The sequence below is a fragment of the Orcinus orca genome, chromosome 13, assembly GCF_937001465.1.
Source record: "Orcinus orca chromosome 13, mOrcOrc1.1, whole genome shotgun sequence".
In the NCBI taxonomy this organism is placed as follows: Eukaryota; Metazoa; Chordata; class Mammalia; order Artiodactyla; family Delphinidae; genus Orcinus; species Orcinus orca.
Window position 1 is genome coordinate 1,501 of NC_064571.1, and position 72,089 is coordinate 73,589.

Below are 72,089 nucleotides of genomic sequence, written 5' to 3' on the forward strand. Positions count from 1 at the left end.
TCACCCGTCCCCTAATCCTAACCCGTACGCTGACACTCACCCGCGCCCTCACACGTACGCTCCCCCTAAAGCGTCGTCGTACCCTCACCTGGACCCTAAACCGTCCCCGTCCCCTAACCCTAACCCTAGCCCGAGCCCTAACCCTAACCCTTCCCCAAAGCCTGACCCTCACCCGTCCCCTAATCCTAACCCGTACGCTGACACTCACCCGCGCCCTCACACGTACGCTCCCCCTAAAGCGTCGTCGTACCCTCACCTGGACCCTAAACCGTCCCCGTCCCCTAACCCTAACCCTAGCCCGAACCCTAACCCTAACCCTTCCCCGAAGCCTGACCCTCACCCGTCCCCTAATCGTAACCCGTACGCTGACACTCACCCGCGCCCTCACACGTACGCTCCCCCTAAAGCGTCCTCGTACCCTCACCTGGACCCTAAACCGTCCCCGTCCCCTAACCCTAACCCTAGCCCGAACCCTGACCCTAACCCTTCCCTGAAGCCTGACCCTCACCCGTCCCCTAATCCTAACCCGTACGCTGACACTCACCCGCGCCCTCACACGTACGCTCCCCCTAAAGCGTTGTCGTACCCTCACCTGGACCCTAAACCGTCCCCGTCCCCTAACCCTAACCCTAGCCCGAACCCTAACACTAACCCTTCCCCGAAGCCTGACCCTCACCCGTCCCCTAATCCTAACCCGTACACTGACACTCACCCGCGCCCTCACACGTACGCTCCCCCTAAAGCGTTGTCGTACCCTCACCTGGACCCTAAACCGTCCCCGTCCCCTAACCCTAACCCTAGCTCGAACCCTAACCCTAACCATTCCCCGAAGCCTGACCCTCACCCGTCCCCTAATCCTAACCCGTACGCTGACACTCACCCGCGCCCTCACACGTACGCTCCCCCTAAAGCGTTGTTGTACCCTCACCTGGACCCTAAACCGTCCCCGTCCCCTAACCCTAACCCTAGCCCAAACCCTAACCCTAACACTTCCCCGAAGCCTGACCCTCACCCGTCCCCTAATCCTAACCCGTACGCTGACACTCACCAGCGCCCTCACACGTACGCTCCCCCCAAAGCGTTGTCGTACCCTCACCTGGACCCTAAACCGTCCCCGTCCCCTAACCCTAACCCTAGCCCGAACCCTAACCCTAACCCTTCCCCGAAGCCTGACCCTCACCCGTCCCCTAATCCTAACCCGTACGCTGACACTCACCCGCGCCCTCACACGTACGCTCCCCCTAAAGCGTTGTCGTACCCTCACCTGGACCCTAAACCGTCCCCGTCCCCTAACCCTAACCCTAGCCCGAACCCTAACCTTAACCCTTCCCCGAAGCCTGATCCTCACCAGTCCCGTAATCCTAACCCGTACGCTGACACTCACCCGCGCCCTCACACGTACGCTCCCCCTAAAGCGTTGTCGTACCCTCAACTGGACCCTAAACCGTCCCCGTCCCCTAACCCTAACCCTAGCCCGAACCCTAACCCTAACCCTTCCCCGAAGACTGACCCTCACCCGTCCCCTAATCCTAACCCGTACGCTGACACTCACCCGCGCCCTCACACGTACGCTCCCCCTAAAGCGTTGTCGTACCCTCACCTGGACCCTAAACCGTCCCCGTCCCCTAACCCTAAAACTAGCCGGAGCCCTAACCCTAACCCTTCCCCGAAGCCTGACCCTCACCCGTCCCCTAATCCTAACCCGTACACTGACACTCACCCGCGCCCTCAAAGGTACGCTCCCCCTAAAGCGTTGTCGTACCCTCACCTGGACCCTAAACCGTCCCCGTCCCCTAACCCTAACCCTAGCCCACACCCTAACCCTAACCCTTCCCAGAAGCCTGACCCTCACCCGTCCCCTACTCCTAACCCCTACGCTGACACTCACCAGCGCCCTCACACGTACGCTCCCCCTAAAGCGTTGTCGTACCCTCACCTGGACCCTAAACCGTCCCCGTCCCCTAACCCTAACCCTAGCCTACCCTAACCCTAACACTTCCCCGAAGCCTGACCCTAACCCGTCCCCTAATCCTAACCCGTACGCTGACACTCACCCGCGCCCTCACACGTACGCTCCCCCTAAAGCGTCCTCGTACCCTCACCTGGACCCTAAACCGTCCCCGTCCCCTAACCCTAACCCTAGCCCGAACCCTAACCCTAACACTTCCCCGAAGCCTGACCCTCACCCGTCCCCTAATCCTAACCCGTACGCTGACACTCACCCGCGCCCTCACACGTACGCTCCCCCTAAAGCGTTGTCGTACCCTCACCTGGACCCTAAACCGTCCCCGTCCCCTAACCCTAACCCTAGCCCGAACCCTAACCCTAACCCTTCCCCGAAGCCTGACCCTCACCCGTCCCCTAATCGTAACACGTACGCTGACACTCACCCGCGCCCTCACACGTACGCTCCCCCTAAAGCGCTGTCGTACCCTCACCTGGACCCTAAACCGTCCCCGTCCCCTAACCCTAACCCTAGCCCGAACCCTAACACTAACCATTCCCCGAAGCCTGACCCTCACCCGTCCCCTAATCCTAACCCGTACGCTGACACTCACCCGCGCCCTCACACGTACGCTCCCCCTAAAGCGTTGTCGTACCCTCACCTGGACCCTAAACCGTCCCCGTCCCCTAACCCTAACCCTAGCCCGAACCCTAACCCTAAACCTTCCCCGAAGCCTGATCCTCACCAGTCCCGTATTCCTAACCCGTACGCTGACACTCATCCGCGCCCTCACACGTACGCTCCCCCTAAAGCGTTGTCGTACCCTCACCTGGACCCTAAACCGTCCCCGTCCCCTAACCGTAACCCTAGCCCGAACCCTAACCGTAACCCTTCCCCGAAGACTGACCCTCACCCGTCCCCTAATCCTAACCCGTACGCTGACACTCACCCGCGCCCTCACACGTACGCTCCCCCTAAAGCGTTGTCGTACCCTCACCTGGACCCTAAACCGTCCCCGTCCCCTAACCCTAACCCTAGCCCGAACCCTAACCCTAACCCTTCCCCGAAGCCTGACCCTCACCCTTCCCCTAATCCTAACCCGTACGCTGACACTCACCCGCGCCTTCACACGTACGCTCCCCCTAAAGCGTTGTCGTACCCTCACCTGGACCCTAAACCGTCCCCGTCCCCTAACCCTACCCCTAGCCCGAACCCTAACCCTAACACTTCCCCGAAGCCTGACCCTCACCCGTCCCCTAATCGTAACCCGTACGCTGACACTCACCCGCGCCCTCACACGTATGCTCCCCCTGAAGCGCTGTCGTACCCTCACCTGGACCCTAAACCGTCCCCGTCCCCTAACCCTAACCCTAGTCCGAACCCGAACACTAAACCTACCCCGAAGCCTGACACTCACCCGTCCCCTAATCCTAACCCGTACGCTGACACTCACCCGCGCCCTCACACATACGCTCCCCCTAAAGCGTTGTCGTACGCTCACCTGCACCCAAAACCGTCCCCGTCTCCTAACCCTAACCCTAGCCCGAACCCTAACCCTAACCCTTCCCCGAAGCCTGACCCTCACCCGTCCCGTAATCCTAACCCGTACGCTGACACTCACCCGCGCCCTCACACGTACGCTCCCCCTAAAGCGTTGTCGCACCCTCACCTGGACCCTAAACCGTCCCCGTCCCCTAACCCTAACCCTAGCCCGAACCCTAACCCTAACACTTCCCCGAAGCCTGACCCTCACCCGTCCCCTAATCCTAACCCGTACGCTGACACTCACCCGCGCCCTCACACGTACGCTCCCCCTAAAGCGTTGTCGTACCCTCACCTGGACCCTAAACCGTCCCCGTCCCCTAACCCTAACCCTAGCCCGCACCAAAACCCTAACCCTTCCCCGAAGCCTGACCCTCACCCGTCCCCGAATCCTAACCTGTACGCTGACACTCACCCGCGCCCTCACACATACGCTCCCCCTAAAGCGTTGTCGTACCCTCACCTGGAACCTAAACCGTCCCCGTCCCCTAACCCTAACCCTAACTCTAGCCCGAACCCTAACCCTAACCCTTCCCCGAAGCCTGACTCTCACCCGTCCCCTAATCTTAACACGTACGCTGACACTCACCCGCGCCCTCACACTTACACTCCCCCTAAAGCGTTGTCGTACCCTCACCTGGACCCAAATCGTCCCCGTCACCTAACCCTAACCCTAACCCGAACCCTAACCCTAACCCTTCCCCGAAGCCTGACCCTCACCCGTCCCCTAATCCTAACCCGTACGCTGACACTCACCCGCGCCCTCACACGTACGCTCCCCCTAAATCGTCGTCGTACCCTCACCTGGACCCTAAACCGTCCCCGTCCCCTAACCCTAACCCTAGCCCGATCCCTAACCCTAACCCTTTCCCGAAGCCTGACCCTCACCCGTCCCCTAATCCTAACCCGTACGCTGACACTCACCCGCGCCCTCACACGTACGCTCCCCCTAAAGCGTCGTCGTACCCTCACCTGGACCCTAAACCGTCCCCGTCCCCTAACCCTAACCCTAGCCCGAGCCCTAACCCTAACCCTTCCCCAAAGCCTGACCCTCACCCGTCCCCTAATCCTAACCCGTACGCTGACACTCACCCGCGCCCTCACACGTACGCTCCCCCTAAAGCGTTGTCGTACCCTCACCTGGACCCTAAACCATCACCGTCCCCTAACCCTAACCCTAGCCCGAACCCTAACCCTAAACCTTCCCCGAAGCCTGACCCTCACCCGTCCCCTAATCCTAACCCGTACGCTGACACTCACCCGCGCCCTCACACGTACGCTCCCCCTAAAGCGTCGTCGTACCCTCACCTGGACCCTAAACCGTCCCCGTCCCCTAACCCTAACCCTAGCCCGAGCCCTAACCCTAACCCTTCCCCGAAGCCTGACCCTCACCCGTCCCCTAATCCTAACCCGTACGCTGACACTCACCCGCTCCCTCACACTTACGCTCCACCTAAAGCGTCGTCGTACCCTCACCTGGACCCTAAACCGTCCCCGTCCCCTAACGCTAACCCTAGCCCGAGCCCTAAACCTAACCCTTCTCCGAAACCTGACCCTCACCCGTCCCCTAATCCTAACCCGTACGCTGACACTCACCCGCGCCCTCACACGTACGCTCCCCCTAAAGCGTCGTCGTACCCTCACCTGGACCCTAAACCGTCCCCGTCCCCTAACCCTAACTCTAGCCCGAGCCCTAACCCTAACCCTTCCCGAAGCCTGACCCTCACCCGTCCCCTAATCCTAACCCGTACCCTGACACTCACCCGCGCCCTCACACGTACGCTCCCCCTAAAGCGTCGTCGTACCCTCACCTGGACCCTAAACCGTCCCCGTCCCCTAACCCTAACTCTAGCCCGAGCCCTAACCCTAACCCTTCCCCGAAGCCTGAACCTCACCCGTCCAATAATCCTAACCCGTACGCTGACTCTCACCCGCGCCCTCACACGTACGCTCCCCCTAAAGCGTCGTCGTACCCTCACCTGGACCCTAAACCATCACCGTCCCCTAACCCTAACCCTAGCCCGAGCCCTAAACCTAACCCTTCTCCGAAACCTGACCCTCACCCGTCCCCTAATCCTAACCCGTACGCTGACACTCACCCGCGCCCTCACACGTACGCTCCCCCTAAAGCGTCGTCGTACCCTCACCTGGACCCTAAACCGTCCCCGTCCCCTAACCCTAACCCTAGCCCGAGCCCTAACCCTAACCCTTCCCCGAAGCCTGACCCTCACCCGTCCCCTAATCCTAACCCGTACGCTGACAGTCACCCGCGCCCTCACACGTACGCTCCCCCTAAAGCGTCGTCGTACCCTCACCTGGACCCTAAACCGTCCCCGTCCCCTAACCCTAACCCTAGCCCGAACACTAACCCTAACACTTCCCCGAAGCCTGACCCTCACCCGTCCCCTAATCGTAACCCGTACGCTGACACTCACCCGCGCCCTCACACGTACGCTCCCCCTAAAGCGTCCTCGTACCCTCACCTGGACCCTAAACCGTCCCCGTCCCCTAACCCTAACCCTAGCCCGAACCCTGACCCTAACCCTTCCCTGAAGCCTGACCCTCACCCGTCCCCTAATCCTAAGCCGTACGCTGACACTCACCCGCGCCCTCACACGTACGCTCCCCCTAAAGCGTTGTCGTACCCTCACCTGGACCCTAAACCGTCCCCGTCCCCTAACCCTAACCCTAGCCCGAACCCTAACACTAACCCTTCCCCGAAGCCTGACCCTCACCCGTCCCCTAATCCTAACCCGTACGCTGACACTCACCCGCGCCCTCACACGTACGCTCCCCCTAAAGCGTTGTTGTACCCTCACCTGGACCCTAAACCGTCCCCGTCCCCTAACCCTAACCCTAGCTCGAACCCTAACCCTAACCCTTCCCCAAAGCCTGACCCTCACCCGTCCCCTAATCCTAACCCGTACGCTGACACTCACCCGCGCCCTCACACATACGCTCCCCCTAAAGCGTTGTTGTACCCTCACCTGGACCCTAAACCGTCCCCGTCCCCTAACCCTAACCCTAGCCCGAACCCTAACCCTAACACTTCCCCGAAGCCTGACCCTCACCCGTACCCTAATCCTAACCCGTACGCTGACACTCACCCGCGCCCTCACACGTACGCTCCCCCTAAAGCGTTGTCGTACCCTCACCTGGACCCTAAACCGTCCCCGTCCAATAACCCTAACCCTAGCCCGAACCCTAACCTTAACCCTTCCCCGAAGCCTGATCCTCACCAGTCCCGTAATCCTAACCCGTACGCTGACACTCACCCGCGCCCTCACACGTACGCTCCCCCTAAAGCGTTGTCGTACCCTCAACTGGACCCTAAACCGTCCCCGTCCCCTAACCCTAACCCTAGCCCGAACCCTAACCCTAACACTTCCCCGAAGACTGACCCTCACCCGTCCCCTAATCCTATCCCGTACGCTGACACTCACCCGCGCCCTCACACGTACGCTCCCCCTAAAGCGTTGTCGTACCCTCACCTGGACCCTAAACCGTCCCCGTCTCCTAACCCTAACCCTAGCCCGAACCCTAACCCTAACCCTTCCCCGAAGCCTGACCCTCACCCGTCCCCTAATCCTAACCCGTACGCTGACACTCACCCGCGCCCTCACACGTATGCTCCCCCTAAAGCGTTGTCGTACCCTCACCTGGACCCTAAACCGTCCCCGTCCCCTAACACTAACCCTAGCCGAACCAAAACCCTAACCCTTCCCCGAAGCCTGACCCTCAACCGTCCCCTAATCCTAACCTGTACGCTGACACTCACCCGCGCCCTCACACATACGCTCCCCCTAAAGCGTTGTCGTACCCTCACCTGGAACCTAAACCGTCCCCGTCCCCTAACCCTAACCCTAACCCTAGCCCGAACCCTAACCCTAACACTTCCCCGAAGCCTGACCCTCACCCGTACCCTAATCCTAACACGTACGCTGACACTCACCCACGCCCTCACACGTACGCTCCCCCTTAAGCGTTGTCGTACCCTCACCTGGACCCTAAACCGTCCCCGTCCCCTAACCCTAACCCTAGCCCGAACCCTAACCCTAACCCTTCCCCAAAGCCTGACCCTCACCCGTCCCCTAATCCTAACCCGTATGCTGACACTCACCCGCGCCCTCACACGTACGCTCCCCCTAAAGGGTTGTCGTACCCTCACCTGGACCCAAAACCGTCCCCGTCCCCTAACCCTAACCCTAGCCCAAACACTAACCCTAACCCTTCCCCGAAGCCTGACCCTCACCCGTCCCCTAATCCTAACCCGTACGCTGACACTCACCCGCGCCCTCACATGTACGCTCCCCCTAAAGCGTTGTCGTACCCTCACCTGGACCCTAAACCGTCCCCGTCCCCTAACCCTAACCCTAGCCCGAACCCTAACCCTAACCCTTCCCCGAAGCCTTACCCTCACCCGTCCCCTAATCCTAACCCGTACGCTGACACTCACCCGCGCCCTCACACGTACGCTCCCCCTAAAGCCTTTTGGTACCCTCACCTGGACCCTAAACCGTCCCCGTCCCCTAACCCTTACCCTACCCCGAACCCTAACCCTAACCCTTCCCTGAAGCCTGACACTCACCCGTCCCCTAATCCTAACCCGTACGCTGACACTCACCCGCGCCCTCACACGTACGCTCCCCCTAAAGCCTTCTCATACCCTCACCTGGACCCTAAACCGTCCCCGTCCCCTAACCCTAACCCTAGCCCGAACCCTAAACCTAACCCTTCCCCGAAGCCTGACCCTCACCCGTCCCCTAATCCTAACCCGTACGCTGACACTCACCCGCTCCCTCACACGTAGGCTCCCCCCAAAGCGTTGTCGTACCCTCACCTGGACCCTAAACCGTCCCCGGCCCCTAACCCTAACCCTAGCCCGAACCCTAACCCTAACCCTTCCCCGAAGCCTGACCCTCACCCGTCCCCTAATCCTAACCCGTACGCTGACACTCACCCACGCCCTCACACGTACGCTCCCCCTAAAGCGTTGTCATACCCTCACCTGGACCCTAAACCGTCCCCCTCCCCTAACCCTAACCCTAGCCCGAACCCTAACCCTAACCCTTCTCCGAAGCCTGACCCTCACCCGTCCCATAATCCTAACCCGTACGCTGACACTCACCCGCGCCCTCACACGTACGCTCCCCCTAAAGCGTTGTCGTACCCTCACCTGGACCCTAAACCGTCCCCGTCCCCTAACCCTAACCCTATCCCGCACCCTAACCCTAACCCTTCCCCGAAGCCTGACCCTCACCCGTCCCCTAATCCTAACTCGTACGCTGACACTCACCCGCGCCCTCACACGTACGCTCCCCCTAAATCGTTGTCGTACCCTCACCTGGACCCTAAACCGTCCCCGTCCCCTAACCCTAACCCTAGCCCGAACCCTAACCCTAACACTTCCCCGAAACCTGACCCTCACCCGTCCCCTAATCCTAACCCGTACGCTGACACTCACGCGCGCCCTCACCCGTACGCTCCCCCTAAGGCGTTGTCGTACACTCACCTGGACCCTAAACCGTCCCCGTCCCTTAACCCTAACCCTAGCCCGCACCCTAAACCTAAATCTTCCCCGAAGCCTGACCCTCACCCGTCCCCTAATCCTAACCCGTACGCTGACACTCACCCGCGCCCTCACACGTACGCTCCCCCTAAAGCTTTGTCGTACCCTCACCTGGACCCTTAACCGTCCCCTAACCCTAACCCTAACCCTAGCCCGAACCCTAACACTAACCCTTCCCCGAAGCCTGACCCTCACCCATCCGCTAATCCTAACCCGTACGCTGACACTCACCTGCGCCCTCACACGTACGCTCCCCCTGAAGCGTTGTCGTATCCTCACCTGGACCCTAAACCATCCCCATCCCCTAACCCTAACCCTACCCCGAACCCTAACCCTAACCCTTCCCTGAAGCCTGACCCTCACCCGTCCTCTAATCCTAACCCGTACGCTGACACTCACCCGCGCCCTCACAAGTACGCTCCCCCTAAAGCGTTGTCGTACCCTCACCTGGACCCTAAACCGTCCCCATCCCCTAACCCTAACCCTAGCCCGAACCCTAACACTAACCCTTCCCCGAAGCCTGACCCTCACCCGTCCCCTAATCCTAACCCATACGCTGACACTCACCCGCGCCCTCACACGTACGCTCCCCCTAAAGCGTTGTCGTACCCTCACCTGGACCCTAAACCGTCCCCGTCCCCTAACCCTAGCCCTAGCCCGCACCCTAACCCTAGCCCTTCCCCGAAGCCTGACCCTCACCCGTCCCCTAATCCTAACCCGTACGCTGACACTCACCCGCGCCCTCACACGTACGCTCCACCTAAAGCGTTGTCGTACCCTCACCTGGACCCTAAACCGTCCCCGTCCCCTAACCCTAACCCTAGCCCGAACCCTAACCCTAACCCTTCCCCGAAGCCTGACCCTCACCCTTCCCCTAATCCTAACCCGTACGCTGACTCTCACCCGCGCCCTCACACGTACGCTCCCCCTAAAGCGTTGTCGTACCCTCACCTGGACCCTAAACCGTCCCCGTCCCCTAACCCTAACCCTAGCCCGAACCCTAACACTAACCCTTCCCCGAAGCCTGACCCTCACCCGTCCCATAATCCTAACCCGTACGATGACACTGACCCGCGCCCTCACACGTACGCTCCCCCTAAAGCGTTGTCGTACCCTCACCTGGACCCTAAACCGTGTCCTTCCCCTAACCCTAACCATAGCCCGCACCCTAACCTGAACCGTTCCCAGAAGCCTGACACTCACCCGTCCCCTAATCCTAACCCGTACGCTGACACTCACCCGCGCCCTTACACGTACGCTCCCCCTAAAGCGTCGTCGTACCCTCACCTGGACCCTAAACCGTCCCCGTCCCCTAACCCTAACCCTAGCCCGCACCCTAACCTTAACCCTTCCCCGAAGCCTGACCCTCACCCGTCCCCTAATCCTAACCCGTACGCTGACACTCACCCGCGCCCTCACACGTACGCTCCCCCTAAAGCCTTTTGGTACCCTCACCTGGACCCTAAACCGTCCCCGTCCCCTAACCCTTACCCTACCCCGAACCCTAACCCTAACCCTTCCCTGAAGCCTGACACTCACCCGTCCCCTAATCCTAACCCGTACGCTGACACTCACCCGCGCCCTCACACGTACGCTCCCCCTAAAGCCTTCTCATACCCTCACCTGGACCCTAAACCGTCCCCGTCCCCTAACCCTAACCCTAGCCCGAACCCTAAACCTAACCCTTCCCCGAAGCCTGACCCTCACCCGTCCCCTAATCCTAACCCGTACGCTGACACTCACCCGCTCCCTCACACGTAGGCTCCCCCCAAAGCGTTGTCGTACCCTCACCTGGACCCTAAACCGTCCCCGGCCCCTAACCCTAACCCTAGCCCGAACCCTAACCCTAACACTTCCCCGAAGCCTGACCCTCACCCGTCCGCTAATCCTAACCCGTACGCTGACACTCATCCGCGCCCTCACACGTACGCTCCCCCTAAAGCGTTGTCGTACCCTCACCTGGACCCTAAACCGTCCCCGTCCCCTAACCCTAACCCTAGCCCGAACCCTAACACTAACCCTTCCCCGAAGCCTGACCCTCACCCGTCCCATAATCCTAACCCGTACGATGACACTGACCCGCGCCCTCACACGTACGCTCCCCCTAAAGCGTTGTCGTACCCTCACCTGGACCCTAAACTGTCCCCGTCCCCTAACCCTAACCCTAGCCCGAACCCTAACCCTAACCCTTCCCCGAAGCCTGACCCTCACCCGTCCCCTAATCCTAACCCGTACCCTGACACTCTCCCGCGCCCTCACACGTACGCTCCACCTAAAGCGTTGTCGTACCCTCACCTGGACCCTAAACCGTCCCCGTCCCCTAACCCTAACCCTAGCCCCAACGGTAACCCTAACCCTTCCCCAAAGCCTGACCCTCACCCGTCCCCTAATCCTAACCTGTACGCTGACACTCACCCGCGCCCTCACACGTACGCTCCCCCTAAAGCGTCGTCGTACCCTCACCTGGACCCTAAACCGTCCCCGTCCCCTAACCCTAACCCTAGCCCGAGCCCTAACCCTAACCCTTCCCCGAAGCCTGACCCTCACCCGTCCCCTAATCCTAACCCGTACGCTGACACTCACCCGCGCCCTCACACGTACGCTCCCCCTAAAGCGTTGTCGTACCCTCACCTGGACCCTAAACCGTCCCTGTCCCCTAATCCTAACCCTAGCCCGAACCCTGACCCTAACCCTTCCCCGAAGCCTGACCCTCACCCGTCCCCTAATCCTAACCCGTACGCTGACACTCACCCGCGCCCTCACACGTACGCTCCCCCTAAAGCGTTGTCGTACCCTCACCTGGACCCTAGACCGTCCCCATCCCCTAACCCTAACCCTAGCCCGAACGCTAACCCTAACAATTCCCCGAAGCCTGACCCTCACCCGTCCCCTAATCCTAACCCGTACGCTGACACTCACCCGCGCCCTCACACATACGCTCCCCCTAAAGCGTTGTCGTACCCTCACCTGGACCCTAAACCGTCCCCGTCGCCGTCCCCTAACCCTAGCCCGAACCCTAACCCTAAACCTTCCCCGAAGCCTGACCCTCACCCGTCCCCTAATCCTAACCCGTATGCTGACACTCACCCGTGCCCTCACACGTACGCTCCCGCTAAAGCGTTGTCGTGCCCTCACCTGGACCCTAAACCGTCCCCGTCCCCTAATCCTAACCCTAGCCCGAACCCTAACCCTAACCCTTCCCCGAAGCCTGACCCTCACCCGTCCCCTAATCCTAACCCGTACCCTGACACTCACCCGCGCCCTCACACGTACGCTCCACCTAAAGCGTTGTCGTACCCTCACCTGGACCCTAAACCGTCTCCGTCCCCTAACCCTAACCCTAGCCCCAACGGTAAACCTAACCCTTCCCCAAAGCCTGACCCTCACCCGTCCCCTAATCCTAACCTGTACGCTGACACTAACCCGTGCCCTCACACGTACACTCCCCCTAAAGCGTTGTCGTACCCTCACCTGGACCCTAAACCGTCCCCATCCCCTAACCCTAACCCTAGCCCGAACCTGACCCTAACCCTTCCCCGAAGCCTGACCCTCACCCGTCCCCTAATCCTAACCCGTACGCTGACACTCACCCGCGCCCTCACACATACGCTCCCCCTAAAGCGTTGTCGTGCCCTCACCTGGACCCTAAACCGTCCCTGTCCCTCACCCTAACCCTAGCCCGAACCCTGACCCTAACCCTTCCCGGAAGCCTGACCCTCACCCGTCCCCTAATCCTAACCCGTACGCTGACACTCACCCGTGCCCTCACACGTACGCTCCCCCTAAAGCGTTGTCGTACCCTCACCTGGACCCTAAACCGTCCCCGTCCCCTAACCCTAACCCTAGCCCGAACCCTAACCCTAACCCTTCCCCGAAGCCTGACCCTCACCCGTCCCCTAATCCTAACCCGTACCCTGACACTCACCCGCGCCCTCACACGTACGCTCCACCTAAAGCGTTGTCGTACCCTCACCTGGACCCTAAACCGTCCCCGTCCCCTAACCCTAACCCTAGCCCCAACGGTAACCCTAACCCTTCCCCAAAGCCTGACCCTCACCCGTCCCCTAATCCTAACCTGTACGCTGACACTAACCCGCGCCCTCACACGTACACTCCCCCTAAAGCGTTGTCGTACCCTCACCTGGACCCTAAACCGTCCCCGTCCCCTAACCCTAACCCTAGCCCGAACCTGACCCTAACCCTTCCCCGAAGCCTGACCCTCACCCGTCCCCTAATCCTAACCCGTACACTGACACTCACCCGCGCCCTCATACGTACGCTCCCCCTAAAGCGTTGTCGTACCCTCACCTGGACCCTAAACCGTCCCCGTCCCCTAACCCTAACCCTAGCCCGAACCCTGACCCTAACCCTTCCCCGAAGCCTGACCCTCACCCGTCCCCTAATCCTAACCCGTACGCTGACACTCACCCGCGCCCTCACACGTACGCTCCCCCTAAAGCGTTGTCCTGCCCTCACCTGGACCCTAAACCGTCCCCGTCCCCTAATCCTAACCCTAGCCCGAACCCTAACCCTAACCCTTCCCCGAAGCCTGACCCTCACCCGTCCCCTAATCCTAACCCGTACGCTGACACTCACCTGCGCCCTCACACGTACGCTCCCCCTAAAGCGTTGTCGTACCCTCACCTGGACCCTAAACCGTCCCCGTCCCCTAACCCTAACCCTAGCCCGAACCCTAACCCTAACCCTTCCCCGAAGCCTGACCCTCACCCGTCCCCTAATCCTAACCCGTACCCTGACACTCACCCGCGCCCTCACACGTACGCTCCACCTAAAGAGTTGTCGTACCCTCACCTGGACCCTAAACCGTCCCCGTCCCCTAACCCTAACCCTAGCCCCAACGGTAACCCTAACCCTTCCCCAAAGCCTGACCCTCACCCGTCCCCTAATCCTAACCCGTACGCTGACACTCACCCGCGCCCTCACACGTACGCTCCCCCTAAAGCGTCGTCGTACCCTCACCTGGACCCTAAACCGTCCCCGTCCCCTAACCCTAACCCTAACCCGAGCCCTAACCCTAACCCTTCCCCGAAGCCTGACCCTCACCCGTCCCCTAATCCTAACCCGTATGCTGACACTCACCCGTGCCCTCACACGTACGCTCCCGCTAAAGCGTTTTCGTGCCCTCACCTGGACCCTAAACCGTCCCCGTCCCCTAATCCTAACCCTAGCCCGAACCCTAACCCTAACCCTTCCCCGAAGCCTGACCCTCACCCGTCCCCTAATCCTAACCCGTACGCTGACACTAACCCGCGCCCTCACACGTACACTCCCCCTAAAGCGTTGTCGTACCCTCACCTGGACCCTAAACCGTCCCCATCCCCTAACCCTAACCCTAGCCCGAACCTGACCCTAACCCTTCCCCGAAGCCTGACCCTCACCCGTCCCCTAATCCTAACCCGTACACTGACACTCACCCGCGCCCTCACACGTACGCTCCCCCTAAAGCGTTGTCGTACCCTCACCTGGACCCTAAACCGTCCCCGTCCCCTAACCCTAACCCTAGCCCGAACCCTGACCCTAACCCTTCCCCGAAGCCTGACCCTCACCCGTCCCCTAATCCTAACCCGTACGCTGACACTCACCCGCGCCCTCACACGTACGCTCCCCCTAAAGCGTTGTCGTGCCCTCACCTGGACCCTAAACCGTCCCCGTCCCTCACCCTAACCCTAGCCCGAACCCTGACCCTAACCCTTCCCCGAAGCCTGACCCTCACCCGTCCCCTAATCCTAACCCGTACGCTGACACTCACCCGTGCCCTCACACGTACGCTCCCCCTAAAGCGTTGTCGTACCCTCACCTGGACCCTAAACCGTCCCCGTCCCCTAACCCTAACCCTAGCCCGAACCCTAACCCTAACCCTTCCCCGAAGCCTGACCCTCACCCGTCCCCTAATCCTAACCCGTACCCTGACACTCACCCGCGCCCTCACACGTACGCTCCACCTAAAGCGTTGTCGTACCCTCACCTGGACCCTAAACCATCCCCGTCCCCTAACCCTAACCCTAGCCCCAACGGTAACCCTAACCCTTCCCCAAAGCCTGACCCTCACCCGTCCCCTAATCCTAACCTGTACGCTGACACTCACCCGCGCCCTCACACGTACACTCCCCCTAAAGCGTTGTCGTACCCTCACCTGGACCCTAAACCGTCCCCGTCCCCTAACCCTAACCCGAGCCCGAACCTGACCCTAACCCTTTCCCGAAGCCTGACCCTCACCCGTCCCCTAATCCTAACCCGTACACTGACACTCACCCGCGCCCTCATACGTACGCTCCCCCTAAAGCGTTGTCGTACCCTCACCTGGACCCTAAACCGTCCCCGTCCCCTAACCCTAACCCTAGCCCGAACCCTGACCCTAACCCTTCCCCGAAGCCTGACCCTCACCCGTCCCCTAATCCTAACCCGTACGCTGACACTCACCCGCGCCCTCACACGTACGCTCCCCCTAAAGCGTTGTCCTGCCCTCACCTGGACCCTAAACCGTCCCCGTCCCCTAATCCTAACCCTAGCCCGAACCCTAACCCTAACCCTTCCCCGAAGCCTGACCCTCACCCGTCCCCTAATCCTAACCCGTACGCTGACACTCACCCGCGCCCTCACACGTACGCTCCCCCTAAAGCGTTGTCGTACCCTCACCTGGACCCTAAACCGTCCCCGTCCCCTAACCCTAACCCTAGCCCGAACCCTAACCCTAACCCTTCCCCGAAGCCTGACCCTCACCCGTCCCCTAATCCTAACCCGTACGCTGACACTCACCCGCGCCCTCACACGTACGCTCCCCCTAAAGCGTCGTCGTACCCTCACCTGGACACTAAACCGTCCCCGTCCCCTAACCCTAACCCTAGCCCGAGCCCTAACCCTAACCCTTCCCCGAAGCCTGACCCTCACCCGTCCCCTAATCCTAACCCGTACGCTGACACTCACCCGCGCCCTCACACGTACGCTCCCCCTAAAGCGTTGTCGTACCCTCACCTGGACCCTAAACCGTCCCCGTCCCCTAACCCTAACCCTAGCCCGAACCCTGACCCTAACCCTTCCCCGAAGCCTGACCCTCACCCGTCCCCTAATCCTAACCCGTACGCTGACACTCACCCGCGCCCTCACACATACGCTCCCCCTAAAGCGTTGTCGTGCCCTCACCTGGACCCTAAACCGTCCCCGTCCCTCACCCTAACCCTAGCCCGAACCCTGACCCTAACCCTTCCCGGAAGCCTGACCCTCACCCGTCCCCTAATCCTAACCCGTACGCTGACACTCACCCGTGCCCTCACACGTACGCTCCCCCTAAAGCGTTGTCGTACCCTCACCTGGACCCTAAACCGTCCCCGTCCCCTAACCCTAACCCTAGCCCGAACCCTAACCCTAACCCTTCCCCGAAGCCTGACCCTCACCCGTCCCCTAATCCTAACCCGTACCCTGACACTCACCCGCGCCCTCACACGTACGCTCCACCTAAAGCGTTGTCGTACCCTCACCTGGACCCTAAACCGTCCCCGTCCCCTAACCCTAACCCTAGCCCCAACGGTAACCCTAACCCTTCCCCAAAGCCTGACCCTCACCCGTCCCCTAATCCTAACCTGTACGCTGACACTGACCCGCGCCCTCACACGTACACTCCCCCTAAAGCGTTGTCGTACCCTCACCTGGACCCTAAACCGTCCCCGTCCCCTAACCCTAACCCTAGCCCGAACCTGACCCTAACCCTTCCCCGAAGCCTGACCCTCACCCGTCCCCTAATCCTAACCCGTACACTGACACTCACCCGCGCCCTCATACGTACGCTCCCCCTAAAGCGTTGTCGTACCCTCACCTGGACCCTAAACCGTCCCCGTCCCCTAACCCTAACCCTAGCCCGAACCCTGACCCTAACCCTTCCCCGAAGCCTGACCCTCACCCGTCCCCTAATCCTAACCCGTACGCTGACACTCACCCGCGCCCTCACACGTACGCTCCCCCTAAAGCGTTGTCCTGCCCTCACCTGGACCCTAAACCGTCCCCGTCCCCTAATCCTAACCCTAGCCCGAACCCTAACCCTAACCCTTCCCCGAAGCCTGACCCTCACCCGTCCCCTAATCCTAAACCGTACGCTGACACTCACCCGCGCCCTCACACGTATGCTCCCCCTAAAGCGTTGTCGTACCCTCACCTGGACCCTAAACCGTCCCCGTCCCCTAACCCTAACCCTAGCCCGAACCCTAACCCTAACCCTTCCCCGAAGCCTGACCCTCACCCGTCCCCTAATCCTAACCCGTACCCTGACACTCACCCGCGCCCTCACACGTACGCTCCACCTAAAGAGTTGTCGTACCCTCACCTGGACCCTAAACCGTCCCCGTCCCCTAACCCTAACCCTAGCCCCAACGGTAACCCTAACCCTTCCCCAAAGCCTGACCCTCACCCGTCCCCTAATCCTAACCTGTACGCTGACACTCACCCGCGCCCTCACACGTACGCTCCCCCTAAAGCGTCGTCGTACCCTCACCTGGACCCTAAACCGTCCCCGTCCCCTAACCCTAACCCTAACCCGAGCCCTAACCCTAACCCTTCCCCGAAGCCTGACCCTCACCCGTCCCCTAATCCTAACCCGTATGCTGACACTCACCCGTGCCCTCACACGTACGCTCCCGCTAAAGCGTTGTCGTGCCCTCACCTGGACCCTAAACCGTCCCCGTCCCCTAATCCTAACCCTAGCCCGAACCCTAACCCTAACCCTTCCCCGAAGCCTGACACTCACCCGTCCCCTAATCCTAACCCGTACCCTGACACTCACCCGCGCCCTCACACGTACGCTCCACCTAAAGCGTTGTCGTACCCTCACCTGGACCCTAAACCGTCTCCGTCCCCTAACCCTAACCCTAGCCCCAACGGTAAACCTAACCCTTCCCCAAAGCCTGACCCTCACCCGTCCCCTAATCCTAACCCGTACGCTGACACTAACCCGCGCCCTCACACGTACACTCCCCCTAAAGCGTTGTCGTACCCTCACCTGGACCCTAAACCGTCCCCATCCCCTAACCCTAACCCTAGCCCGAACCTGACCCTAACCCTTCCCCGAAGCCTGACCCTCACCCGTCCCCTAATCCTAACCCGTACACTGACACTCAACCGCGCCCTCACACGTACGCTCCCCCTAAAGCGTTGTCGTACCCTCACCTGGACCCTAAACCGTCCCCGTCCCCTAACCCTAACCCTAGCCCGAACCCTGACCCTAACCCTTCCCCGAAGCCTGACCCTCACCCGTCCCCTAATCCTAACCCGTACGCTGACACTCACCCGCGCCCTCACACATACGCTCCCCCTAAAGCGTTGTCGTGCCCTCACCTGGACCCTAAACCGTCCCCGTCCCTCACCCTAACCCTAGCCCGAACCCTGACCCTAACCCTTCCCCGAAGCCTGACCCTCACCCGTCCCCTAATCCTAACCCGTACGCTGACACTCACCCGTGCCCTCACACGTACGCTCCCCCTAAAGCGTTGTCGTACCCTCACCTGGACCCTAAACCGTCCCCGTCCCCTAACCCTAACCCTAGCCCGAACCCTAACCCTAACCCTTCCCCGAAGCCTGACCCTCACCCGTCCCCTAATCCTAACCCGTACCCTGACACTCACCCGCGCCCTCACACGTACGCTCCACCTAAAGCGTTGTCGTACCCTCACCTGGACCCTAAACCGTCCCCGTCCCCTAACCCTAACCCTAGCCCCAACGGTAACCCTAACCCTTCCCCAAAGCCTGACCCTCACCCGTCCCCTAATCCTAACCTGTACGCTGACACTCACCCGCGCCCTCACACGTACACTCCCCCTAAAGCGTTGTCGTACCCTCACCTGGACCCTAAACCGTCCCCGTCCCCTAACCCTAACCCTAGCCCGAACCCTGACCCTAACCCTTCCCCGAAGCCTGACCCTCACCCGTCCCCTAATCCTAACCCGTACGCTGACACTCACCCGCGCCCTCACACGTACGCTCCCCCTAAAGCGTTGTCCTGCCCTCACCTGGACCCTAAACCGTCCCCGTCCCCTAATCCTAACCCTAGCCCGAACCCTAACCCTAACCCTTCCCCGAAGCCTGACCCTCACCCGTCCCCTAATCCTAACCCGTACGCTGACACTCACCCGCGCCCTCACACGTACGCTCCCCCTAAAGCGTCGTCGTACCCTCACCTGGACCCTAAACCGTCCCCGTCCCCTAACCCTAACCCTAGCCCGAACCCTAACCCTAACCCTTCCCCGAAGCCTGACCCTCACCCGTCCCCTAATCCTAACCCGTACGCTGACACTCACCCGCGCCCTCACACGTACGCTCCCCCTAAAGCGTCGTCGTACCCTCACCTGGACACTAAACCGTCCCCGTCCCCTAACCCTAACCCTAGCCCGAGCCCTAACCCTAACCCTTCCCCGAAGCCTGACCCTCACCCGTCCCCTAATCCTAACCCGTACGCTGACACTCACCCGCGCCCTCACACGTACGTTCCCCCTAAAGCGTTGTCGTACCCTCACCTAGACCCTAAACCGTCCCCGTCCCCTAACCCTAACCCTAGCCCGAACCCTGACCCTAACCCTTACCCGAAGCCTGACCCTCACCTGTCCCCTAATCCTAACCCGTACGCTGACACTCACCCGCGCCCTCACACGTACGCTCCCCCTAAAGCGTTGTCGTACCCTCACCTGGACCCTAAACCGTCCCCATCCCCTAACCCTAACCCTAGTCCGAACGCTAACCCTAACAATTCCCCGAAGCCTGACCCTCACCCGTCCCCTAATCCTAACCCGTACGCTGACACTCACCCGCGCCCTCACACGTACGCTCCCCCTAAAGCGTTGTCGTACCCTCACCTGGACCCTAAACCGTCCCCGTCCCCGTCCCCTAACCCTAGCCCGAACCCTAACCCTAACCCTTCCCCGAAGCCTGACCCTCACCCGTCCCCTAATTCTAACCCGTACCCTGACACTCACCCGCGCCCTCACACGTACGCTCCCCCTAAAGCGTTGTCCTGCCCTCACCTGGACCCTAAACCGTCCCCGTCCCCTAATCCTAACCCTAGCCCGAACCCTAACCCTAACCCTTCCCCGAAGCCTGACCCTCACCCGTCCCCTAATCCTAACCCGTACGCTGACACTCACCCGCGCCCTCACACGTACGCTCCCCCTAAAGCGTTGTCGTACCCTCACCTGGACCCTAAACCGTCCCCGTCCCCTAACCCTAACCCTAGCCCGAACCCTAACCCTAACCCTTCCCCGAAGCCTGACCCTCACCCGTCCCCTAATCCTAACCCGTACGCTGACACTCACCCGCGCCCTCACACGTACGCTCCCCCTAAAGCGTCGTCGTACCCTCACCTGGACACTAAACCGTCCCCGTCCCCTAACCCTAACCCTAGCCCGAGCCCTAACCCTAACCCTTCCCCGAAGCCTGACCCTCACCCGTCCCCTAATCCTAACCCGTACGCTGACACTCACCCGCGCCCTCACACGTACGCTCCCCCTAAAGCGTTGTCGTACCCTCACCTGGACCCTAAACCGTCCCCGTCCCCTAACCCTAACCCTAGCCCGAACCCTGACCCTAACCCTTCCCCGAAGCCTGACCCTCACCCGTCCCCTAATCCTAACCCGTACGCTGACACTCACCCGCGCCCTCACACATACGCTCCCCCTAAAGCGTTGTCGTGCCCTCACCTGGACCCTAAACCGTCCCCGTCCCTCACCCTAACCCTAGCCCGAACCCTGACCCTAACCCTTCCCGGAAGCCTGACCCTCACCCGTCCCCTAATCCTAACCCGTACGCTGACACTCACCCGTGCCCTCACACGTACGCTCCCCCTAAAGCGTTGTCGTACCCTCACCTGGACCCTAAACCGTCCCCGTCCCCTAACCCTAACCCTAGCCCGAACCCTAACCCTAACCCTTCCCCGAAGCCTGACCCTCACCCGTCCCCTAATCCTAACCCGTACCCTGACACTCACCCGCGCCCTCACACGTACGCTCCACCTAAAGCGTTGTCGTACCCTCACCTGGACCCTAAACCGTCCCCGTCCCCTAACCCTAACCCTAGCCCCAACGGTAACCCTAACCCTTCCCCAAAGCCTGACCCTCACCCGTCCCCTAATCCTAACCTGTACGCTGACACTGACCCGCGCCCTCACACGTACACTCCCCCTAAAGCGTTGTCGTACCCTCACCTGGACCCTAAACCGTCCCCGTCCCCTAACCCTAACCCTAGCCCGAACCTGACCCTAACCCTTCCCCGAAGCCTGACCCTCACCCGTCCCCTAATCCTAACCCGTACACTGACACTCACCCGCGCCCTCATACGTACGCTCCCCCTAAAGCGTTGTCGTACCCTCACCTGGACCCTAAACCGTCCCCGTCCCCTAACCCTAACCCTAGCCCGAACCCTGACCCTAACCCTTCCCCGAAGCCTGACCCTCACCCGTCCCCTAATCCTAACCCGTACGCTGACACTCACCCGCGCCCTCACACGTACGCTCCCCCTAAAGCGTTGTCCTGCCCTCACCTGGACCCTAAACCGTCCCCGTCCCCTAATCCTAACCCTAGCCCGAACCCTAACCCTAACCCTTCCCCGAAGCCTGACCCTCACCCGTCCCCTAATCCTAAACCGTACGCTGACACTCACCCGCGCCCTCACACGTATGCTCCCCCTAAAGCGTTGTCGTACCCTCACCTGGACCCTAAACCGTCCCCGTCCCCTAACCCTAACCCTAGCCCGAACCCTAACCCTAACCCTTCCCCGAAGCCTGACCCTCACCCGTCCCCTAATCCTAACCCGTACCCTGACACTCACCCGCGCCCTCACACGTACGCTCCACCTAAAGAGTTGTCGTACCCTCACCTGGACCCTAAACCGTCCCCGTCCCCTAACCCTAACCCTAGCCCCAACGGTAACCCTAACCCTTCCCCAAAGCCTGACCCTCACCCGTCCCCTAATCCTAACCTGTACGCTGACACTCACCCGCGCCCTCACACGTACGCTCCCCCTAAAGCGTCGTCGTACCCTCACCTGGACCCTAAACCGTCCCCGTCCCCTAACCCTAACCCTAACCCGAGCCCTAACCCTAACCCTTCCCCGAAGCCTGACCCTCACCCGTCCCCTAATCCTAACCCGTATGCTGACACTCACCCGTGCCCTCACACGTACGCTCCCGCTAAAGCGTTGTCGTGCCCTCACCTGGACCCTAAACCGTCCCCGTCCCCTAATCCTAACCCTAGCCCGAACCCTAACCCTAACCCTTCCCCGAAGCCTGACACTCACCCGTCCCCTAATCCTAACCCGTACCCTGACACTCACCCGCGCCCTCACACGTACGCTCCACCTAAAGCGTTGTCGTACCCTCACCTGGACCCTAAACCGTCTCCGTCCCCTAACCCTAACCCTAGCCCCAACGGTAAACCTAACCCTTCCCCAAAGCCTGACCCTCACCCGTCCCCTAATCCTAACCCGTACGCTGACACTAACCCGCGCCCTCACACGTACACTCCCCCTAAAGCGTTGTCGTACCCTCACCTGGACCCTAAACCGTCCCCATCCCCTAACCCTAACCCTAGCCCGAACCTGACCCTAACCCTTCCCCGAAGCCTGACCCTCACCCGTCCCCTAATCCTAACCCGTACACTGACACTCAACCGCGCCCTCACACGTACGCTCCCCCTAAAGCGTTGTCGTACCCTCACCTGGACCCTAAACCGTCCCCGTCCCCTAACCCTAACCCTAGCCCGAACCCTGACCCTAACCCTTCCCCGAAGCCTGACCCTCACCCGTCCCCTAATCCTAACCCGTACGCTGACACTCACCCGCGCCCTCACACATACGCTCCCCCTAAAGCGTTGTCGTGCCCTCACCTGGACCCTAAACCGTCCCCGTCCCTCACCCTAACCCTAGCCCGAACCCTGACCCTAACCCTTCCCCGAAGCCTGACCCTCACCCGTCCCCTAATCCTAACCCGTACGCTGACACTCACCCGTGCCCTCACACGTACGCTCCCCCTAAAGCGTTGTCGTACCCTCACCTGGACCCTAAACCGTCCCCGTCCCCTAACCCTAACCCTAGCCCGAACCCTAACCCTAACCCTTCCCCGAAGCCTGACCCTCACCCGTCCCCTAATCCTAACCCGTACCCTGACACTCACCCGCGCCCTCACACGTACGCTCCACCTAAAGCGTTGTCGTACCCTCACCTGGACCCTAAACCGTCCCCGTCCCCTAACCCTAACCCTAGCCCCAACGGTAACCCTAACCCTTCCCCAAAGCCTGACCCTCACCCGTCCCCTAATCCTAACCTGTACGCTGACACTCACCCGCGCCCTCACACGTACACTCCCCCTAAAGCGTTGTCGTACCCTCACCTGGACCCTAAACCGTCCCCGTCCCCTAACCCTAACCCTAGCCCGAACCCTGACCCTAACCCTTCCCCGAAGCCTGACCCTCACCCGTCCCCTAATCCTAACCCGTACGCTGACACTCACCCGCGCCCTCACACGTACGCTCCCCCTAAAGCGTTGTCCTGCCCTCACCTGGACCCTAAACCGTCCCCGTCCCCTAATCCTAACCCTAGCCCGAACCCTAACCCTAACCCTTCCCCGAAGCCTGACCCTCACCCGTCCCCTAATCCTAACCCGTACGCTGACACTCACCCGCGCCCTCACACGTACGCTCCCCCTAAAGCGTCGTCGTACCCTCACCTGGACCCTAAACCGTCCCCGTCCCCTAACCCTAACCCTAGCCCGAACCCTAACCCTAACCCTTCCCCGAAGCCTGACCCTCACCCGTCCCCTAATCCTAACCCGTACGCTGACACTCACCCGCGCCCTCACACGTACGCTCCCCCTAAAGCGTCGTCGTACCCTCACCTGGACACTAAACCGTCCCCGTCCCCTAACCCTAACCCTAGCCCGAGCCCTAACCCTAACCCTTCCCCGAAGCCTGACCCTCACCCGTCCCCTAATCCTAACCCGTACGCTGACACTCACCCGCGCCCTCACACGTACGTTCCCCCTAAAGCGTTGTCGTACCCTCACCTAGACCCTAAACCGTCCCCGTCCCCTAACCCTAACCCTAGCCCGAACCCTGACCCTAACCCTTACCCGAAGCCTGACCCTCACCTGTCCCCTAATCCTAACCCGTACGCTGACACTCACCCGCGCCCTCACACGTACGCTCCCCCTAAAGCGTTGTCGTACCCTCACCTGGACCCTAAACCGTCCCCATCCCCTAACCCTAACCCTAGTCCGAACGCTAACCCTAACAATTCCCCGAAGCCTGACCCTCACCCGTCCCCTAATCCTAACCCGTACGCTGACACTCACCCGCGCCCTCACACGTACGCTCCCCCTAAAGCGTTGTCGTACCCTCACCTGGACCCTAAACCGTCCCCGTCCCCGTCCCCTAACCCTAGCCCGAACCCTAACCCTAACCCTTCCCCGAAGCCTGACCCTCACCCGTCCCCTAATTCTAACCCGTACCCTGACACTCACCCGCGCCCTCACACGTACGCTCCACCTAAAGCGTTGTCGTACCCTCACCTGGACCCTAAACCGTCCCCGTCCCCTAACCCTAACCCTAGCCCCAACGGTAAACCTAACCCTTCCCCAAAGCCTGACCCTCACCCGTTCCCTAATCCTAACCTGTACGCTGACACTAACCCGCGCCCTCACACGTACACTCCCACTAAAGCGTTGTCGTACCCTCACCTGGACCCTAAACCGTCCCCATCCCCTAACCCTAACCCTAGCCCGAACCTGACCCTAACCCTTCCCCGAAGCCTGACCCTCACCCGTCCCGTAATCCTAACCCGTACACTGACACTCACCCGCGCCCTCACACGTACGCTCCCCCTAAAGCGTTGTCGTACCCTCACCTGGACCCTAAACCGTCCCCGTCCCCTAACCCTAACCCTAGCCCGAACCCTGACCCTAACCCTTCCCCGAAGCCTGACCCTCACCCGTCCCCTAATCCTAACCCGTACGCTGACACTCACCCGCGCCCTCACACGTACGCTCCCCCTAAAGCGTTGTCGTGCCCTCACCTGGACCCTAAACCGTCCCCGTCCCCTAATCCTAACCCTAGCCCGAACCCTAACCCTAACCCTTCCCCGAAGCCTGACCCTCACCCGTCCCCTAATCCTAAACCGTACGCTGACACTCACCCGCGCCCTCACACGTACGCTCCCCCTAAAGCGTTGTCGTACCCTCACCTGTACCCTAAACCGTCCCCGTCCCCTAACCCTAACCCTAGCCCGAACCCTAACCCTAACCCTTCCCCGAAGCCTGACCCTCACCCGTCCCCTAATCCTAACCCGTACGCTGACACTCACCCGCGCCCTCACACGTATGCTCCCCCTAAAGCGTTGTCGTACACTCATCTGGACCCTAAACCGTCCCCGTCCCCTAACCCTAACCCTAGCCCGAACCCTAACCCTAACCCTTCCCCGAAGCCTGATCCTCAACCGTCCCCTAATCCTAACCCGTACGGTGACACTCACCCACGCCCTCACACGTACGCTCCCCCTAAAGTGTTGTCGTACCCTCACCTGGACCCTAAACCGTCCCCGTCCCCTAACCCTAACCCTAGCCCGAACCCTAACCCTTACACTTCCCCGAAGCCTGCCCCTCACCCGTCCCCTAATCCTGACCCGTACGCTGACACTCACCCGCGCCCTCACACGTACGCTCCCCCTAAAGCGTTGTCGTACCATCACCTGGACCCTAAACCGTCCCCGTCCCCTAACCCTAACCCTAGCCCGAACCCTAACCCTAACCCTTCCCCGAAGCCTGACCCTCACCCGTCCCCTAATTCTAACCTGTACGCTGACACTAACCCGCGCCCTCACACGTACACTCCCACTAAAGCGTTGTCGTACCCTCACCTGGACCCTAAACCTTCCCCATCCCCTAACCCTAACCCTAGCCCGAACCTGACCCTAACCCTTCCCCGAAGCCTGACCCTCACCCGTCCCCTAATCCTAACCCGTACACTGACACTCACCCGCGCCCTCACACGTACGCTCCCCCTAAAGCGTTGTCGTACCCTCACCTGGACCCTAAACCGTCCCCGTCCCCTAACCCTAACCCTAGCCCGAACCCTGACCCTAACCCTTCCCCGAAGCCTGACCCTCACCCGTCCCCTAATCCTAACCCGTACGCTGACACTCACCCGCGCCCTCACACGTACACTCCCCCTAAAGCGTTGTCGTGCCCTCACCTGGACCCTAAACCGTCCCCGTCCCCTAAGCCTAACCCTAGCCCGAACCCTAACCCTAACCCTTCCCCGAAGCCTGACCCTCACCCGTCCCCTAATCCTAAACCGTACGCTGACACTCACCCGCGCCCTCACACGTACGCTCCCCCTAAAGCGTTGTCGTACCCTCACCTGGACCCTAAACCGTCCCCGTCCCCTAACCCTAACCCTAGCCCGAACCCTAACCCTAACCCTTCCCCGAAGCCTGACCCTCACCCGTCCCCTAATCCTAACCCGTACGCTGACACTCACCCGCGCCCTCACACGTACGCTCCCCCTAAAGCGTTGTACCCTCACCTGGACCCTAAACCATCCCCGTCCCCTAACCCTAACCCTAGCCCGAACCCTAACCCTAACCCTTCCCCGAAGCCTGATCCTCAACCGTCCCCTAATCCTAACCCGTACGCTGACACTCACCCGCGCCCTCACACGTACGCTCCCCCTAAAGCATTGTCGTACCCTCACCTGGACCCTAAACCGTCCCCGTCCCCTAACCCTAACCCTAGCCCGAACCCTAACCCTAACCCTTCCCCGAAGCCTGACCCTCACCCGTCCCCTAATCCTAACCCGTACGCTGACACTCACCCGCGCCCTCACACGTACGCTCCCCCTAAAGCGTCGTCGTACCCTCACCTGGACCCTAAACCGTCCCCGTCCCCTAACCCTAACCCTAGCCCGAACCCTAACCCTAACCCTTCCCCGAAGCCTGACCCTCACCCGTCCCCTAATCCTAACCCGTACGCTGACACTCACCCGCGCCCTCACACGTACGCTCCCCCTAAAGCGTTGTCGTACCCTCACCTGGAACCTAAACCGTCCCCGTCCCCTAACCCTAACCCTAGCCCCAACGGTAACCCTAACCCTTCCCCAAAGCCTGACCCTCACCCGTTCCCTAATCCTAACCTGTACGCTGACACTAACCCGCGCCCTCACACGTACACTCCCACTAAAGCGTTGTCGTACCCTCACCTGGACCCTAAACCGTCCCCATCCCCTAACCCTAACCCTAGCCCGAACCTGACCCTAACCCTTCCCCGAAGCCTGACCCTCACCCGTCCCGTAATCCTAACCCGTACAGTGACACTCACCCGCGCCCTCACACGTACGCTCCCCCTAAAGCGTTGTCGTACCCTCACCTGGACCCTAAACCGTCCCCGTCCCCTAACCCTAACCCTAGCCCGAACCCTGACCCTAACACTTCCCCGAAGCCTGACCCCCACCCGTCCCCTAATCCTAACCCGTACGCTGACACTCACCCGCGCCCTCACACGTACGCTCCCCCTAAAGCGTTGTTGTGCCCTCACCTGGACCCTAAACCGTCCCCGTCCCCTAACCCTAACCCTAGCCCGAACCCTAACCCTAACCCTTCCCCGAAGCCTGACCCTCACCCGTCCCCTAATCCTAAACCGTACGCTGACACTCACCCGCGCCCTCACACATACGCTCCCCCTAAAGCGTTGTCGTGCCCTCACCTGGACCCTAAACCGTCCCCGTCCCTCACCCTAACCCTAGCCCGAACCCTGACCCTAACCCTTCCCGGAAGCCTGACCCTCACCCGTCCCCTAATCCTAACCCGTACGCTGACACTCACCCGTGCCCTCACACGTACGCTCCCCCTAAAGCGTTGTCGTACCCTCACCTGGACCCTAAACCGTCCCCGTCCCCTAACCCTAACCCTAGCCCGAACCCTAACCCTAACCCTTCCCCGAAGCCTGACCCTCACCCGTCCCCTAATCCTAACCCGTACCCTGACACTCACCCGCGCCCTCACACGTACGCTCCACCTAAAGCGTTGTCGTACCCTCACCTGGACCCTAAACCGTCCCCGTCCCCTAACCCTAACCCTAGCCCCAACGGTAACCCTAACCCTTCCCCAAAGCCTGACCCTCACCCGTCCCCTAATCCTAACCTGTACGCTGACACTAACCCGCGCCCTCACACGTACACTCCCCCTAAAGCGTTGTCGTACCCTCACCTGGACCCTAAACCGTCCCCGTCCCCTAACCCTAACCCTAGCCCGAACCTGACCCTAACCCTTCCCCGAAGCCTGACCCTCACCCGTCCCCTAATCCTAACCCGTACACTGACACTCACCCGCGCCCTCATACGTACGCTCCCCCTAAAGCGTTGTCGTACCCTCACCTGGACCCTAAACCGTCCCCGTCCCCTAACCCTAACCCTAGCCCGAACCCTGACCCTAACCCTTCCCCGAAGCCTGACCCTCACCCGTCCCCTAATCCTAACCCGTACGCTGACACTCACCCGCGCCCTCACACGTACGCTCCCCCTAAAGCGTTGTCCTGCCCTCACCTGGACCCTAAACCGTCCCCGTCCCCTAATCCTAACCCTAGCCCGAACCCTAACCCTAACCCTTCCCCGAAGCCTGACCCTCACCCGTCCCCTAATCCTAACCCGTACACTGACACTCACCCGCGCCCTCATACGTACGCTCCCCCTAAAGCGTTGTCGTACCCTCACCTGGACCCTAAACCGTCCCCGTCCCCTAACCCTAACCCTAGCCCGAACCCTGACCCTAACCCTTCCCCGAAGCCTGACCCTCACCCGTCCCCTAATCCTAACCCGTACGCTGACACTCAGCCGCGCCCTCACACGTACGCTCCCCCTAAAGCGTTGTCCTGCCCTCACCTGGACCCTAAACCGTCCCCGTCCCCTAATCCTAACCCTAGCCCGAACCCTAACCCTAACCCTTCCCCGAAGCCTGACCCTCACCCGTCCCCTAATCCTAACCCGTACGCTGACACTCACCCGCGCCCTCACACGTACGCTCCCCCTAAAGCGTTGTCGTACCCTCACCTGGACCCTAAACCGTCCCCGTCCCCTAACCCTAACCCTAGCCCGAACCCTAAACCTAACCCTTCCCCGAAGCCTGACCCTCACCCGTATCCTAATCCTAACCCGTACGCTGACACTCACCCGCGCCCTCACACGTACGCTCCCCCTAAAGCGTCGTTGTACCCTCACCTGGACACTAAACCGTCCCCGTCCCCTAACCCTAACCCTAGCCCGAGCCCTAACCCTAACCCTTCCCCGAAGCCTGACCCTCACCCGTCCCCTAATCCTAACCCGTACGCTGACACTCACCCGCGCCCTCACACGTACGCTCCCCCTAAAGCGTTGTCGTACCCTCACCTGGACCCTAAACCGTCCCCGTCCCCTAACCCTAACCCTAGCCCGAACCCTGACCCTAACCCTTCCCCGAAGCCTGACCCTCACCCGTCCCCTAATCCTAACCCGTACGCTGACACTCACCCGCGCCCTCACACATACGCTCCCCCTAAAGCGTTGTCGTGCCCTCACCTGGACCCTAAACCGTCCCCGTCCCTCACCCTAACCCTAGCCCGAACCCTGACCCTAACCCTTCCCGGAAGCCTGACCCTCACCCGTCCCCTAATCCTAACCCGTACGCTGACACTCACCTGTGCCCTCACACGTACGCTCCCCCTAAAGCGTTGTCGTACCCTCACCTGGACCCTAAACCGTCCCCGTCCCCTAACCCTAACCCTAGCCCGAACCCTAACCCTAACCCTTCCCCGAAGCCTGACCCTCACCCGTCCCCTAATCCTAACCCATACCCTGACACTCACCCGCGCCCTCACACGTACGCTCCACCTAAAGCGTTGTCGTACCCTCACCTGGACCCTAAACCGTCTCCGTCCCCTAACCCTAACCCTAGCCCCAACGGTAAACCTAACCCTTCCCCAAAGCCTGACCCTCACCCGTCCCCTAATCCTAACCCGTACGCTGACACTAACCCGCGCCCTCACACGTACACTCCCCCTAAAGCGTTGTCGTACCCTCACCTGGACCCTAAACCGTCCCCATCCCCTAACCCTAACCCTAGCCCGAACCTGACCCTAACCCTTCCCCGAAGCCTGACCCTCACCCGTCCCCTAATCCTAACCCGTACACTGACACTCACCCGCGCCCTCACACGTACGCTCCCCCTAAAGCGTTGTCGTACCCTCACCTGGACCCTAAACCGTCCCCGTCCCCTAACCCTAACCCTAGCCCGAACCCTAACCCTAACCCTTCCCCGAAGCCTGACCCTCACCCGTCCCCTAATCCTAAACCGTACGCTGACACTCACCCGCGCCCTCACACGTACGCTCCCCCTAAAGCGTTGTCGTACCCTCACCTGGACCCTAAACCGTCCCCGTCCCCTAACCCTAACCCTAGCCCGAACCCTAACCCTAACCCTTCCCCGAAGCCTGACCCTCACCCGTCCCCTAATCCTAAACCGTACGCTGACACTCACCCGCGCCCTCACACGTACGCTCCCCCTAAAGCGTTGTCGTACCCTCACCTGGACCCTAAACCGTCCCCGTCCCCTAACCCTAACCCTAGCCCGAACCCTAACCCTAACCCTTCCCCGAAGCCTGACCCTCACCCGTCCCCTAATCCTAACCCGTACGCTGACACTCACCCGCGCCCTCACACGTACGCTCCCCCTAAAGCGTTGTCGTACCCTCACCTGGACCCTAAACCGTCCCCGTCCCCTAATCCTAACCCTAGCCCGAACCCTAACCCTAACCCTTCCCCGAAGCCTGATCCTCAACCGTCCCCTATTCCTAACCCGTACGCTGACACTCACCCGCGCCCTCACACGTATGCTCCCCCTAAAGCGTTGTCGTACCCTCACCTGGACCCTAAACCGTCCCCGTCCCCTAACCCTAACCCTAGCCCGAACCCTAAACCTAACCCTTCCCCGAATCCTGACCCTCACCCGTCCCCTAATCCTAACCCGTACGCTGACACTCACCCGCGCCCTCACACGTACGCTCCCCCTAAAGCATTGTCGTACCCTCACCTGGACCCTAAACCGTCCCCGTCCCCTAACCCTAACCCTAGCCCGAACCCTAACCCTAACCCTTCCCCGAAGCCTGATCCTCACCATTCCCCTAATCCAAACCCGTACGCTGACACTCACCCGCGCCCTCACACGTACGCTCCCCCTAAAGCGTCGTCGTACCCTCACCTGGACCCTAAACCGTCCCCGTCCCCTAACCCTAACCCTAGCCCGAACCCTAACCCTAACCCTTCCCCGAAGCCTGACCCTCACCCGTCCCCTAATCCTAACCCGTACGCTGACACTCACCCGCGCCCTCACACGTACGCTCCCCCTAAAGCGTTGTCGTACCCTCACCTGGAACCTAAACCGTCCCCGTCCCCTAACCCTAACCCTAGCCCCAACGGTAACCCTAACCCTTCCCCAAAGCCTGACCCTCACCCGTTCCCTAATCCTAACCTGTACGCTGAAACTAACCCGCGCCCTCACACGTACACTCCCACTAAAGCGTTGTCGTACCCTCACCTGGACCCTAAACCGTCCCCATCCCCTAACCCTAACCCTAGCCCGGACCTGACCCTAACCCTTCCCCGAAGCCTGACCCTCACCCGTCCCGTAATCCTAACCCGTACAGTGACACTCACCCGCGCCCTCACACGTACGCTCCCCCTAAAGCGTTGTCGTACCCTCACCTGGACCCTAAACCGTCCCCGTCCCCTAACCCTAACCCTAGCCCGAACCCTGACCCTAACACTTCCCCGAAGCCTGACCCCCACCCGTCCCCTAATCCTAACCCGTACGCTGACACTCACCCGCGCCCTCACACGTACGCTCCCCCTAAAGCGTTGTCGTGCCCTCACCTGGACCCTAAACCGTCCCCGTCCCCTAACCCTAACCCTAGCCCGAACCCTAACCCTAACCCTTCCCCGAAGCCTGACCCTCACCCGTCCCCTAATCCTAAACCGTACGCTGACACTCACCCGCGCCCTCACACGTACGCTCCCCCTAAAGCGTTGTCGTACCCTCACCTGGACCCTAAACCGTCCCCGTCCCCTAACCCTAACCCTAGCCCGAACCCTAACCCTAACCCTTCCCCGAAGCCTGACCCTCACCCGTCCCCTAATCCTAACCCGTACGCTGACACTCACCCGCGCCCTCACACGTACGCTCCCCCTAAAGCGTTGTCGTACCCTCACCTGGACCCTAAACCGTCCCCGTCCCCTAATCCTAACCCTAGCCCGAACCCTAACCCTAACCCTTCCCCGAAGCCTGATCCTCAACCGTCCCCTATTCCTAACCCGTACGCTGACACTCACCCGCGCCCTCACACGTATGCTCCCCCTAAAGCGTTGTCGTACCCTCACCTGGACCCTAAACCGTCCCCGTCCCCTAACCCTAACCCTAGCCCGAACCCTAAACCTAACCCTTCCCCGAATCCTGACCCTCACCCGTCCCGTAATCCTAACCCGTACGCTGACACTCACCCGCGCCCTCACACGTACGCTCCCCCTAAAGCGTCGTCGTACCCTCACCTGGACCCTAAACCGTCCCCGTCCCCTAACCCTAACCCTAGCCCGAACCCTAACCCTAACACTTCCCCGAAGCCTGACCCTCACCCGTCCCCTAATCCTAACCCGTACGCTGACACTCACCCGCGCCCTCACACGTACGCTCCCCCTAAAGCGTTGTCGTGCCCTCACCTGGACCCTAAACCGTCACCGTCCCCTAACCCTAACCCTAGCCCGAACCCTAACCCTAACCCTTCCCCGAAGCCTGACCCTCACCCGTCCCCTAATCCTAACCCGTACGCTGACACTCACCCGCGCCCTCACACGTACGCTCCACCTAAAGCGTTGTCGTACCCTCACCTGGACCCTAAACCGTCCCCGTCCCCTAACCCTAACCCTAGCCCGAACCCTAACCCTAACCCTTCCCCAAAGCCTGACCCTCACCCGTCCCCTAATCCTAACCCGTACGCTGACACTCACCCGCGCCCTCACAGGTACGCTCCCCCTAAAGCGTTGTCGTACCCTCACCTGGACCCTAAACCGTCCCCGTCCCCTAACCCTAACCCTAGCCCACACCCTAACCCTAACCCTTCCCCGAAGCCTGACACTCACCCGTCCCCTACTCCTAACCCCTACGCTGACACTCACCAGCGCCCTCACACGTACGCTCCCCCTAAAGCGTTGTTGTACCCTCACCTGGACCCTAAACCGTCCCCGTCCCCTAACCCTAACCCTAGCCCGAACCCTAACCCTAACTCTTCCCCGAAGCCTGACCCTCACCCGTACCCTAATCCTAACCCGTACGCTGACACTCACCCACGCCCTCACACGTACGCTCCCCCTAAAGCGTTGTCGTACCCTCACCTGAACCCTAAACCGTCCCCGTCCCCTAACCCTAACCCTAGCCCGAACCCTGACCCTAACCCTTCCCTGAAGCCTGACCCTCACCCGTCCCCTAATCCTAACCCGTACGCTGACACTCACCCGCGCCCTCACACGTACGCTCCCCCTAAAGCGTTGTCGTACCCTCACCTGGACCCTAAACCGTCCCCGTCCCCTAACCCTAACCCTAGCCCGAACCCTAACCCTAACCCTTCCCCGAAGCCTGACCCTCACCCGTCCCCTAATCCTAACCCGTACGCTGACACTCACCCGCGCCCTCACACGTACGCTCCCCCTAAAGCGTTGTCGTACCCTCACCTGGACCCTAAACCGTCCCCGTCCCCTAACCCTAACCCTAGCCCGAACCCTAACCCTAACCCTTCCCCGAAGCCTGACCCTCACCCGTCCCCTAATCGTAACACGTACGCTGACACCCGCGCCCTCACACGTACGTTCCCCCTAAAGCGCTGTCGTACCCTCACCTGGACCCTATACCGTCCCCGTCCCCTAACCCTAACCCTAGCCCGAACCCTAACACTAACCCTTCCCCGAAGCCTGACCCTCACCCGTCCCCTAATCCTAACCCGTACGCTGACACTCACCCGCGCCCTCACACGTACGCTCCCCCTAAAGCGTTGTCGTAAGCTCACCTGGACCCCAAACCGTCCCCGTCCCCTAACCCTAACCCTAACCCGAACCATAACCCTAACCCTTCCCTGAAGCCTCACCCTCACCCGTCCCCTAATCCTAACCCGTACGCTGACACTCACCCGCGCCCTCACACGTACGCTCCCCCTAAAGCGTTGTTGTACCCTCACCTGGACCCTAAACCGTCCCCGTCCCCTAACCCTAACCCTAGCCCGAACCCTAACCCTAACCCTTCCCCGAAGCCTGACCCTCACCCGTCCCCTAATCCTAACCCGTACGCTGACACTCACCCGCGCCCTCACACGTACGCTCCCCCCAAAGCGTTATCGTACCCTCACCTGGACCCTAAACCGTCCCCGTCCCCTAACCCTAACCCTAGCCCGAAACCTAACACTAAACCTTCCCCGAAGCCTGACCCTCACCCGTCCCCTAATCCTAACCCGTACGCTGACATCACCCGCGCCCTCACACGTACGCTCCCCCTAAAGCGTTGTCGTACGCTCACCTGGACCCTAAACCGTCCCCGTCCCCTAACCCTAACCCTAGCCCGAACCCTAACCCTAACCCTTCCCCGAAGCCTGACCCTCACCCGTCCCCTAATCCTAACCCGTACGCTGACACTCACCCGCGCCCTCACACGTACGCTCCCCCTAAAGCGTTGTCGTACCCTCACCTGGACCCTAAACCGTCCCCGTCCCCTAACCCTAACCCTAGCTCGAACCCTAACCCTAACCCTTCCCCGAAGCCTGACCCTCACCCGTCCCCTAATCCTAACCCGTACGCTGACACTCACCCGCGCCCTCACATGTACGCTCCCCCTAAAGCGTTGTCGTACCCTCACCTGGACCCTAAACCGTCCCCGTCCCCTAACCCTAACTCTAGCCCGAACCCTAACCCTAACCCTTCCCCGAAGCCTGACCCTCACCCGTCCCCTAATCGTAACACGTACGCTGACACTCACCCACGCCCTCACACGTACGCTCCCCCTAAAGCGCTGTCGTACCCTCACCAGGACCCTAAACCGTCCCCGTCCCCTAACCCTAACCCTAGCCCGAACCCTAACACTAACCCTTCCCCGAAGCCTGACCCTCACCCGTCCCCTAATCCTAACCCGTACGCTGACACGCACCCGCGCCCTCACACGTACGCTCCCCCTAAAGTGTTGTCGTAAGCTCACCTGGACCCAAAACCGTCCCCGTCCCCTAACACTAACCCTAACCCGAACCGTAACCCTAACCCTTCCCTGAAGCCTGACCCTCACCCGTCCCCTAATCCTAACCCGTACGCGGACACTCACCCGCGCCCTCACACGTACGCTCCCCCTAAAGCGTTGTCGTACCCTCACCTGGACCCTAAACCGTCCCCGTCCCCTAACCCTAACCCTAGCCCGAACCCTAACCCTAACCCTTCCCCGAAGCCTGACCCTCACCCGTCCCCTAATCCTAACCCGTACGTTGACACTCACCCGCGCCCTCACACGTACGCTCCCCCTAAAGCGTTGTCGTACCCTCACCTGCACCCTAAACCGTCCCCGTCCCCTAACCCTAACCCTAGCCCGAACCCTAACCCTAAAACTTCCCCGAAGCCTGACCCTCACCCGTCCCCTAATCCTAACCCGTACGCTGACACTCACCCGCGCCCTCACACGTACGCTCCCCCTAAAGCGTTGTCGTACCCTCACCTGGACCCTAAACCGTCCCCGTCCCCTAACCCTAACCCTAGCCAGCACCCTAACCCTAAAACTTCCCCGAAGCCTGACCCTCACCCGTCCCCTAATCCTAACCCGTACGCTGACACTCACCTGCGCCCTCACATGTACGCTCCCCGTAAAGCGTTTTCGTACCCTCACCTGGACCCTAAACCGTCCACGTTCCCTAACCCTAACCCTAGCCCGCACCCTAACCCTAACCCTTCCCCGAAGCCTGACCCTCACCCGTCCCCTAATCGTAACCTGTACGCTGACACTCACCTGCGCCCTCACACGTACGCTCCCCCTAAAGCGTTCTCGTACCCTCACCTGGACCCTAAACCGTCCCCGTTCCCTAACCCTAACCCTAGCCCGAACCCTAACCCTAACCCTTCCCCGAAGCCTGACCCTCACCCGTCCCCTAATCCTAACCCATACGCTGACAATCACCCGCGCCCTCACACGTACGCTCCCCCTAAAGCGTTGTCGTACCCTCACCTGCACCCTAAACCGTCCCCATCCCCTAACCCTAACCCTAGCCCGCACCCTAACCCTAGACCTTCCCCGAACCTGACCCTCACCCGTCCCCTAATCCTAACCCGTACGCTGACACTCACCCGCGCCCTCACACGTACGCTCCCCCTAAAGCGTTGTCGTACCCTCACCTGGACCCAAAACCGTCCCCGTCCCCTAACCCTAACCCTAGCCCGAACCATAACCCTAACCCTTCCCCAAAGCTTGACCCTCACCCGTCCCCTAATCCTAACCCGTACGCTGACACTCTCCCACGCCCTCACAAGTACGCTCCCCCAAAGCGTTGTCGTACCCTCACCTGGACCCTAAACCGTCCCCGTCCCCTAACCCTAACCCTAGCCCGAACCCTAACCCTAACACTTCCCCGAAGCCTGACCCTCACCCGTCCCCTAATCCTAACCCGTACGCTGACACTCACCCGCGCCCTCACACGTACGCTCCACGTAAAGCGTAGTCTTACCTTCACCTGGACCCTAAACCGTCCCCGTCCCCTAACCCTAACCCTAGCCCGAACCCTAACCCTAACCCTTCCCCGAAGCCTGACCCTCACCCGTCCCCTAATCCTAACCCGTACGCTGACACTCACCCATGCCCTCACACGTACGCTCCCCCTAAAGCGTTGTCGTACCCTCACCTGGACCCTAAACCGTCCCCGTCCCCTAACCCTAACCCTAGCCCGAACCCTAACCCTAACCCTTCCCCGAAGCCTGACCCTCACCCGTCCCCTAATCCTAACCCATTCGCTGACACTCACCCGCGCCCTCACACATACGCTTCCCCTAAAGCGTTGTCGTACCCTCACCTGGACCCTAAACCGTCCCCGTCCCCTAACCCTAACCCTAGCCCGAACCCTAACCCTAAAACTTCCCCGAAGCCTGACCCTCACCAATCCCCTAATCCTAACCCGTATGCTGACACTCACCCGCGCCCTCACACGTACGCTCCCCCTAAAGCTTTGTCGTACCCTCACCTGGACCCTAAACCGTCCCCGTCCCCTAACCCTAACCCTAGCCTGAACCCTAACCCTAACCCTTCCCCAAAGCCTGACCCTCACCCGTCCCCTAATCCTAACCCGTACGCTGACGCTAACCCACGCCCTCACATGTACGCTCCCACTAAAGCGTTGTTGTACCCTCACCTGGACCCTAAACCGACCCCATCCCCTAAACCTAACCCTAGCCCGAACCCTAACTCTAACACTTTCCCGAAGCCTGACCCTCACCCGTCCCCTAATCCTAACCCGTACGCTGACACTCACCCGCGCCCTCACACGTACGCTCCCCCTAAAGCGTTGTCGTACCCTCACCTGGACCCTAATCCGTCCCCGTCCCCTAACCCTAACCCTAGCCCGAACCCTAACCCTAACCCTTCCCCGAAGCCTGACCCTCACCCGTCCCCTAATCCTAACCCGTACGCTGACACTCACCCTTGCCCTCACACGTACGCTCGCCCTAAAGCGTTGTCGTACCCTCACGTGGACCCTAAACCGTCCCCGTCCCCTAACCCTAACCCTAGCCTGAACCCTTACCCTAACACTTCCCCGAAGCCTGACCCTCACCCGTCCCCTAATCCTAACCCGTACGCTGACACTCACCCACGCCCTCACACGTACGCTCCCCCTAAAGCGTCGTTGTACACTCTCCTGGACCCTTAACCGTCCCCGTCCCCTAATCCTAACCCTAGCCCGAACCGTAGCCCTAACCCTTCCCCGAAGCCTGACCCTCACCCGTCCCCTAATCCTAACCCGTACGCTGACACTCACCCGCGCCCTCACACGTACGCTCCCCTAAAGCGTTGTCGTACCCTCACCTGGACCCTAAACCGTCCCCGTCCCCTAACCCTAACCCTAGCCCGAACCCTAAACCTAACTCTTCCCCGAAGCCTGACCCTCACCCGTCCCCTAATCCTAAGCCGTACGCTGACACTCACCCGCGCCCTCACACGTACGCTCCCCATAAAGCGTTGTCGTACACTCACCTGAACCCTAAACCGTCCCCGTCCCCTAACCCTAACCCTAGCCCGAACCCTAACCCTTCCCCGAAGCCTGACCCTCACCCGTCCCCTAATCCTAACCCGTACGCTGACCCTCACACGCCCCCTCACACGTACGCTCCCCCTAAAGCCTTGTCGTACCCTCACCTGGACCCTAAACCGTCCCGTGCCCTAACCCTAACCCGAACCCGAACCCTAGCCCCAACCCTTCCCCGAATCCTGACCCTCACCCGTCCCCTAATCCTAACCCGTACGCTGACACCCGCGCCCTCACACGTACGCTCCCCCTAAAGCGTTGTCGTACCCTCACCTGGACCCTAAACCGTCCCCGTCCCCTAACCCTAACCCTAGCCCGAACCCTAACCCTAACCCTTCCCCGAAGCCTGACCCTCACCCGTCCCCTAATCCTTACTTGTACGCTGACACTCACCCGCGCCCTCACACGTACGCTCCCCCTAAAGCGTTGTCGTACCCTCACCTGGACCCTAATCCGTCCCCTTGCCCTAACCCTAACCCTAGCCCGAACCCTAACCCTAACCCTTCCCCGAAGCCTGATCATCACCTATCCCCTAATCCTAACCCGTACGCTGACACTCACCCGCGCCCTCACACGTACGCTCCCCCTAAAGCGTTGTCGTACCCTAACCTGGACCCTAAACCATCCCCGTCCCCTAACCCTAACCCTAGCCCGAAACCTAACACTAACCCTTCCCCAAAGCCTGACCCTCACCCGTCCCCTAATCCTAACCCGTACGCTGACACTCACCCGCGCCCTCACACGTACGCTCCCCCTAAAGCGTTGTCGTACCCTCACCTGGACCCTAAACCGTCCCCGTGCCCTAACTCTAACCCTAGCCCGAACCCTAACCCTAACCCTTCCCCGAAGCCTGTCCCTCACTCGTCCTCTAATCCTAACCCGTACGCTGACACTCACCCGTGCCCTCACACGTACGCTCCCCCTAAAACATTGTCGTACCCTCACCTGGACCCTAAACCGTCCCCGTCCCCTAATCCTAACCCTAGCCCGAACCCTAACCCTAACCCTTCCCCGAAGCCTGACCCTCACTTTTCCTCTAATCCTAACCCGTACGCTGACACTCACCCGCGCCCTCACACGTACGCTCCGCCTAAAACTTTGTCGTACCCTCACCTGGACCCTAAGCCGTCCCCGTCCCCTAACCCTAACCCTAGCCCGAACCCTAACCCTAACCCTTCCCCGAAGCCTGACCCTCACCCGTCACCTAATCCTAACCCGTACGCTGACACTCACCCGCGCCCTCACACGTACGCTCCCCCTAAAGCGTTGACGTACCCTCACCTGACCCTAAGCCGTCCCCGTCCCCTAACCCTAACCCTAGCCCGAACCCTAACCCTAACCCTTCCCCGAAGCCTGACCCTCACCCGTCCCCTAATCCTAACCCGTACGCTGACACTCACCCACGCCCTCACACGTACGCTCCCCCTAAAGCGTTGTCGTACCCTCACCTGGACCCTAAACCGTCCCCGTCCCCTAACCCTAACCCTAGCCCGAACCCTAACCCTAGCCCTTCCCCAAAGCCTGACCCTCACCCGTCCCCTAATCCTAACCCGTACGCTGACACTCACCCGCGCCCTCACACGTACGCTTCCCCTAAAGCGTTGTCGTACCCTCACCTGGACCCTAAACCGTCCCTGTCCCCTAACCCTAACCCTAGCCCGAACCCTAACCCTAACACTTCCCCGAAGCCTGACCCTCACCCGTCCCCTAATCCTAACCCGTACGCTGTCACTCACCCGCACCCTCACACGTACGCTCCTCCTAAAGCTTTGTCGTACTCTCACCTGGACCCTAAACCGTCCCCGTCCCCTAACCCTAACCCTAGCCCGAACCCTAACCATAAACCTTCCCCAAAGCCTGACCCTCACCCGTCCCCTAATCCTAACCCGTACGCTGACACTCACCCGCGCCCTCACACGTACGCTCCCCCTAAAGCGTTGTCGTACCCTCACCTGGACCCTAAACCTTCCCCGTCCCCTAACCCTAACCTTAGCCCAAACCCTAACACTAACGCTTCCCAGAAGCCTGACCCTCACCCGTCCCCTAATCCTAACCCGTACGCTGACACTCACCCGCGCCCTCACACGTACGTTCCCTCTAAAGCGTTGTCGTACCCTCACCTGAACCCTAAACCGTCCCCGTCCCCTAACCCTAACCCGAACCCTAACCCTAACCCTTCCCCGAAGCCTGACCCTCACCCGTCCCCTAATCCTAACCCGTACGCTGACACTCACCCGCACCCACACACGTACGCTCCCCCTAAAGCGTTGTCGTACCCTCACCTGGACCCTAAACCGTCCCCGTCCCCTAACCCTAACCCTAGCCCGAACCCTAACCCAAACACTTCCCCGAAGCCTGACCCTCACCCGTCCCCTAATCCTAACCCGTACGCTGACACTCACCCGCGCCCTCACACGTACGCTCCCCCTAAAGCGTTGTCTTACCCTCACCTGGACCCTAAACCGTCCCCGTCCCCTAACCCTAACCCTAGCCCGAACCCTAACCCTAACCCTTCCCCGAACCCTGACCCTCACCCGTCCCCTAATCCTAACCCGTACGCTGACACTCACCCGCGCCCTCACACGTACGCTCCCCCTAAAGCGTTGTCGTACCCTCACCTGCACCCTAAACCGTCCCCGTGCCCTAACCCTAACCCTAGCCCGAACCCTAATCCTAAACCTTCCCCGAAGCCTGACCCTCACCTGTCCCCTAATCCTAACCCGTACGCTGACACTCACCCGCGCCCTCACACGTACGCTGCGCCTAAAGCGTTGTCGTACCCTCACCTGGACCCTAAACCGTCCCCGTCCCCTAACCCTAACCCTAGCCCGAACCCTAACCCTAACACTTCCCCGAAGCCTGACCCTCACCCATCCCCTAATCCTAACCCGTACGCTGACACTCACCCGCGCCCTCACACGTACGCTACCCCTAAAACGTTGTCGTACCCTCACCTGGACCCTAAGCCGTGCCCGTCCCCTAACCCTAACCCTAGCCCGAACCCTAACCCTAACCCTTCCCCGAAGCCTGACCCTCACCCGTCCCCTAATCCTAACCCGTACGCTGAAACTCACCCGCGTCCTCACACGTACGCTCCCCCTAAAGCGTTGTCGTACCCTCACCTGGACCCTAAACCGTCCCCGTCCCCTAACCCTAACCCTAGCCCGAACGCTAACCCTAACCCTTCCCCGAAGCCTGACCCTCACCCGTCCCCTAATCCTAACCCGTACGCTGACACTCACCCGTGCCCTCACACGTACGCTCCCCCTAAAACATTGTCGTACCCTCACCTGGACCCTAAACCGTCCCCGTCCCCTAATCCTAACCCTAGCCCGAACCCTAACCCTAACCCTTCCCCGAAGCCTGACCCTCACTTTTCCTCTAATCCTAACCCGTACGCTGACACTCACCCGCGCCCTCACACGTACGTTCCGCCTAAAACTTTGTCGTACCCTCACCTGGACCCTAAGCCGTCCCCGTCCCCTAACCCTAACCCTAGCCCGAACCCTAACCCTAACCCTTCCCCGAAGCCTGACCCTCACCCGTCACCTAATCCTAACCCGTACGCTGACACTCACCCGCGCCCTCACACGTACGCTCCCCCTAAAGCGTTGACGTACCCTCACCTGACCCTAAGCCGTCCCCGTCCCCTAACCCTAACCCTAGCCCGAACCCTAACCCTAACCCTTCCCCGAAGCCTGACCCTCACCCGTCCCCTAATCCTAACCCGTACGCTGACACTCACCCACGCCCTCACACGTACGCTCCCCCTAAAGCGTTGTCGTACCCTCACCTGGACCCTAAACCGTCCCCGTCCCCTAACCCTAACCCTAGCCCGAACCCTAACCCTAGCCCTTCCCCAAAGCCTGACCCTCACCCGTCCCCTAATCCTAACCCGTACGCTGACACTCACCCGCGCCCTCACACGTACGCTTCCCCTAAAGCGTTGACGTACCCTCACCTGACCCTAAACCGTCCCTGTCCCCTAACCCTAACCCTAGCCCGAACCCTAACCCTAACACTTCCCCGAAGCCTGACCCTCACCCGTCCCCTAATCCTAACCCGTACGCTGTCACTCACCCGCACCCTCACACGTACGCTCCTCCTAAAGCTTTGTCGTACCCTCACCTGGACCCTAAACCGTCCCCGTCCCCTAACCCTAACCCTAGCCTGAACCCTAACCATAAACCTTCCCCAAAGCCTGACCCTCACCCGTCCCCTAATCCTAACCCGTACGCTGACACTCACCCGCGCCCTCACACGTACGCTCCCCCTAAAGTGTTCTCGTACCCTCACCTGGACCCTAAACCGTCCCCGTCCCCTAACCCTAACCCTAGCCCGAACCCTAACCCTAACCTTTCCCCGAAGCCTGACCCTCACCCGTCCCCTAATCCTAACCCGTACGCTGACACTCACCCGCGCCCTCACACGTACGCTCCCCCTAAAGCGTTGTCGTACCCTCACCTGGACCCTAATCCGTCCCCGTCCCCTAACCCTAACCCTAGCCCGAACCCTAAACCTAACCCTTCCCCGAAGCCTGACCCTCACCCGTCCCCTAATCCTAACCCGTACGCTGACACTCACCTGCGCCCTCACACGTACGTTCCCCTAAAGCGTTGTCGTACCCTCACCTGGAACCTAATCCGTCCCCGTCCCCTTACCCTAACCCTAGCCCGAACCCTAACCCTAACCCTTCCCCAAAGCTTGACCCTCACCCGTCCCCTAATCCTAACCCGTACGCTGACACTCTCCCACGCCCTCACAAGTACGCTCCCCCTAAAGCGTTGTCGTACCCTCACCTGGACCCTAAACCGTCCCCGTCCCCTAACCCTAACCCTAGCCCGAACGCTAACCCTAACCCTTCCCCGAAGCCTGACCCTCACCCGTCCCCTAATCCTAACCCGTACGCTGACACTCAGCCCCGCCCTCACACGTACGCTCCCCCTAAAGCGTTTTCGTACCCTCACCTGGACCCTAAACCGTCCCCGTCCCCTAACCCTAAACCTAGCCCGAACCCTAACCCTAACCCTTCCCCGAAGCCTGACCCTCACCCTTCCCCTAATCCTAACCCATACGCTGACACTCACCCGTGCCCTCACACCTACGCTCCCCCTAAAGCGTTGTCGTACCCTCACCTGGACCCTAAACGGTCCCCGTCCCCTAATCCTAACCCTAGCCCGAACCCTAACCCTAACACTTCCCCGAAGCCTGACCCTCACCCGTCCCCTAATCCTTACTTGTACGCTGACACTCACCCGCGCCCTCACACGTACGCTCCCCCTAAAGCGTTGTCGTACCCTCACCTGGACCCTAATCCGTCCCCTTGCCCTAACCCTAACCCTAGCCCGAACCCTAACCCTAACCCTTCCCCGAAGCCTGACCATCACCTGTCCCCTAATCCTAACCCGTACGCTGACACTCACCCGCGCCCTCACACGTACGCTCCCCCTAAAGCGTTGTCGTACCCTAACCTGGACCCTAAACCATCCCCGTCCCCTAACCCTAACCCTAGCCCGAACCCTAACACTAACCCTTCCCCGAAGCCTGACCCTCACCCGTTCCCTAATCCTAACCCGTACGCTGACACTCACCCGCGCCCTCACACGTACGCTCCCCCTGAAGCGTTGTCGTATCCTCACCTGGACCCTAAACCGTCCCCGTCCCCTAACTCTAACCCTAGCCCGAACCCTAACCCTAACCCTTCCCCGAAGCCTGACCCTCACCCGTCCCCTAATCCGAACCCGTACGCTGACACTCAACCGCGCCCTCACACGTACGCTCCACCTAAAGCGTTGTCGTACCCTCACCTGGACCCTAAACCGTCCCCGTCCCCTAACCCTAACCCTAGCCCGAACCCTAACCCTAACCCTTCCCCGAAACCTGACCCTCACCCATCCCCTAATCCTAACCCGTACGCTGACACTCACCCGCGCACTCACACGTACGCTCCCCCTAAAGCGTTGTCGTACCCTCACCTGAACCCTAAACCGTCCCCGTCCCCTAACCCTAACCCGAACCCTAACCCTAACCCTTCCCCGAAGCCTGACCCTCACCTGTCCCCTAATCCTAACCCGTACGCTGACACTCACCCGCACCCACACACGTACGCTCCCCCTAAAGCGTTGTCGTACCCTCACCTGGACCCTAAACCGTCCCCGTCCCCTAACCCTAACCCTAGCCCGAACCCTAACCCAAACACTTCCCCGAAGCCTGACCCTCACCCGTCCCCTAATCCTAACCCGTACGCTGACACTCACCCGCGCCCTCACACGTACGCTCCCCCTAAAGCGTTGTCTTACCCTCACCTGGACCCTAAACCGTCCCCGTCCCCTACCCCTAACCCTAGCCCGAACCCTAACCCTAACCCTTCCCTGAACCCTGACCCTCACCCGTCCCCTAATCCTAACCCGTACGCTGACACTCACCCGCGCCCTCACACGTACGCTCCCCCTAAAGCGTTGTCGTACCCTCACCTGCACCCTAAACCGTCCCCGTCCCCTAACCCTAACCCTAGCCCGAACCCTAACCCTAACCCTTCCCCGAAGCCTGACCCTCACCCGTCCCCTAATCCTAACCCGTACGCTGACACTCACCCGCGCCCTCACACGTACGCTCCCCCTAAAGCATTGTCATACCCTCACCTGGACCCTAAACCGTCCCCGTCCCCTAACCCTAACCCTAGCCCGAACCCTAACCCTAACCCTTCCCCGAAGCCTGACCCTCACCCATCCCCTAATCCTAACCCGTACGCTGACACTCACCCGCGCCCTCACACGTACGCTCCCCCTAAAGCGTTGTCGTACCCTCACCTGGACCCTAAACCGTCCCCATCCCCTAACCCTAACCCTAGCCCGAACCCTAACCCAAACCCTTCCCCGAAGCCTGACCCTCACCCGTCCCCTAATCCTAACCCGTACGCTGACACTCACCCGCGCCCTCACATGTACGCTCCCCCTAAAGCGTTGTCGTACACTCACCTGGACCCTAAACCGTCCCCGTCCACTAAACCTAACCCTAGCCCGAACCCTAACGCTAACCCTTCCCCGAAGCCTGACCCTCACCCGTCCCCTAATCCTAACCCGTACGCTGACACTCACCCGCGCACTCACACGTACGCTCCCCCTAAAGCGTTTTCGTACCCTCACCTGGACCCTAAACCTTCCCCGTCCCCTAACCCTAACCTTAGCCCGAACCCTAACCCTAACGCTTCCCGGAATCCTGACCCTCACCCGTCCCCTAATCCTAACCCTTACGCTGACACTAACCCGCGCCCTCACACGTACGCTCCCCCTAAAGCATTGTCGTACCCTCACCTGGACCCTAAACCGTCCCCGTCCCCTAAACCTAACCCTAGCCCGAACCCTAACCCTAACCCTTCCCCGAAGCCTGACCCTCACCCATCCCCTAATCCTAACCCGTACTTTGACCCTCACACGCGCCCTCACACGTACGCTCCCCCTAAAGCGTTGTCGTACGCTCACCTGGACCCTAAACCGTCCCCGTCCCCTAACCCTAACCCTAGCCCGAACCCTAACCCTAACCCTTTCCCGAAGCCTGACCCTCACCCGTCCCCTAATCCTAACCCTTACGCTGACACTCACCCGTGCCCTCACACGTACGCTCCACCTAAAGCGTTGTCGTACCATCACCTGGACCCTAAACCGTCCCCGTCCCCTAACACTAACACTAGCCCGAACCCTAACCCTAACCCTTCCCCGAAGCCTGACCCTCACCCATCCCCTAATCCTAACCCGTACGCTGACAGTAACCCGCGCCCTCACACGTACGATCCCCCTAAAGCGTTGTCGTACCCTCACCTGGACCCTAAAACGTCCCCATCCCCTAACCCTAACCCTAGCCCGAAACCTAACCCTAACTCTTCCCCGAAGCCTGACCCTCACCCTTCCCCTAATCCTAACCCGTACGCTGACACTAACCCGCGCCCTCACACGTACGCTCCCCCTAAAGCGTTGTCGTCCCCTCAACTGGACCCTAAACTGTCCCCGTCCCCTAAACCTAACCTTAGCCCGAACCCTAACCCTAACGCTTCCCCGAAGCCTGACCCTCACCGGTCCTCTAATCCTAACACGTACGCTGACACTCACCCGCGCCCTCACACGTACGCTCCACCTAAAGCGTTGTTGTACCCTCACCTGGACCCTAAACCGTCCCCGTCCCCTAACCCTAACCCTAATCTGAACCCTAACCCTAACCCTTCCCCGAAGCCTGACCCTCACCCGTCCCCTAATCCTAACCCGTACGCTGACACTCACCCGCGCCCTCACACGTACGCTCCCCCTAAAGCGTTGTCGTACCCTCACCTGGAGCTTAAACCGTCCCCGTCCCCTAACCCTAACCCTAGCCCGAACCCTAACCCTAACACTTCCCCGAAGCCTGACCCTCACCCGTCCCCTAATCCTAACCCGTACGCTGACACTCACCCACGCCCTCACACGTACGCTCCCACCAAAGCGTTTTCGTACCCTCACCTGGAACCTAAACCGTCCGCGTCCCCTAACCCTAACCCTAGCCCGAACCCTAACCCTAACCCTTCCCCGAAGCCTGACCCTCACCCGTCCCCTAATCCTAACCCGTACGCTGACACTCACCCGCGCCCTCACACGTACGCTCCCCCTAAAGCGTTGTCGTACCCTCACCTGGACCCTAAACCGTCCCCGTCCCCTAACCCTAACCCTAGCCCGAACCCTAACCCTAACCCTTCCCCGAAGCCTGACCCTCACCCGTCCCCTAATCCTAACCCGTACGCTGACACTCACCCGCGCCCTCACACGTACGCTCCCCCTAAAGCGTTGTCGTACCCTCACCTGGACCCTAAACCATCCCCGTCCCCTAACCCTAACCCTAGCCCGAACCCTAACCCTAACCCTTCCCCGAAGCCTGACCCTCACCCGTCCCCTAATCCTAACCCGTACTTTGACCCTCACACGCGCCCTCACACGTACGCTCCCCCTAAAGCGTTGTCGTACCCTCACGTGGACCCTAAACCGTCCCCGTCCCCTAACCCTAACCCTAGCCCGAACCCTGACCCTAAGCCTTCCCCGAAGCCTGACCCTCACCCGTCCCCTAATCCTAACCCGTACACTGACATTCACCCGCGCGCTCACACGTACGCTCCCCCTAAAGCGTTGTCGTACCCTCACCTGGACCCTAAACCGTCCCCGTCCCCTAACCCTAACCCTAGCCCGAACCCTAACCCTAACCCTTCCCCGAAGCCTGACCCTCACCCGTCCCCTAATCCTAACCCGTACGCTGACAGTAACCCGCGCCCTCACACGTACGCTACCACAAAAGCGTTGTCGTACCCTCACCTGGACCCTAAACCGTCCCCGTCCCCTAACCCTAACCCTAGCCCGAACCCTAACCCTAACCCTTCCCCGAAGCCTGACCCTCACCCGTCCCCTAATCCTAACCCGTACGCTGACACAAACCAGCGCCCTCACACGTACGCTCCCCCTAAAGCGTTGTCGTACCCTCACCTGGATCCTAAACCGTCCCCATCCCCTAACCCTAACCCTAGACCAAACCCTAACCCTAACCCTTCCCCGAAGCCTGACACTAACCCGTCCAATAATCCTAACCCGTACGCTGACACTCACACGCGCCCTCACACATACGCTCCCCCTAAAGCGTTGTCGTACCCTCACCTGGACCCTAAACCATCCCCGTCCCCTAACCCTAACCCTAGCCCGAACCCTAACCCTAACCCTTCCCCGAAGCCTGACCCTCACCCGTCCCCTAATCCTAACCCGTACTTTGACCCTCACACGCGCCCTCACACGTACGCTCCCCCTAAAGCGTTGCCGTACCCTCACCTGGACCCTAAACCGTCCCCGTCCCCTAACCCTAACCCTAGCCCGAACCCTGACCCTAACCCTTTCCCGAAGCCTGACCCTCACCCGTCCCCTAATCCTAACCCGTACGCTGACACTCACCCGCGCCCTCACACGTACGCTCCCCCTAAAGCGTTGTCGTACCCTCACCTGGACCCTAAACCGTCCCCGCCCCCTAACACTAACCCTATCCCGAACCCTAACCCAAACCCTTCCCCGAAGCCTGACCCTCACCCGTCCCCTAATCCTAACCCGTACGCTGACACTCACCCGCGCCCTCACACGTACGCTCCCCCTAAAGCGTTGTCGTACCCTCACCTGGACCCTAAACCGTCCCCATCCCCTAACCCTAACCCTAGACCAAACCGTAACCCTAACCCTTCCCCGAAGCCTGACACTAACCCGTCCAATAATCCTAACCCGTACGCTGACACTCACACGCGCCCTCACACATACGCTTCCCCTAAAGCGTTGTCGTACCCTCGCCTGGACCCTAAACCATCCCCGTCCCCTAACCCTAACCCTAGCCCGAACCCTAACCCTAACCCTTCCCCGAAGCCTGACCCTCACCCGTCCCCTAATCCTATCCCGTACTTTGACCCTCACACGCGCCCTCACACATACGCACCCCCTAAAGCGTTGCCGTACCCTCACCTGGACCCTAAACCGTCCCCGTCCCCTAACCCTAACCCTAGCCCGAACCCTGACCCTAACCCTTTCCCGAAGCCTGACCCTCACCCGTCCCCTAATCCTAACCCGTACGCTGACACTCACCCGCGCCCTCACACGTACGCTCCCCCTAAAGCGTTGTCGTACCCTCACCTGGACCCTAAACCGTCCCCGTCCCCTAACCCTAACCCTAGCCCGAACCCTAACCCTAACCCTTCCCCGCAGCCTGACCCTCACCCGTCCCCTAATCCTAACCCGTACGCAGACACTCACCCGCGCCCTCACACGTACGCTCCCCCTAAATCGTTGTCGCACCCTCACCTGGACCCTAAACCGTCACCGTCCCCTAACCCTAACCCTAGGCCGAACCCTAACCCTAACACTTCCCCGAAGCCTGACCCTCACCCGTCCCCTAATCCTAACCCGTACGCTGACACTCACCCGCGGCCTCACACGTATGCTCCCCCTAAAGCGTTGTCGTACCCTCACCTGGACCCTAAACCGTTCCCGTCCCCTAACCCTAACCCTAGCCCGAACCCTAACCCTAACCCTTCCCCGAAGCCTGACCCTCACCCGTCCCCTAATCCTAACCCGTACGCTGACACTCACCCGCGCCCTCACACGTACGCTCCCCCTAAAGCGTTGTCGTACCCTCACCTGGACCCTAAACCGTCCCCTAACCCTAAACCTAACCCTAGCCCGAACCCTAACCCTAACCCTTCCCCGAAGCCTGACCCTCACCCGTCCCCTAATCCTAACCCGTACGCTGACACTCACCTGCGCCCTCACACGTACGCTCCCCCTAAAGCGTTGTCGTGCCCTCACCTGGACCCTAAACCGTCCCCGTCCCCTTACCCTAACCCTAGCCCGAAACCTAACCCTAACCCTTACCCAAAGCCTGACCCTCACCCGTCCCCTAATCCTAAACCGTACGCTGACACTCACCCGCGCCCTCACATGTACGCTCCCCCTGAAGCGTTGTCGTACCCTCACCTGTACTCTAAACCGTCCCCGTCCCCTAACCCTAAACCTAGCCCGAACCCTAACCCTAACCCTTCCCCGCAGCCTGACCATCACCCGTCCCCTAATCCTAACCCGTACGCTGACACTCACCCGCGCCCTCACACGTACGCTCCCCCTACATCGTTGTCGCACCCTCACCTGGACCCTAAACCGTCACCGTCCCCTAACCCTAACCCTAGCCCGAACCCTAACCCTAACCCTTCCCCGAAGCCTGACCCTCACCCGTCCCCAATCCTAACACGTACGCTGACACTCACCCGCGGCCTCACACGTATGCTCCCCCTAAAGCGTTGTCGTACCCTCACCTGGACCCTAAACCGTCCCCGTCCCCTAACCCTAACCCTAGCCCGAAACCTAACCCTAACACTTCCCCGAAGCCTGACCCTCACCCGTCCCCTAATCCTAACCCGTACGCTGACACTCACCTGCGCCCTCACACGTACGCTCCCCCTAAAGCGTTGTCGTATCCTCACCTGGACCCTAAACCGTCCCCTAACCCTAACCCTAACCCTAGCCCGAACCCTAACCCTAACCCTTCCCCGAAGCCTGACCCTCACCCGTCCCCTAATCCTAACCCGTACTCTGACACTCACCCGCGCCCTCACACGTACGCTCCCCCTAAAGCATTGTCGTGCCCTCACCTGGACCCTAAACCGTCCCCGTCCCCTTACCCTAACCCTAGACCGAACCCTAACCCTAAACCTTCCCCGAAGCCTGACCCTCACCCGTCCCGTAATCCTAACCCGTACGCTGACACGCACCCGCGCCCTCACACGTACGCTCCCCCTAAAGCGTTGTCGTACCCTCACCTGGACCCTAAACCGTCCCCGTCCCCTAACCCTAACCCTAGCCCGAACCCTAACCCTAACCCTTCCCCAAAGCCTGACCCTCACCCGTCCCCTAATCCTAAACCGTACGCTGACACTCACCCGCGCCCTCACATGTACGCTCCCCCTGAAGCGTTGTCGTACCCTCACCTGTACTCTAAACCGTCCCCGTCCCCTAACCCTAACCCTAGCCCGAACCCTAACCCTAACCCTTCCCCGCAGCCTGACCCTCACCCGTCCCCTAATCCTAACCCGTACGCAGACACTCACCCGCGCCCTCACACGTACGCTCCCCCTAAATCGTTGTCGCACCCTCACCTGGACCCTAAACCGTCACCGTCCCCTAACCCTAACCCTAGACCGAACCCTAACCCTAACACTTCCCCGAAGCCTGACCCTCACCCGTCCCCTAATCCTAACCCGTACGCTGACACTCACCCGCGGCCTCACACGTATGCTCCCCCTAAAGCGTTGTCGTACCCTCACCTGGACCCTAAACCGTCCCCGTCCCCTAACCCTAACCCTAGCCCGAACCCTAACCCTAACCCTTCCCCGAAGCCTGACCCTCACCCGTCCCCTAATCCTAACCCGTACGCTGACACTCACCCTCGCCCTCACACGTACGCTCCCCCTAAAGCGTTGTCGTACCCTCACCTGGACCCTAAACCGTCCCCTAACCCTAAACCTAACCCTAGCCCGAACCCTAACCCTAACCCTTCCCCGAAGCCTGACCCTCACCCGTCCCCTAATCCTAACCCGTACGCTGACACTCACCCGCGCCCTCACACGTACGCTCCCCCTAAAGCGTTGTCGTGCCCTCACCTGGATCCTAAACCGTCCCCGTCCCCTTACCCTAACCCTAGCCCGAAACCTAACCCTAACCCTTCCCCGAAGCCTGACTCTCACCCGTCCCCTAATCCTAACCCGTACGCTGACACGCACCCGCGCCCTCACACGTACGCTCCCCCTAAAGCGTTGTCGTACCCTCACCTGGACCCTAAACCGTCCCCGTCCCCTAACCCTAACCCTAGCCCGAACCCTAACCCTAACCCTTCCCCGAAGCCTGACCCTCACCCGTCCCCTAATCCTAACCCATACGCTGACACTCACCCGCGCCCTCACATGTACGCTCCCCCTGAAGCGTTGTCGTACCCTCACCTGTACCCTAAACCGTCCCCGTCCCCTAACCCTAACCCTAGCCCGAACCCTAACCCTAACCCTTCCCCGCAGCCTGACCCTCACCCGTCCCCTAATCCTAACCCGTACGCTGACACTCACCCGCGCCCTCACACGTACGCTCCCCCCAAATCGTTGTCGCACCCTCACCTGGACCCTAAACCGTCACCGTCCCCTAACCCTAACCCTAGGCCGAACCCTAACCCTAACCCTTCCCCGAAGCCTGACCCTCACCCGTCCCCTAATCCTAACCCGTACGCTGACACTCACCCGCGGCCTCACACGTATGCTCCCCCTAAAGCGTTGTCGTACCCTCACCTGGACCCTAAACCGTCCCCGTCCCCTAACCCTAACCCTAGCCCGAACCCTAACCCTAACCCTTCCCCGAAGCCTGACCCTCACCCGTCCCCTAATCCTAACCCGTACGCTGACACTCACCCGCGCCCTCACACGTACGCTCCCCCTAAAGCGTTGTCGTGCCCTCACCTGGACCCTAAACTGTCCCCGTCCCCTAACCCTAACCCTAGCCCGAACCCTAACCCTAACCCTTCCCCGAAACCTGACCCTCACCCGTCCCCTAATCCTAACCCGTACGCTGACACGCACCCGCGCCCTCACACGTAGGCTCCCCCTAAAGCGTTGTCGTACCCTCACCTGGACCCTAAACCGTCCCCGTCCCTTAACCCTAACCCTTCCCCGAAGCCTGACCCTCACCCGTCCCCTAATCCTAACCCGTACGCTGACACTCACCCGCGCCCTCACACGTACGCTCCCCCTAAAGCGTTGTCGTACCCTCACCTAGACCCTAAACCGTCCCCGTACCCTAACCCTAACCCTAGCCCTAACCCTAACCCTAACCCTTCCCCGAAGCCTGACCCTCACCCGTCCCCTAATCCTAACCCGTACGCTGACACTCACCCGCGCCCTCACACGTACGCTCCCCCTAAAGCGTTGTCGTACTCTCACCTGGACCCTAAACCATCCCTGTCCCCTAACCCTAACCCTAGCCCGAACCCTAACCCTAACCCTTCCCCAAAGCCTGACCCTCACCCGTCCCCTAATCCTAACCCGTACGCTGACACTCACCTGCGCCCTCACATGTACGATCCCCCTGAAGCGTTGTCGTACCCTCACCTGTACCCTAAACCGTCCCCATCCCCTAACCCTAACCCTAGCCCGAACCCTAACCCTAACCCTTCCCCGAAGCCTGACCCTCACCCGTCCAATAATCCTAACCCGTACGCTGACACTCACCCGCGCCCTCACACGTACGCTCCCCCTTAAGCGTTGTCGTACCCTCACCTGGACCCTAAACCGTCCCCTAACCCTAACCCTAACCCTAGCCCGAACCCTAACCCTAACCCTTCCCCGAAGCCTGACCCTCACCCGTCCCCTAAATCTAACCCGTACGCTGACACTCACCCGCGCCCTCACACGTACGCTCCCCCTAAAGCGTTGTCGTGCCCTCACCTGGACCCTAAACCATCCCCATCCCCTAACCCTAACCCTAGCCCAAACCCTAACCCTAACCCTTCCCTGAACCCTGACCGTAACCCGTCCAATAATCCTAACCCGTACGCTGACACTCACCCGCGCCCTCAAACGTACGCTCCCCCTAAAGCGTTGTCGTACCTCACCTGGACCCTAAACCATCCCCGTCCCCTAACCCTAACCCTAGCCCGAACCCTAACCCTAACCCTTCCCCGAAGCCTGACCCTCACCCGTCCCCTATTCCTAACCCGTACGCTGACACGCACCCGCGCCCTCACACGTACGCTCCCCCTAAAGCGTTGTCGTACCCTCACCTGGACCCTAAACCGTCCCCTAACCCTAACCCTAACCCTAGCCCGAACCCTAGCCCTAACCCTTCCCCGAAGCCTGACCCTCACCCGTCCCCTAATCCTAACCCGTACGCTGACACTAACCCGCGCCCTCACACGTACGCTCCCCCTAAAGCGTTGTCGTGCCCTCACCTGGACGCTAAACCGTCCCCGTCCCCTAACCCTAACCCTAGCCCGAACCCTGAACCTAACCCTTCCCCGCAGCCTGACCCTCACCCGTCCCCTAATCCTAACCCGTACGCTGACATTCACCAGCGCCCTCACACGTACGCTCCCCCTAAAGCGTTGTCGTGCCCTCACCTGGACCCTAAACCGTCCCCGTCCCCTAACCCTAACCCTAGGCCGAACCCTAACCCTAACCCTTCCCCGAAGCCTGACCCTCACCCGTCCCCTAATCCTAACCCGTACGCTGACACTCACCCGCGGCCTCACACGTATGCTCCCCCTAAAGCGTTGTCGTACCCTCACCTGGACCCTAAACCGTCTCCGTCCCCTAACCCTAACCCTAGCCCGAACCCTAACCCTAACCCTTCCCCGAAGCCTGACCCTCTCCCGTCCCCTAATCCTAACCCGTACGCTGACACTCACCCGCGCCCTCACACGTACGCTCCCCCTAAAGCGTTGTCGTACCCTCACCTGGACCCTAAACCGTCCCCTAACCCTAACCCTAACCCTAGCCCGAACCCTAACCCTAACCCTTCCCCGAAGCCTGACCCTCACCCGTCCCCTAATCCTAAACCGTACGCTGACACTCACCCGCGCCCTCACACGTACGCTCCCCCTAAAGCGTTGTCGTGCCCTCACCTGGACCCTAAACCGTCCCCGTCCCCTAACCCTAACCTTAGCCCGAGCCCTAACCCTAACCCTTCCCCGAAACCTGACCCTCACCCGTCCCCTAATCCTAACCCGTACGCTGACAGGCACCCGCGCCCTCACACGTACGCTCCCCCTAAAGCGTTGTCGTACCCTCACCTGGACCCTAAACCGTCCCCGTCCCTTAACCCTAACCCTAGCCCGAACCCTAACCCTAACCCTTCCCCGAAGCCTGACTCTCACCCGTCCCCTAATCCTAACCCGTACGCTGACACTCACCCGCGCCCTCACACGTACGCTCCCCCTAAAGCGTTGTCGTACCCTCACCTAGACCCTAAACCGTCCCCGTACCCTAACCCTAACCCTAGCCCTAACCCTAACCCTAACCCTTCCCCGAAGCCTGACCCTCACCCGTCCCCTAATCCTAACCCGTACGCTGACACTCACCCGCGCCCTCACACGTACGCTCCCCCTAAAGCGTTGTCGTACTCTCACCTGGACCCTAAACCATCCCTGTCCCCTAACCCTAACCCTAGCCCGAACCCTAACCCTAACCCTTCCCCAAAGCCTGACCCTCACCCGTCCCCTAATCCTAACCCGTACGCTGACACTCACCTGCGCCCTCACATGTACGATCCCCCTGAAGCGTTGTCGCACCCTCACCTGTACCCTAAACCGTCCCCATCCCCTAACCCTAACCCTAGCCCGAACCCTAACCCTAACCCTTCCCCGAAGCCTGACCCTCACCCGTCCAATAATCCTAACCCGTACGCTGACACTCACCCGCGCCCTCACACGTACGCTCCCCCTTAAGCGTTGTCGTACCCTCACCTGGACCCTAAACCGTCCCCGTCCCCTAACCCTAACCCTAGCCCGAACCCTAACCCTAACCCTTCCCCGAAGCCTGACCCTCACCCGTCCCCTAAACCTAACCCGTACGCTGACACTCACCCGCGCCCTCACACGTACGCTCCCCCTAAAGCGTTGTCGTGCCCTCACCTGGACCCTAAACCATCCCCATCCCCTAACCCTAACCCTAGCCCAAACCCTAACCCTAACCCTTCCCCGAACCCTGACCCTAACCCGTCCAATAATCCTAACCCGTACGCTGACACTCACCCGCGCCCTCACACGTACGATCCCCCTAAAGCGTTGTCGTACCTCACCTGGACCCTAAACCATCCCCGTCCCCTAACCCTAACCCTAGCCCGAACCCTAACCCTAACCCTTCCCCGAAGCCTGACCCTCACCCGTCCCCTATTCCTAACCCGTACGCTGATACGCACCCGCGCCCTCACACGTACGCTCCCCCTAAAGCGTTGTCGTACCCTCACCTGGACCCTAAACCGTCCCCTAACCCTAACCCTAACCCTAGCCCGAACCCTAGCCCTAACCCTTCCCCGAAGCCTGACCCTCACCCGTCCCCTAATCCTAACCCGTACGCTGACACTCACCCGCGCCCTCACACGTACGCTCCACCTAAAGCGTTGTCGTGCCCTCACCTGGACGCTAAACCGTCCCCGTCCCCTAACCCTAACCCTAGCCCGAACCCTGAACCTAACCCTTCCCCGCAGCCTGACCCTCACCCGTCCCCTAATCCTAACCCGTACGCTGACATTCACCAGCGCCCTCACACGTACGCTCCCCCTAAAGCGTTGTCGTGCCCTCACCTGGACCCTAAACCGTCCCCTAACCCTAACCCTAACCCTAGGCCGAACCCTAACCCTAACCCTTCCCCGAAGCCTGACCCTCACCCGTCCCCTAATCCTAACCCGTACGCTGACACTCACCCGCGGCCTCACACGTATGCTCCCCCTAAAGCGTTGTCGTACCCTCACCTGGACCCTAAACCGTCTCCGTCCCCTAACCCTAACCCTAGCCCGAACCCTAACCCTAACCCTTCCCCGAAGCCTGACCCTCTCCCGTCCCCTAATCCTAACCCGTACGCTGACACTCACCCGCGCCCTCACACGTACGCTCCCCCTAAAGCGTTGTCGTACCCTCACCTGGACCCTAAACCGTCCCCTAAGCCTAACCCTAACCCTAGCCCGACCCTAACCCTAACCCTTCCCCGAAGCCTGACCCTCACCCGTCCCCTAATCCTAAACCGTACGCTGACACTCACCCGCGCCCTCACACGTACGCTCCCCCTAAAGCGTTGTCGTGCCCTCACCTGGACCCTAAACCGTCCCCGTCCCCTAACCCTAACCTTAGCCCGAGCCCTAACCCTAACCCTTCCCCGAAACCTGACCCTCACCCGTCCCCTAATCCTAACCCGTACGCTGACACGCACCCGCGCCCTCACACGTACGCTCCCCCTAAAGCGTTGTCGTACCCTCACCTGGACCCTAAACCGTCCCCGTGCCTTAACCCTAACCCTAGCCCGAACCCTAACCCTAACCCTTCCCCGAAGCCTGACTCTCACCCGTCCCCTAATCCTAACCCGTACGCTGACACTCACCCGCGCCCTCACACGTACGCTCCCCCTAAAGCGTTGTCGTACCCTCACCTAGACCCTAAACCGTCCCCGTACCCTAACCCTAACCCTAGCCCGAACCCTAACCCTAACCCTTCCCCGAAGCCTGACCCTCACCCTTCCCCTAATCCTAACCCGTACGCTGACACTCACCCGCGCCCTCACACGTACGCTCCCCCTGAAGCGTTTTCGTACCCTCACCTGTACCCTAAACCGTCCCCGTCCCCTAACCCTAACCCTAGCCCGAACCCTGACCCTAACCCTTCCCCGAAGCCTGACCCTCACCCGACCCCTAATCCTAACCCGTACGCTGACACTCACCCGCGCCCTCACACGTACGCTCCCCCTAAAGCGTTGTCGTACCCTCACCTGGACCCTAAACCGTCCCCGTCCCCTAACCCTAATCCTAGCCCGAACCCTAACCCTAACCCTTCCCCGAAGCCTGACCCTCACCCGTCCCATATTCCTAACCCGTACGCTGACACTCACCCACGCCCTCACACGTACGCTCTCCCTGAAGCGTTGTCGTACCCTCATCTGGACCCTAAACCATCCCCGTCCCCTAACCCTTACCCTAGGCCGAACCCTAACCCTAACCCTTCCCCAAAGCCTGACCCTCACCCGTCCCCTAATCCTAACCCGTACGCTGACACTCACCCGCGCCCTCACACGTACGCTCCCCCTTAAGCATTGTCGTACCCTCACCTGTACCCTAAACCGTCCCCGTCCCCTAACCCTAACCCTAGCCCGAACCCTAACCCTAACCCTTCCCCGAAGCGTGACCCTCACCCGTCCCCTAATCCTAACCCGTACGCTGACACTCACCCGCGGCCTCACACGTATGCTCCCCCTAAAGCGTTGTCGTACCCTCACCTGGACCCTAAACCGTCCCCTAACCCTAACCCTAACCCTAGCCCGAACCCTAACCCTAACCCTTCCCCGAAGCCTGATCCTCACCCGTCCCCTAATCCTAACCCGTACGCTGACACTCACCCGCGCCCTCACACGTACGCTCCCCCTAAAGCATTCTCGTGCCCTAACCTGGACCCTAAACCGTCCCCGTCCCCTTACACTAACCCTAGCCCGAACCCTAACCCTAACCCTTCCCCGAAGCCTGACCCTCACCCGTCCCCTAATCCTAACCCGTACGCTGACACGCACCCGCGCCCTCACACGTACGCTCCCCCTGAAGCGTTGTCGTACCCTCACCTGGACCCTAAACCGTCCCCGTCCCCTAACCCTAACCCTAGCCCGAACCCTAACCCTAACCCTTCCCCGCAGCCTGACCCTCACCCGTCCCCTAATCCTAACCCGTACGCTGACACTCACCCGCGCCCTCACACGTACGCTTCCCCTAAATCGTTGTCGCACCCTCACCTGGACCCTAAACCGTCACCGTCCCCTAACCCTAACCCTAGCCCGAACCCTAACCCTAACCCTTCCCCGAAGCCTGACCCTCACCCATCCCCTAATCCTAACCCGTACGCTGACACTCACCCGCGGCCTCACACGTATGCTCCCCCTAAAGCGTTGTCGTACCCTCACCTGGACCCTAAACCGTCCCCGTCCCCTAACCCTAACCCTAGCCCGAACCCTAACCCTAACACTTCCCCGAAGCCTGACCCTCACCCGTCCCCTAATCCTAACCCGTACGCTGACACTCACCTGCGCCCTCACACGTACGCTCCCCCTAAAGCGTTGTCATACCCTCACCTGGACCCTAAACCGTCCCCTAACCCTAAACCTAACCCTAGCCCGAACCCTAACCCTAACCCTTCCCCGAAGCCTGATCCTCACCCGTCCCCTAATCCTAACCCGTACGCTGACACTCACCCGCGCCCTCACACGTACGCTCCCCCTAAAGCATTCTCGTGCCCTCACCTGGACCCTAAACCGTCCCCGTCCCCTTACCCTAACCCTAGCCCGAACCCTAACCCTAACCCTTCCCCGAAGCCTGACCCTCACCCGTCCCCGAATCCTAACCCGTACACTGACACGCACCCGCGCCCTCACACGTACGCTCCCCCTAAAGCGTTGTCGTACCCTCACCTGGACCCTAAACCGTCCCCGTCCCCTAACCCTAACCCTAGCCCGAACCCTAACCCTAACCCTTCCCCGAAGCCTGACCCTCACCCGTCCCCTAATCCTAACCCGTACGCTGACACTCACCCGCGCCCTCACATGTACGCTCCCCCTGAAGCGTTGTCGTACCCTCACGTGTACCCTAAACCGTCCCCGTCCCCTAACCCTAACCCTAGCCCGAACCCTAACCCTAACCCTTCCCCGCAGCCTGACCCTCACCCGTCCCCTAATCCTAACCCGTACGCTGACACTCACCCGCGCCCTCACACGTACGCTCCCCCTAAATCGTTGTCGCACCATCACCTGGACCCTAAACCGTCACTGTCACCTAACCCTAACCCTAGGCCGAACCCTAACCCTAACCCTTCCCCGAAGCCTGACCCTCACCCGTCCCCTAATCCTAACCCGTACGCTGACACTCACCCGCGGCCTCACACGTATGCTCCCCCTAAAGCGTTGTCGTACCCTCACCTGGACCCTAAACCGTCTCCGTCCCCTAACCCTAACCCTAGCCCGAACCCTAACCCTAACTCTTCCCCGAAGCCTGACCCTCACCCGTCCCCTAATCCTAACCCGTACGCTGACACTCACACGCGCCCTCACACGTACGCTCCCCCTAAAGCGTTGTCGTACCCTCACCTGGACCCTAAACCGTCCCCGTCCCCTAACCCTAACCCTAGCCCGAACCCTAACCCTAACCCTTCCCCGAAGCCTGACCCTCACCCGTCCCCTATTCCTAACCCGTACGCTGACACTCACCCACGCCCTCACACGTACGCTCTCCCTGAAGCGTTGTCGTACCCTCATCTGGACCCTAAACCATCCCCGTCCCCTAACCCTTACCCTAGGCCGAACCCTAACCCTAACCATTCCCCAAAGCCTGACCCTCACCCGTCCCCTAATCCTAACCCGTACGCTGACACTCACCCGCGCCGTCACACGTACGCTCCCCCTTAAGCATTGTCGTACCCTCACCTGTACCCTAAACCGTCCCCGTCCCCTAACCCTAACCCTAGCCCGAACCCTAACCCTAACCCTTCCCCGAAGCCTGACCCTCACCCGTCCCCTATTCCTAACCCGTACGCTGACACTCACCCGCGCCCTCACACGTACGCTCCCCCTAAAGCGTTGTCGTACCCTCACCTGGACCCTAAACCATCCCCGTCCCCTAACCCTAACCCTAGCCCGAACCCTAACCCTAACCCTTCCCCGAAGCCTGACCCTCACCCGTCCCCTAATCCTAACCCGTACTTTGACCCTCACACGCGCCCTCACACGTACGCTCCCCCTAAAGCGTTGTCGTACACTCACCTGGACCCTAAACCGTCTCCGTCCCCTAAACCTAACCCTAGCCCGAACCCTGACCCTAAAACTTCCCCGAAGCCTGACCCTCACCCGTCCCCTAATCCTAACCCGTACGCTGACATTCACCCGCGCCCTCACACGTACGCTCCCCCTAAAGCGTTGTCGTACCCTCACCTGGACCCTAAACCGTCCCCGTCCCCTAACACTAACCCTAGCCCGAACCCTAACCCTAACCCTTCCCCGAAGCCTGACCCTCACCCGTCCCCATTCCTAACCCGTACGCTGACACTCACCCGCGCCCTCACACGTACGCTCCCCCTAAAGCGTTGTCGTACCCTCATCTGGACCCTAAACCATCCCCGTCCCCTAACCCTAACCCTAGCCCGAACCCTAACCCTAACCCTTCCCCAAAGCCTGACCCTCACCCGTCCCCTAATCCTAACCCGTACGCTGACACTCACCCGCGCCCTCACATGTACGCTCCCCCTGAAGGGTTGTCGTACCCTCACCTGTACCCTAAACAGTCCCCGTCCCCTAACCCTAACCCTAGCCCGAACCCTAACCCTAACCCTTCCCCGCAGCCTGACCCTCACCCGTCCCCTAATCCTAACCCGTACGCTGACACTCACCCGCGCCCTCACACGTACGCTTCCCCTAAATCGTTGTCGCACCCTCACCTGGACCCTAAACCGTCACCGTCCCCTAACCCTAACCCTAGCCCGAACCCTAACCCTAACCCTTCCCCGAAGCCTGACCCTCACCCGTCCCCTAATCCTAACCCGTACGCTGACACTCACCCGCGGCCTCACACGTATGCTCCCCCTAAAGCGTTGTCGTACCCTCACCTGGACCCTAAACCGTCCCCGTCCCCTAACCCTAACCCTAGCCCGAACCGTAACCCTAACACTTCCCCGAAGCCTGACCCTCACCCGTCCCCTAATCCTAACCCGTACGCTGACACTCACCTGCGCCCTCACACGTAGGCTCCCCCCAAAGCGTTGTCATACCCTCACCTGGACCCTAAACCGTCCCCTAACCCTAACCCTAACCCTAGCCCGAACCCTAACCCTAACCCTTCCCCGAAGCCTGATCCTCACCCGTCCCCTAATCCTAACCCGTACGCTGACACTCACCCGCGCCCTCACACGTACGCTCCCCCTAAAGCATTCTCGTGCCCTCACCTGGACCCTAAACCGTCCCCGTCCCCTTACCCTAACCCTAGCCCGAACCCTAACCCTAACCCTTCCCCGAAGCCTGACCCTCACCCATCCCCTAATCCTAACCCGTACGCTGACACGCACCCGCGCCCTCACACGTACGCTCCCCCTAAAGCGTTGTCATCCCCTCACCTGGACCCTAAACCGTCCCCGTCCCCTAACCCTAACCCTAGCCCGAACCCTAACACTAACCCTTCCCCGAAGCCTGACCCTCACCCGTCCCCTAATCCTAACCCGTACGCTGACACTCACCCGCGCCCTCACATGTACGCTCCCCCTGAAGCGTTGTCGTACCCTCACCTGTACCCTAAACCGTCCCCGTCCCCTAACCCTAACCCTAGCCCGAATCCTAACCCTAACCCTTCCCCGCAGTCTGACCCTCACCCGTCCCCTAATCCTAACCCGTACGCTGACACTCACCCGCGCCCTCACACGTACGCTCCCCCTAAATCGTTGTCGCACCCTCACCTGGACCCTAAACCGTCACCGTCCCCTAACCCTAACCCTAGGCCGAACCCTAACCCTAACCCTTCCCCGAAGCCTGACCCTCACCCGTCCCCTAATCCTAACCCGTACGCTGACACTCACCCGCGGCCTCACACGTATGCTCCCCCTAAAGCGTTGTCGTACCCTCACCTGGACCCTAAACCGTCTCCGTCCCCTAACCCTAACCCTAGCCCGAACCCTAACCCTAACTCTTCCCCGAAGCCTGACCCTCACCCGTCCCCTAATCCTAACCCGTACGCTGACACTCACCCGCGCCCTCACACGTACGCTCCCCCTAAAGCGTTGTCGTACCCTCACCTGGACCCTAAACCGTCTCCGTCCCCTAACCCTAACCCTAGCCCGAACCCTAACCCTAACCCTTCCCCGAAGCCTGACCCTCACCCGTCCCCTAATCCTAACCCGTACGCTGACACTCACCCGCGCCCTCACACGTACGCTCCCCCTAAAGCGTTGTCGTACCCTCACCTGGACCCTAAACCATCCCCGTCCCCTAACCCTAACCCTAGCCCGAACCCTAACCCTAACCCTTCCCCGAAGCCTGACCCTCACCCGTCCCCATTCCTAACCCGTACGCTGACACTCACCCGCGCCCTCACACGTACGCTCCCCCTAAAGCGTTGTCGTACCCTCATCTGGACCCTAAACCATCCCCGTCCCCTAACCCTAACCCTAGCCCGAACCCTAACCCTAACCCTTCCCCAAAGCCTGACCCTCACCCGTCCCCTAATCCTAACCCGTACGCTGACACTCACCCGCGCCCTCACATGTACGCTCCCCCTAAAGGGTTGTCGTACCCTCACCTGTACCCTAAACCGTCCCCGTCCCCTAACCCTAACCCTAGCCCGAACCCTAACCCTAACCCTTCCCCGCAGCCTGACCCTCACCCGTCCGCTAATCCTAACCCGTACGCTGACACTCACCCGCGCCCTCACACGTACGCTTCCCCTAAATCGTTGTCGCACCCTCACCTGGACCCTAAACCGTCACCGTCCCCTAACCCTAACCCTAGGCCGAACCCTAACCCTAACCCTTCCCCGAAGCCTGACCCTCACCCGTCCCCTAATCCTAACCCGTACGCTGACACTCACCCGCGGCCTCACACGTATGCTCCCCCTAAAGCGTTGTCGTACCCTCACCTGGACCCTAAACCGTCCCCGTCCCCTAACCCTAACCCTAGCCCGAACCCTATCCCTAACACTTCCCCGAAGCCTGACCCTCACCCGTCCCCTAATCCTAACCCGTACGCTGACACTCACCTGCGCCCTCACACGTACGCTCCCCCTAAAGCGTTGTCATACCCTCACCTGGACCCTAAACCGTCCCCTAACCCTAACCCTAACCCTAGCCCGAACCCTAACACTAACCCTTCCCCGAAGCCTGACCCTCACCCGTCCCCTAATCCTAACCCGTACGCTGACACTCACCCGCGCCCTCACACGTACGCTCCCCCTAAAGCGTTGTCGTGCCCTCACCTGGACCCTAAACCGTCCCCGTCCCCTTACCCTAACCCTAGCCCGAACCCTAAACCTAACCCTTCCCCGAAGCCTGACCCTCACCCATCCCCTAATCCTAACCCGTACGCTGACACGCACCCGCGCCCTCACACGTACGCTCCCCCTAAAGCGTTGTCGTACCCTCACCTGGACCCTAAACCGTCCCCGTCCCCTAACCCTAACCCTAGCCCGAACCCTAACCCTAACCCTTCCCCGCAGCCTGACACTCACCCGTCCCCTAATCCTACCCCGTACGCTGACACTCACCCGCGCCCTCACACGTACGCTCCCCCTAAATCGTTGTCGCACCCTCACCTGGACCCTAAACCGTCACCGTCCCCTAACCCTAACCCTAGGCCGAACCCTAACCCTAACCCTTCCCCGAAGCCTGAGCCTCACCCGTCCCCTAATCCTAACCCGTACGCTGACACTCACCCGCGGCCTCACACGTATGCTCCCCCTAAAGCGTTGTCGTACCCTCACCTGGACCCTAAACCGTCTCCGTCCCCTAACCCTAACCCTAGCCCGAACCCTAACCCTAACCCTTCCCCGAAGCCTGACCCTCACCCGTCCCCTAATCCTAACCCGTACGCTGACACTCACCCGCGCCCTCACACGTACGCTCCCCCTAAAGCGTTGTCGTGCCCTCACCTGGACCCTAAACCGTCCCCGTCCCCTACCCCTAACCCTAGCCCGAACCCTAACCCTAACCCTTCCCCGAAACCTGACCCTCACCCGTCCCCTAATCCTAACCCGTACGCTGACACGCACCCGCGCCCTCACACGTACGCTCCCCCTAAAGCGTTGTCGTACCCTCACCTGGACCCTAAACCGTCCCCGTCCCCTAACCCTAACCCTAGCCCGAACCCTAACCCTAACCCTTCCCCGAAGCCTGACCCTCACCCTTCCCCTAATCCTAACCCGTACGCTGACACTCACCCGCGCCCTCACACGTACGCTCCCCCTAAAGCGTTGTCGTATCCTCACCTAGACCCTAAACCGTCCCCGTCCCCTAACCCTAACCCTAGCCCGAACCCTAACCCTAACACTTCCCCGAAGCCTGACCCTCACCCGTCCCCTAATCCTAACCCGTACTTTGACCCTCACCCGCGCCCTCACACGTACGCTCCCCCTAAAGCGTTGTCGTACCCTCACCTGGACCCTAAACCGTCCCCGTCCCCTAACCCTAACCCTAGCCCGAAGCCTGACCCTAACCCTTCCCCGAAGCCTGACCCTCACCCGTCCCCTAATCCTAACCCGTACGCTGACATTCACCAGCGCCCTCACACGTACACTCCCCCTAAAGCGTTGTCGTACCCTCACCTGGACGCTAAACCGTCCCCGTCCCCTAACCCTAACCCTAGCCCGAACCCTAACCCTAACCCTTCCCCGATGCCTGACCCTAACCTGTCCAATAATCCTAACCCGTACGTTGACCCTCACACGCGCCCTCACACGTACGCTCCCCCTAAAGCGTTGTCGTACCCTCACCTGGACCCTAAACCGTCCCCGTCCCCTAACCCTAACCCTAGCCCGAACCCTAACCCTAACCCTTCCCCGAAGCCTGACCCTCACCCGACCCCTAATCCTAACCCGTAAGCTGACACTCACCTGCGCCCTCACACGTACGCTCCCCCTAAAGCGTTGTCGTACCCTCACCTGGACCCTAAACCGTCCCCGTCCCCTAACCCTAACCCTAGCCCGAACCCTAAGCCTAAACCTTCCCTGAAGCCTGACCGTCACCCGTCCCCTATTCCTAACCCGTACGCTGACACTCACCCACGCCCTCACACGTACGCTCTCCCTGAAGCGTTGTCGTACCCTCACCTGGACCCTAAACCATCCCCGTCCCCTAACCCTAACCCTAGCCCGAACCCTAACCCTAACCCTTCCCCGCAGCCTGACCCTCGCCCGTCCCCTAATCCTAACCTGTACGCTGACACTCACCCGCGCCCTCACACGTACGCTCCCCCTAAATCGTTGTCGCACCCTCACCTGGACCCTAAACCGTCACCGTCCCCTAACCCTAACCCTAGCCCGAACCCTAACCCTAACCCTTCCCCGAAGCCTGACCCTCACCCGTCCCCTAATACTAACCCGTACGCTGACACTCACCCGCGCCCTCACACGTACGCTCCCCCTAAAGCGTTGTCGTACCCTCACCTGGACCCTAAACCGTCCCCGTCCCCTAACCCTAACCCTAGCCCGAACCCTAACCCTAACCCTTCCCCGAAGCCTGACCCTCACCCGTCCCCTAATCCTAACCCGTACGCTGACACTCACCTGCGCCCTCACACGTACGCTCCCCTTAAAGCGTTGTCGTACCCTCACCTGGACCCTAAACCGTCCCCATCCCCTAACCCTAACCCTAGCCCGAACCCTAACCCTAACCATAACCCTTCCCCGAAGCCTGACCCTCACCCGTCCCCTAATCCTAACCCGTACGCTGATACTCACCCGCGCCCTCATACGTACGCTCCCCCTAAAGCGTTGTCGTGCCCTCACCTGGACCCTAAACCGTCCCCGTCCCCTAACCCTAACCCTAGCCCGAACCCTAACCCTAACCCTTCCCCGAAGCCTGACCCTCACCCGTCCCCTAATCCTAACCCGTACGCTGACACGCACCCGCGCCCTCACACGTACGCTCCCCCTAAAGCGTTGTCGTACCCTCACCTGGACCCTAAACCGTCCCCGTCCCCTAACCCTAACCCTAGCCCGAACCCTAACCCTAACCCTTCCCCGAAGCCTGACCCTCACTCGTCCCCTAATCCTAACCCGTACGCTGACACTCACCCGCGCCCTCACACGTACGCTCCCCCTAAAGCGTTGTCGTACTCTCACCTGGACCCTAAACCATCCCTGTACCCTAACCCTAACCCTAGCCCGAACCATAACCCTAACCCTTCCCCAAAGCCTGACCCTCACCCGTCCCCTAATCCTAACCCGTACGCTGACACTCACCCGCGGCCTCACACGTACGCTCCCCCTAAAGCGTCGTCGTACCCTCACCTGGACCCTAAACCGTCCCCGTCCCCTAACCCTAACCCTAGCCCGAGCCCTAAGCTTAACCCTTCCCCGAAGCCTGACCCTCACCCGTCCCCTAATCCTAACCCGTACGCTGACACTCACCCGCGCCCTCACACGTACGCTCCCCCTAAAGCGTCGTCGTACCCTCACCTGGACGCTAAACCGTCCCCGTCCCCTAACCCTAACCCTAGCCCGAGCCCTAACCCTAACCCTTCCCCGAAGCCTGACACTCACCCGTCCCCTAATCCTAACCCGTACGCTGACACTCACCCGCGCCCTCACACGTACGCTCCCCCTAAAGTGTCGTCGTACCCTCACCTGGACCCTAAACCGTCCCCTAACCCTAACCCTAACCCTAGCCCGAGCCATAACCCTAACCCTTCCCCGAAGCCTGACCCTCACCCGTCCCCTAATCCTAACCCGTACGCTGACACTCACCCGCGCCCTCACACGTACGCTCCCCCTAAAGCGTCGTCGTACCCTCACCTGGACCCTAAACCGTCCCCGTCCCCTAACCCTAACCCTAGCCCGAGCCCTAACCCTAACCCTTCCCCGAAGCCTGACCCTCACCCGTCCCCTAATCCTAACCTGTACGCTGACACTCACCCGCGCCCTCACACGTACGCTCCCCCTAAAGCGTCGTCGTACCCTCACCTGGACCCTAAACCGTCCCCGTCCCCTAACCCTAACCCTAGCCCGAGCCCTAACCCTAACCCTTCCCCGAAGCCTGACCCTCACCCGTCCCCTAATCCTAACCCGTACGCTGACACTCACATGCGCCCTCACACGTACGCTCTCCCTAAAGCGTTGTCGTACCCTCACCTGGACCCTAAACCGTACCCCTAACCCTAACCCTAACCCTAGCCCGAACCCTAACCCTAACCCTTCCCCGATGCCTGACCCTAACCCGTCCAATAATCCTAACCCGTACGTTGACCCTCACACGCGCCCTCACACGTACGCTCCCCCTAAAGCGTTGTCGTACCCTCACCTGGACCCTAAACCGTCCCCGTCGCCTAACCCTAACCCTAGCCCGAACCCTGACCCTAACCCTTCCCCGAAGCCTGACCCTCACCCGACCCCTAATCCTAACCCGTAAGCTGACACTCACCTGCGCCCTCACACGTACGCTCCCCCTAAAGCGTTGTCGTACCCTCACCTGGACCCTAAACCGTCCCCGTCCCCTAACCCTAACCCTAGCCCGAACCCTAAGCCTAACCCTTCCCCGAAGCCTGACCGTCACCCGTCCCCTATTCCTAACCCGTACGCTGACACTCACCCACGCCCTCACACGTACGCTCTCCCTGAAGCGTTGTCGTACCCTCACCTGGACCCTAAACCATCCCCGTCCCCTAAACCTAACCCTAGCCCGAAACCTAACCCTAACCCTTCCCCGCAGCCTGACCCTCGCCCGTCCCCTAATCCTAACCTGTACGCTGACACTCACCCGCGCCCTCACACGTACGCTCCCCCTAAATCGTTGTCGCACCCTCACCTGGACCCTAAACCGTCACCGTCCCCTAACCCTAACCCCAGCCCGAAACCTAACCCTAACCCTTCCCCGAAGCCTGACCCTCACCCGTCCCCTAATACTAACCCGTACGCTGACACTCACCCGCGCCCTCACACGTATGCTCCCCCTAAAGCGTCGTCGTACCCTCACCTGGACCCTAAACCGTCCCCGTCCCCAACCCTAACCCTAGCCCGAACCCTAACCCTAACCCTTCCCCGAAGCCTGACCCTCACCCGTCCCCTAATCCTAACCCGTACGCTGACACTCACATGCGCCCTCACACGTACGCTCCCCCTAAAGCGTTGTCGTACCCTCACCTGGACCCTAAACCGTCCCCTAACCCTAACCCTAACACTAGCCCGAACCCTAACCCTAACCCTAACCCTTCCCCGAAGCCTGACCCTCACCCGTCCCCTAATCCTAACCCGTACGCTGATACTCACCCGCGCCCTCACACGTACGCTCCCCCTAAAGCGTTGTCGTGCCCTCACCTGGACCCTAAACCGTCCCCGTCCCCTAACCCTAACCCTAGCCCGAACCCTAACCCTAACCCTTCCCCGAAGCCTGACCCTCACCCGTCCCCTAATCCTAACCCGTACGCTGACACTCACCCGCGCCCTCACACGTACGCTCCCCCTAAAGCGTCGTCGTACCCTCACCTGGACCCTAAACCGTCCCCGTCCCCTAACCCTAACCCTAGCCCGCACCCTAACCCTAACCCTTCCCCGACGCCTGACCCTCACCCGTCCCCTAATCCTAACCCCTACGCTGACACTCACCAGCGCCCTCACACGTACGCTCCCCCTAAGGCGTTGTCGTACCCTCACCTGGACCCTAAACCGTCCCCGTCCCCTAACCCTAACCCTAGCCCGAACCCTAACCCTAACTCTTCCCCGAAGCCTGACCCTCACCCGTCCCCTAATCCTAACCCGTACGCTGACACTCACCCGCGCCCTCACACGTACGCTCCCCCTTAAGCATTGTCGTACCCTCACCTGTACCCTAAACCGTCCCCGTCCCCTAACCCTAACCCTAGCCCGAACCCTAACCCTAACCCTTCCCCGCAGCCTGACCCTCACCCGTCCCCAATTCCTAACCCGTACGCTGACACTCACCCGCGCCCTCACACGTACGCTCCCCCTAAAGCGTTGTCGTACCCTCATCTGGACCCTAAACCATCCCCGTCCCCTAACCCTAACCCTAGCCCGAACCCTAACCCTAACCCTTCCCCAAAGCCTGACCCTCACCCGTCCCCTAATCCTAACGCGTACGCTGACACTCACCCGCGCCCTCACATGTACGCTCCCCCTGAAGCGTTGTCATACCCTCACCTGGACCCTAAACCGTCCCCTAACCCTAACCCTAACCCTAGCCCGAACCCTATCCCTAACGCTTCCCCGATGCCTGACCCTAACCTGTCCAATAATCCTAACCCGTACGTTGACCCTCACACGCGCCCTCACACGTACGCTCCCCCTAAAGCGTTGTCGTACCCTCACCTGGACCCTAAACCGTCCCCGTCCCCTAACCCTAACCCTAGCCCGAACCCTGACCCTAACCCTTCCCCGAAGCCTGACCCTCACCCGACCCCTAATCCTAACCCGTAAGCTGACACTCACCTGCGCCCTCACACGTACGCTCCCCCTAAAGCGTTGTCGTACCCTCACCTGGACCCTAAACCGTCCCCGTCCCCTAACCCTAACCCTAGCCCGAACCCTAACCCTAACCCTTCCCCGAAGCCTGACCCTCACCCGTCCCCTAATCCTAACCCGTACGCTGACACTCACCTGCGCCCTCACACGTACGCTCCCCCTAAAGCGTTGTCGTACCCTCACCTGGACCCTAAACCGTCCCCGTCCCCTAACCCTAACCCTAGCCCGAACCCTAAGCCTAACCCTTCCCCGAAGCCTGACCGTCACCCGTCCCCTATTCCTAACCCGTACGCTGACACTCACCCACGCCCTCACACGTACGCTCTCCCTGAAGCATTGTCGTACCCTCACCTGGACCCTAAACCATCCCCGTCCCCTAACCCTAACCCTAGCCCGAACCCTAACCCTAACCCTTCCCCGCAGCCTGACCCTCGCCCGTCCCCTAATCCTAACCTGTACGCTGACACTCACCCGCGCCCTCACACGTACGCTCCCCCTAAAGCGTCGTCGTACCCTCACCTGGACCCTAAACCGTCCCCGTCCCCTAACCCTAACCCTAGCCCGAGCCCTAACCCTAACCCTTCCCCGAAGCCTGACCCTCACCCGTCCCCTAATCCTAACCTGTACGCTGACACTCACCCGCGCCCTCACACGTACGCTCCCCCTAAAGCGTCGTCGTACCCTCACCTGGACCCTAAACCGTCCCCGTCCCCTAACCCTAACCCTAGCCCGAGCCCTAACCCTAACCCTTCCCCGAAGCCTGACCCTCACCCGTCCCCTAATCCTAACCCGTACGCTGACACTCACATGCGCCCTCACACGTACGCTCTCCCTAAAGCGTTGTTGTACCCTCACCTGGACCCTAAACCGTACCCCTAACCCTAACCCTAACCCTAGCCCGAACCCTAACCCTAACCCTTCCCCGATGCCTGACCCTAACCCGTCCAATAATCCTAACCCGTACGTTGACCCTCACACGCGCCCTCACACGTACGCTCCCCCTAAAGCGTTGTCGTACCCTCACCTGGACCCTAAAACGTCCCCGTCACCTAACCCTAACCCTAGCCCGAACCCTGACCCTAACCCTTCCCCGAAGCCTGACCCTCACCCGACCCCTAATCCTAACCCGTAATCTGACACTCACCTGCGCCCTCACACGTACGCTCCCCCTAAAGCGTTGTCGTACCCTCACCTGGACCCTAAACCGTCCCCGTCCCCTAACCCTAACCCTAGCCCGAACCCTAAGCCTAACCCTTCCCCGAAGCCTGACCGTCACCCGTCCCCTATTCCTAACCCGTACGCTGACACTCACCCACGCCCTCACACGTACGCTCTCCCTGAAGCGTTGTCGTACCCTCACCTGGACCCTAAACCATCCCCGTCCCCTAAACCTAACCCTAGCCCGAAACCTAACCCTAACCCTTCCCCGCAGCCTGACCCTCGCCCGTCCCCTAATCCTAACCTGTACGCTGACACTCACCCGCGCCCTCACACGTACGCTCCCCCTAAATCGTTGTCGCACCCTCACCTGGACCCTAAACCGTCACCGTCCCCTAACCCTAACCCTAGCCCGAACCCTAACCCTAACCCTTCCCCGAAGCCTGACCCTCACCCGTCCCCTAATACTAACCCGTACGCTGACACTCACCCGCGCCCTCACACGTATGCTCCCCCTAAAGCGTCGTCGTACCCTCACCTGGACCCTAAACCGTCCCCGTCCCCTAACCCTAACCCTAGCCCGAACCCTAACCCTAACCCTTCCCCGAAGCCTGACCCTCACCCGTCCCCTAATCCTAACCCGTACGCTGACACTCACATGCGCCCTCACACGTACGCTCCCCCTAAAGCGTTGTCGTACCCTCACCTGGACCCTAAACCGTCCCCTAACCCTAACCCTAACACTAGCCCGAACCCTAACCCTAACCCTAACCCTTCCCCGAAGCCTGACCCTCACCCGTCCCCTAATCCTAACCCGTACGCTGATACTCACCCGCGCCCTCACACGTACGCTCCCCCTAAAGCGTTGTCGTGCCCTCACCTGGACCCTAAACCGTCCCCGTCCCCTAACCCTAACCCTAGCCCGAACCCTAACCCTAACCCTTCCCCGAAGCCTGACCCTCACCCGTCCCCTAATCCTAACCCGTACGCTGACACTCACCCGCGCCCTCACACGTACGCTCCCCCTAAAGCGTCGTCGTA

General features: G+C 60.8%; 1 long non-coding RNA gene across 1 annotated transcript; it reads right to left on the reverse strand.

Moving 5' to 3' along the window:
* Positions 1 to 935: 935 nt before the first annotated feature.
* LOC125960811 (uncharacterized) lies at positions 936 to 44,383 on the reverse strand. The gene is made up of 3 exons (XR_007470850.1): positions 44,299 to 44,383; positions 9,055 to 9,072; positions 936 to 983 (listed from the first exon to the last, which is right to left on the reverse strand). It is a non-coding gene; the product is annotated as an uncharacterized LOC125960811 (long non-coding RNA).
* Positions 44,384 to 72,089: the final 27,706 nt, after the last annotated feature.